Source organism: Thermobia domestica, chromosome 9, assembly GCF_964235325.1.
Source record: "Thermobia domestica chromosome 9, izTheDome1.hap1.1, whole genome shotgun sequence".
Lineage (NCBI taxonomy): Eukaryota > Metazoa > Arthropoda > Insecta > Zygentoma > Lepismatidae > Thermobia > Thermobia domestica.
In genome coordinates this window covers 283637032-283709120 of record NC_137462.1, presented here as the reverse complement: position 1 = coordinate 283709120, position 72089 = coordinate 283637032, and the positions used below count along the sequence as shown (strand labels likewise).

Sequence of the window (72089 nt, the reverse complement as noted above, 5' to 3'; positions counted from 1 at the left end):
CCCCTATGAATTTTAAATATACGAGAGCTTCATTTTTCACATTTGTATTTTTGGAAGGTGTGGCTGTGAAGATTCGCGAAGCCTGAAGATCTACGCAAATGATAGAAACATTTTGCTTAATATGGTTGATCCATAAAAGTCCATATATGTTCATGGACATCTGTGGACAATTTTTAGACGTCCATTGGACAACGTGAGCTGTGTGGGTTCATCTCTGATGTATCGGAAGATTTTCGTACGATTTGTGGAGGCGTCTCCCGAGCACACTCATTATTTATTTATTTATTTATACAGTTTTATCGGTATTACCGGCATCTAAGGCCTTAAAACCTTCACACACTAAAGGAAGCAGCCTAGGACCTGTAACTTATATAGGTACCATCCCGGTATTTGCCTCGTGTCAATGAGTAAAAGCCAGGAAAAATCTCACTCATGATAACTGGTCTGAGAAACATGTTACATTTTTCGACTGAGTGACACCCTCACCGGACGAAGACACACTTGAGAAAACGCCAAACAACAGAAGTTCATCGACAATATTGCCAAACTTAAGTCGTGATGAATTCAAGCTAAGCCCACTTTTCCCAAATGGGAACAATTAATTCCTTTATCAATTTTTTGTGGATTATTTGTTATGGATTTATTTTGTCTTTTACTATAAGGACCTGGTCAATCTACTACCACTGGAATCTTTAAAAGATATTAAATGAGATCAGAATCAATACGTTTAGAAAGAATTACGAAATTATGAAACAAAAAATAACTTGAGCTTAAATGGGTAGGCAAATCCAGAGGGGAGTTAAACGTGTCGGAAAAGGCACTTCCCTTTCCTTTTCCCTCGCTTCTAGAATAAAAGGCACCAATGCTGCAAAAGTCCAAGTCTCTTTACTAACGTAATATCTCTAAATAGTAGTGTTACAACTCTTTTACCAGCACAGTAAAATTTTGGTCAAAATCCAGACCAAAATTATTTTTCATGTATTTTAATGTGGAAACCTTTGCTGTTTACTTTTGATTTACTTCATATTCGTAAATACATTGAATAAAATGTATATTCACAAATACATGTATTATTTAAAAAATGAAATGAAATGAAATCTGTAAGTTTTACGTCCCACGGTTATGCCGGTTAGGCTAAAGGAGACGGTGATAATGAGAGATGAGTGAAATGGTGGAATGAAGAAAGTGGGAGGAAACGGGAGTACCCCGAGAAAACCCACGAGCACGGTGTTTGTCCACCACAAAGTTCACTTGGCGGGGGCTGGGATCGAACCCGGGACCCCAAGCACCAGAGGTGAGCGCTCTACCACTGAGCCACTGTGCCCCCCTATTATTTAAAAATAAGTACATAATACATGTTTACTATTATAGGATGAACCAACCACTTGAAGTGACTTCTCATTGTAACTTCTAAATTGATTGATAGGAAAAGCTGAAATTTTATAATAGGCAAATATCAAAAAGTAAAAGTAGTTTGACATACACCGCAATCCTACCAGACTAGAGTGTTGCCACCCCAAGATAAAATCATATTTTCAAATGACACTGTCTTAGATTATTATATATTTCAAATATACATGTCAAACGAAAGGTAATATCACACTTATTATTCAGCATTGCTATAGTACCATAAACATACACATTTTGGAGAACTCTACAATAGTAATTGCGCAACTGAGATGGACGGGGCAATGCATATTTGAAGTAACTTAGTTTTCGATACTATGACCATGATATATCTTACTGAAGTACAGTGTACGACGATTTGTGTATGTCCAGTGAAAATCCGAATTGGTCCGATCAGGGCCGCCCACAGGGGGGATTTATGGCGCAAGTTGCGCCATTGAGAAAAATTTTGGGGGGGATTTTACTCTACTTTCGAACTAGCAATTTTACTGTCGGAATAGCATTAAAACACGATTTTGAGAAGCTAATTTTCAAAACTTTTCCGGGGTGAACCCCCGTACCCCCTACTTCGATACTCGATGAATGAAGTACCGCGCAAGTAGCCGTGTGAAAGGAAAGGTTGGTTCGTTTTAAGAGAGAAGGGCCCCCCACAGGAGGGATGAATGGCGAAAGTTGTGCCATCGAGAGAAAAATTGGAGAAGAATTTTACTCTAACGTCGAATAAGTAATTTTGCTGTCGTCAGAATAACATTGGAACACGATGCGATTTTTTTTAAATCTCGAGAATGAATTCCCCTACCCCCTGCTTAGAAACTCTATGAATGAAATACCGCGAAAGTTGTTATATGAAAGGATGGGCTGGTCGGTTTATCGCTTTGTGGATATATCTGGATCAGTCTGGATCAGTGGGTGAAGAAAGGATTCATTAGGCCTTACAGTTGTTTGTTGAATATGTCTGGTTTTTCATACCCAACAATATTATACCAGATACTTCTGTCATTACCAGCAACGAGTTGCTCAGCAGAGAGGATTATGAGTAAAGTAAAGATTGTAAAAAATAGACTAAGAAGCAGCATGGGAGATATGGCTCTCCGACATGCTTGTCCTTTCTTCCGAAAAAGACATTTTAGAATGCATTCCCAACAGCGATATTATAGACAAATTTGCTTTGTCGAGTGAGCAAAGAAAAAAAAATTAGTACTCTATAAAGGACATCAAGGGTAGGTTAATGTCACCACCACGACCAGTAATAATTTAATCCAACAAAATCATTCCTGTAAAAAAAAAAAAAAGTAAGAAAGGCCTTAAAAAGAAGTGAAATCACAAAAATGAGCGCCAAGTTCTGGTGAACAACAGTTACAAACACTCAAGAAATCACTTTCAAATTTAGATTTGAAACTTGCCTATGTTGTCTGTTGAAAATTATAAAGTAGTTTGACATAATTGTGAGCTAGTGGTAACCATACAGACAACAGCCAAGTTTCAAATCTAAATTTGAAGTGAGCCAGTGAGTGTTTGTAACTGTTGTCCACCAGAACTTGGCGCCTATTTTTGTGATTTCAATTCTTTTTAAGGCCACTCGTACTTGGCTCTTTTACAGGAATGTTTTTTGTTGGATATCACTTCTTTTTGTAGGCTAATTTCGAGGGTAACATTTTCTTTTGGTATCAAACTCAATAACTTGTAACTTGCGTCTTACTTTTCATGTACAAGGGAATTACATCAATATTTTGTAAAGAAAAATAATACTACTAATTGTAAAAAAAGAATACCTGTGCCATACACGGTGTGTAGAAGTTTTTATACCCTTCAATATCCTTATAGAACATATTTAGTATTATACACTACCAAGACTACTAATAAAAGTAATGCTATTTTTATAATTACTACTGCCCCTACTACTACTACAAGCATTCTATAATACTACTACAGGAAATAAAAACAACAAAAAAAATAATAATTACTAGTACTATAAAAACTACTGCTACACTGGGCAATTGTTTTTAGAGGACTTGAGTTTTGAGGAGGGAAGAGATTATTAGTTTTGGGGGGGAGTGCGCCATCAGCTTTGGGGGGGATGGGCACCCCTGGGTCCGATCATTGACGAATGTGTAAATAGGTCCATGACGGATGCACTATTAATATTCTCTTACTGATGTACGTGTACAACCATTTGTGTACGTCCTGTGGACGTTCGAATTTGTCCGTTATTGACTAATGCCGCGTAAGTAGGTCCATTGCGGACGTATTATTGATATCCTCTTACGGATGTCCTATGTACGACCACTTGTGTACGTCCTGTGGAAGTTCAAATTGGTTCAATTATTAACGAATACGTACGTAGATCCATGACGGACGTACTATTGATATCCTCTTACGGATGTCCAATGTACAACCACTTGTGTACGTCCTGTGGACGTTCGAATTGGTCCGTTTATTGATAAATGTGTAAACAAGTCCAAAGTGCATGTACTATGGACATCCATTCCACGTCCAAAAGTGGATGTTTAGGAAACGTCCAGACCAGTACCTTAGCTTACCAACTCCAAAGGAGATCCATGAGGGATCTCCATTCTAGGTCCACTCTTGGACGTACATTTGATGTCCATAAAGACACGTCCATAGTAGTCCAATTTTGTTCGTTAACAACCCACGTCCACACGCGTTCAAAAGTGGACGTGTTATGGACATGCCAAAATAAAGGTGTTTATCCTAAAATGTCCAAAAATATCCACAGATGTCCGTGGACTTATGTGGACTTCTATGGATCATCCATATTGAGTCCACTGTTGGACCTATTTCTGCATTGGTATGTAAACGGACCAATGTGGACAAACTATATACATCCTTTTCTGGACGTCCATTCTACGTCTAATGTAGACGTCCATTGCTCTTCCACATTTGTCCTATTACATAACAACGCCAACATATGTCCATAACGACCCTAATATGGATGATCCATAAAAGTCCACACACATCCATGGGCGTCTGTGGACGTATGTGGAAATAATATGGATGATCCATAAAGGTCCACATAAGTCCATGGACATCTACGGACAATTTTTGGACATGTATGGATATTTTTGGACGTCCGCTGGACGACGTGTGCTGTGTGGGAATATAGCCCCCAACCTGACTAGTGCAGCAAGTCCTTTATGTATGATCTAGTGTATGATAAAATTAGAAAAATATCCGTATGATAAAATATTCGACTTTTGTTTAGCAATATGAATAGGAAATCAGAGTTGTGTGTTCATAACATATTCATTATATTAACACAAATGATATCGAGAAAACCGTGCCGAACATGCATTAGGAACAAAACATATATGTGTTGTTACGGAATGAAATAATAGTTGAATTGAATCGAAATTCAGTTGTTATTTAGTCTTCCTATTGTTCCTAAATACATAGTTTTTAAAAAAAGAGATTTAGATTTGTACTGTTATGAATGACATAGGTTTTAAGCGGCCATCTTGGATTCAAAGTAGCCATAGACCTTTCAATTTGGTTTGTGTTTATACTTTAACCCGCCGCCATGTTCCACAAGATTATCGTAGAGAGTCGAGACTTACTCCATCTTCTTTCATTTAACAATAGCTTTAAAACGATGTCCTACTTAACCTCCCTTGCCATTTGAAACTTTTGAATTGGACCTCACCTGGGATCCTGTGGGGGTTCTAGGACAAGACGTTTCAACTTAAATCGTTTGAATATAATGCCACACTTTGCAAATAATGCCACACGTCCTTTCCTGTTTTCACATTTGCCTCACCGTTTCCGATTTATAAGAATAACCATTTACTTTTCAATTAATATTTTGTTTTACATTTTGACCCGCCGCCATTTTGCACAGGGTTCTCGTAGAGAGTCGAGACTTGCTCCATTTTCTTTCATTTAACAACAGCTTTCAAATGATATGCTAATTAAACCCCTTGTTATTTGAAACTTTTGAGTTGAACCCCGTCTGGGACCCTGGGACATACTATTTTACCCCAAACTGTGTGCCCTTGAAAATGGTGGGATTAGTGTTCGCCGAGTTTTCCACTTACCCAACCGTTTCCGAACAAATTACCCGGTTCCAACTATTCTGGTAGTTTTGTAGCTTTTACACTAAAAATATATATTGTGACTCACGATATCCCGCCCGGTGGCACGTGTAACTTTGGGATTCGTCTAGTTATTATAACATATCAAATGCAAACACAACTGTCTCGTTCGGATCTCAGCGGAGCCACTTCATGACTCTCCGTTGTGGATATAAATTCCCTTTAACTAGTTTTCGGGATAACAGGAAGTGCTGATGCGTCAAACATGGCCTCCTGCACAGGTGTGCGATAATTAAGTAGGCGAAGACATTCGGCGAAACTGAAATAGGCGAAACAGGAAAATACAACATGTTGCAAGAAATGTAATTTCCAATTATTTCTCGCAAATTCTATAGTATCTGGCTGTGGAACTGAAAACCACTTTACACAAAATAAACCTAAAATAGCGTACACAATAGTCCAAAAGTTTGATGAATAATTTGTTAATCGTGTGTTCAAGACATGGAGAAAGTCATATTTGATTTTTTAATTTTCTTTCTAACTTACGCGGAGACTGAGAACATTTTTTAAAAGTAATTCTTTATTCAAGTGTTTTCGTTTCAAATTTGATTAGGAAACCATATTATAAGAACTGTAAATGTAAAATGCCATCGCTGAAAGCAGGATGGAAAATATCTTCACTGTTTCAACGGTATTACTGTAATTTCTTACGCGAGGCACCAGATTTCGATTGTAGGTAGAAGCATATGCGGTGCGGGTCCCACGTTGAGTTGTGTTTCCATATCTCAAGTAGGCCCGCTGCTGAAAGGGACGCTAAACTCTAATTGAGTTGATTTTGAGTTTAACACTCCTTTCAGTAGCGAGGCTATATGAGACATGGACCTACTGATTAGCGTGGAGTCCTAACCATGGCTAAACTCTAATTAATCAACTATTACTTTCTGATTTGTAACATAAAATCATTCCTCATTTGCTTTCTTGACAAATAGAATAATTCACTGGTTTCTTACTATACATCTCGAAATGGCAGCTTGCTATACATCTCGAAATGGCAGAATTATAACTTTTGTAGATAGAACAAAGAAATATTTAGATTATTCTATTACAATTGCCATGTATAATATCGATTTCAGCGGAAGGAAGGTACTTAACTCGCTCATGTAAAAATAGTATTGAAAACGAACTTTAAATCTCAATGAATTTATTAATCAATCAATCGAACACAGTATGAAACATTTCGCAGTGGGGTGGGGTGGAATCCACTCCAGCGTTCTTGATTGATTTTAAATCTAACAAAGGACATCACTCAATTGTCCGGCTCTGATTTCAATGATTTTTTCTGTTAAAGAACATGTATGCACCATTTGTGATGATAGAAATATTTGCCGTGGTGCATGTTTCTATTTTTTATAATTTTTAAGAGTTGTGATGTGGTTATTAGAGATTACTGCAGAAGTTCCTTACTACCCTTTGTAAACGGAGCGTTAATGAAAAAAGCATCAAGATATATATATATATATATATATATATATATATATATATATATATATATATATATATATATATATATAAAGCTTAGGGGAGGTCGTATGGTAGGTATGACTTGACGGTATCCATCTTGAAATCCGCCATTTTGAATTAGGCCAAGTTTTTTAAATAGGAATAGGTAATACGATACATAATTTCGGGCAATAATTTAATTAGGAAGACAATGGTGAAGTTTTAAGATATGCCAATTTGGGTAAAAGTTACAGGCATATTAATTGTTTACTAGCTGAACCTGTGCTCTCTACACAGCGCATCATTCGTATATGAGCATAAATCCCCTTCTCATTCCTCACAACATTTGTACATGTCCCTTTACAGACGCAAGTGGAAGAAGTATTGATTAAAAAAAAGCCAAGGAGTATCATAAATGGGAGACTATTTTCGATTATTTTCTCTCAAAATCTCGCACCGTTTGCAAGATTTGAGCCTACTTCCGGTTGGAGTTTCTAATTCATGTACGGCCAGTGTTTTCTTTCTTCTTGCACGCAGTATGTAATAAGACAATACATTACATACACAATTAATTATAATGTCAGTTATATATGGTGTTCATTGGGTAAAACACTCCAAAAATAAAGGTTCATCTCATTGAGTTTCCGAGATCTCATTGTCGAAAGGATTCACCACAAACAGATATCCGTCCACAACATCTATCTATTAAAATGCTACAATAGCAACTAAAAGCTTTTTTTTTTTTTTTGAAGTGCTCGTCATAGGCTAGCTCCCTTTTTGAGGGCTACACCCTCTGTTAGGTGAGAGAAGTGAAGGTATTATGGTAAAGAAGTAAGGAATGGGTGGGCTAAGAGTAATTTATTTATTTATTTATTTATTTATTACTAGAACTAGGACATTATGATCCTTTCGATCATAATCATACTTGAATGGTGGGTGTAGTTTTAATAACATAAGAGCAGTAACATAATAACGAGTATAATTGAATACAACATAAATATAAATGTGGTAATTATAGAAATATATATTGTCACAGTACGCCAAATTCAGAGATAAAAGTTTATATTAAAATTCATTTATTTCATTAATTTGGCTAAAGATGAAAATTAAGTTGTTGTTTAAGAATTGGCTTGAAGTCAGAAATTAGTAATCTTGCAGACAGACATATTATCACATCATATTACATAGTGCTTATGAATGTTGTTTTTAATTAGGTAATGATACAGACACGAATCTGCACGTGTCATAACAGTATAAACAAACATTGAAGCAAGACGAAAATGTAAACCTTTGTATAATTTATGTTCACAACAACACATTCTAAAAGTTGAGTAAAATTGTGAAAATCGAAGACGTAAACTGTCTGGAGATTTGGTCACTGAGAGAAAATGCAGAAACTACGGTTTCAGCACAGAGATGTACCAACTACGAAATTTGGTAAGGATGAAACGACAAAATCATCATGAAGCAAAATGACATAAAAAGGTCATGTCGAACTGAATAGACATCAGTTGTGGATGATCCATTGGATCAGATCAGTTCCTGGAGAACCGTAGAAGGATCAGTTCTTGGAAACCAATCTGTAGAAGACCAACACCAAGTAACAGTGGAAACCCAACCACTGTGGTTAGTCACCGACTACGAACTCCGAGTTCAGGAGTTCGACCCCAGTAAACATCCAAGGTATGTGGTAATACATCTCTGACTCTCTCGACTGATTGAATCGCCAATAGTTTGCCTAATGTGATCTAGCAATCTTGCTTAACTAATCATCACAAACATAATACACTTAGCTCTATAATATTATGGACAATAAATGTTTACTTAAAGATTAAATGCTTAACCCTTAATTAATTTATTACCTTTCGAATGTCAAGCGTAAATCCTACATCGTAGGTTGGTGGAGATATGATCATTATTGCATTCCTGTCTATTTTGGATAATAGACAGAAGCAGCCTATAGCGTGTCAAGAATATACTACATCCCAGCTCAATAGGTACGACACGATAAAAGGTTGATATGGTGCAGATGCTTTAGGTTCGATTCCAGTTAATACTCCAATAGTTAGGTACTTACAAGCGTTGTAGTAGGAGTAAGAAAATAGATTATCCCGCACCACCCTCCCGTGTAAACAGTTAAGGAATTTAGCAAGGTTGTAAGATGTTGTCGCGGGAACCGGTCAAAACCCCCACACAAACGGTCATAATCCCCACACAAATGGACAAATCTCCCAAACGCATGAACGGTCAAAACCCCCACACTCAAGAAATGTCAAAACGCCCACACGATCGGTCATAACCCCCACACAAATGGACAAATCTCCCAAATACACGAACGGTCATAACCCCCACAGCCAAAACCCTCACACTGGTAGTCGGTCATAAGCTCCAACGGTCATAACTCCCACACAAATGGACAAAACAGTCACACATAGCAACGGTCACAATCCCCACATAAATGGACAAAACCCCCACACAAATGGACAAATCTCCCACATGCAGAAATAGTCACAACTGCCACACAAATTGACAAAACCCCATACTCATGTATTGCCCTTGTACTTTTTAATAACATTTTTTATTCCACTTAAACTGATGTTGCAACTATTCTTCTTGGGCGTCATAAAGAGCCGCAACAAAGACGTGAAATGACGATCATTTCAGAGTGTGGGGCATTTGTCCGATTTTGTGGAAGTTTTGTCCATTTATGTGGGGATTATGACCGTTGCTATGTGTAGCTGTTTTGTCCATTTGTGTGGGGGTTATGACCGATTGTGTGGGCGTTTTGATATTTCTTGAGTGTGGGGGTTTTGGCTGTGGGGGTTTTGACCGTTCGTGCGTTTGGGAGATTTGTCCATTTGTATGGGGATTATGACCGATCGTGTGGGCGTTTTGACATTTCTGGAGTGTGGGGGTTTTGGCTGTGGGGGTTTTGACCGTTCGTGCGTTTGGGAGATTTGTCCATTTGTGTGGGGGTTATGACCGTTTGTGTGAGTGTTTTGACATTTCTTGAGTGTGGGGGTTTTGGCTGTGGGGGTTTTGACCTAGACCCGTTGTCGCTTCTAAATAACCACAGGGAGCATTACCCTGTGTTACAAGATGATGGGAAACCAGCCACCATGTTCTCATCATCTAAGTATTATAAATTAGACTTAGGGGTTCTTCGTAGTTTTACTGAGTACGGACCAACTTATAGTTCAGGTACTGAAGAAATATTTCGAGATAAGATTCAAACTTGGAAGACACAACGTTGGTTCTTAGTAAATTTTAAGCCAAACCCAGACAACATGTTTGCTTGCCGCAAGCTTGCCTATCGCTTTTATTTGATTTTATTTCGCTTTGGCTTATACACAAAAGCTTATTTCTGCTTAGCGCAAGCCGTAGTGCGGGCAACCCACGCTTCGCTTGCGAGACGCTTTTCTTTAAATTGAAGAAAAAGCCAGCGCGCGTTCGATTTTCAGTTGTTCTCAAAATCCACGTGACGCTGACCTCCTTACTTTCGGCGATAAGGTAGTGTTCGCGTTGTTAGTGTCTTGTTAGCATTCAGCTTGAATAAAGGACAAACTTAATTATTTTTTTAATTGTTCCGTCTAGTACTCTAGTACTCTAGTCCCACGTACCTATAATATCGCTCTTTATTTCCTCATATTTCGGTAACTATGAGGCATAACGAATTGTAGTATTTACGTATAAAGCATAAATGTGAACATAGATGGCAGCAGATTTGAGCCTACTTATTTCGCGAAAGACTACAGAACTGTTGCAGATATTTTAATATAAACTTCAAGTTTAACTTACAGTTTACTATAAACTTTATCTGAACGCTGTGTTTAAAGTATAAACATTTTTCTGCGTTTTTATATAAAAAGGTAGAAATTTCAAGTACTCGCCACTAATATAGCAACATGTTAGATATTTGTAAGAAGCAACGGCGCGTTGCGTGTCACAAACTAAACCGTAACAATTATGTTTATTTTGATGTTTTGCAGAAGCGGATGGAAGACTTGGGTGTTTTCATGGTTGTGCATATGCTCCAATAATTGGGGAGGTGAGGGGACAATATATTGTAACACAGATTTAGTCAGACGGTTAAATTATACTGATTTCATACTGTTTTATCTAAATTCGCTTAGTGCAAGATTCCATATAACTTCTTTGGATTGTGTTTTGCTTGCAATAAGCTTAATAAAGCTTGCCATTGATGAGAATACGCTTAAATTGGCTTGCGTTTGAGATAATTTGACTTGTGTTTAACTTGTGAAGACAAGCTTGCCCCAAGCCTTGCCCAGATGTAACTAACTAGCTTGCCACAAGCTTAAAGCAAGCTAATTGGCTTGCGTAGTATAGCTTGCGGCAAGCTAATTTACCTTGCAACAGCAAGTTTGTGGCAACTTGCAGCAAGTTTAAATTGCTGTCTGGGAAAGAATTTCGATTTGGAAGACCTCATGGAACTTGCTTATCGAAGACACTTTCTGGCAACAGTGTCAGGGGTAGTAGAAATATCCTTAAGTTTAAGAAACGCCACATTTTTTGCATTTGAAGTCTACTGACCTCACTTACGAAATTTGTGCGATTTTTCTGGAGTGTGTAGACCAATCAAGAGTCGATAAGTGGTTAGAGCGTTTTAGACATAATTTTCAATGTTCAAGTGCAATTCAGATTGCTGATTTAGTTAGAACGTTTAGCACATATGAGAGAAAGTCTAAAATCGTTATATCCAGGGACAGTATGTTGTTAGATTTGGCAGCGTTTGCAGGTCTATTTTTAGAGAGAAATAAGCCTCGGGATCGATAAGTACATAATGCAGAAAAAGTATGTTTTAGTTTAAGTTTAGGTTAAGGTAAATATATGTAGTAGTATAATATGTGATTTGTTAGGATGCTATTAATTAGTATATAGCAATTTAAGTATACAGTCAAGTTTTATTAAGTTATGGGATTAGTTAGTGTCAAATTATTTTAGTAATATTAGGGATAGGTAAATTCATATATTTATATAGTTATAGTTTAATCAAGTCAGTAGTAGTAAGGAATATAGGTTAATCAGTTTTAAAATTAGATATAAGAATAAGTTAAGTGGTTAAGGTAATTTATAGTAGTATTTGGATTAATAGTAAATTATTAGTGTTAAAAGACATAAATTGAAAAATATAAGTTAAAAGAGGTAAATTTAAAAAAGTAAATATTTTGATTTAAACTAACAATTCTTGTGTCTTTATGGCATAATAAAGATAAATTATATTAGATTAATAAGTAATAATAAATAAGAATTTAAACCTTAAGAAGAATAAAAAGTATTAAGACTAAGAAATGTGATAATGGAGAAGAATAGAAATATAAGTAATATGCTGTCTAGGAAAATAATATCAGAAAGAGGCAAGATAGAATGAAATCATGGAATGAATGATGAAATTAAGGTTTAGTGATTAGTAAGATAAAATTAGGAAAATAATGACATAATTAGGCCAACATCTCGAAAGAGAATGATCTAAGTAGGTAAGAAATCACATTCTCGTGAAGTTGAATTGGGCGTTTACCAGACCTCTCATGAGAATTTTTTATTTATGAAAAGCACATAAGTCTTCGGCAGCATTAAGGCGGTACAAGATAGGAAAAGTGTTACCCATTTGTCGTTCTGTAAAGCAGTGGAATTTTTTTAGTGAGTCTGACCTATTTAGCAGAAAATTTAGAGAGAGCAAAATTTTGATTTATTTTTAGATATTAAATTTAGGCGTAGTAGTAAAGGATAGAGTTTAAATATTAAGAAAAATAGATGTTTAAGAAATAGTGAAATATAGAAAATAGGCTTTTCTATCTAGCTTTAAGTTAGGATAGTTAAGATCTAGGAATAGGAAAAGTAGGTGGAAAAAATATACTAATCATGAACACTTAATTAAAGAATGAGAGAAAGAGAAGGAAAGAGGAGAGAAGGAAAGATCTGGAACGAGAAAGAGCTGGAAAGACTAGTAAAATAGAAAAGATAATAGATGTATAGATAGCAAAATTAATAGAAGAATAGCGTAATGTTTATTTCAACAAGGATTTAACAATCAAGATTATTATTAATTTTGAAGTATTATATTACACCTGAAGTATGACTATTATTATTATTATTATATTATTTTATTATAATTATATTTTATAAATGTGAATATAGTGAAGAATAATGCTAGCTAAGTAAATATTAGTGATAGTAATAAAAGTAAGCAATATAGATATATAGCTATATGAAGATAAATGAGATATATATGAAGATAAATGAGAGATATATAAATGAAGATTAAGTAAACTTACTAAAAAATAATTTTAGGGGAAGGAAATAAGACTTGGGAACCTGCAGTCTAGAAAGTTACCCTTAAGAGTTATAGAACATACGCAGACGGATTAAAGCATCATGTTTAAAACTGATCTAGGATGCCGTTTCAAAGATTAGGCCATTTGGCAAATTAATTATTATTTATTATGATTATATTAAGATTATATTATATTATTATTAATTATTGAACCGATGTTGACACTGGCTTTAATAGTTTTTTAAGTTGAAAGGCCATCAACCAAAAACATTGAAGTTTATTAATCATGATTATGACTTATAGAATTATAGTACGGACGTATGTACTAATTACTAGATATAGTGATTAGAAATATAACATCTGGACGTAATAAGATATCAATTTTGTTGATAGACCCGATTTTGTTAAAAAAATAAAATAAATAAAAATAATAATAACACATTGTAAAGTATGAAGAAGATTAAAATTTTGAATTATAAGAATAAATATAGCATTAAACAATTTTTTTTGAAAAATAATAATAATAACAAGTGTAGCAGTAAAGCAACAAAATGTTTAATATATAGGGAAATTTCAGTAGCTGTACTCAAGATATATTTATGGATGAAATTGCGAGCAGGGCCGCAATTAGACTTCAAAAGCCCAATCCCAGGTTCGAGGAAATGCGAATCTGCTTCAATCAAAACCCTTCAATCGATAAATATATTTTGGTTACAGTGAATAGTGATAAAAGATAGATAAAATGATTAAAATAATAATAGTAATAAAATAAATAAATAAAGTGTCGGGACATATATAAAATATTAATGTAAACATGTGAATAAAATAATAAAATTTGTAGAGTTATAAATAAGTATGTATATAATAAATAATAAATAGCAAGTAATAATAATAATAATAAAATAGAGTTAGGTACTTACCCAATAGCTGGTAGATAACATATATACAATGGTAAAGGTTTAAAAAAAAGCAACACACTTAACACTACCGCACACACATAATTTAAAATATATATATGCGAATTTTTTCACTAACACAAAGATAACATTAGCGGCTGTTGGATTCATTGTATGAGTGATTGGAATGTATTACCGCATAGATATTAGTGCAGTGAGTGATAAAAGTTTACCGGTTTAATATGACTTGACTTAGGAAGATGTGTGTTAAAAAGGACGCTTTTATTCTGAGACGTGGCAAGGATGCAGAATCGGTCAAGGTTAATCGGAAACGAGAGAAGGAGGAAAAAGAAAAAAAAAAGAAATAAATAAGTTTTGATACATCAGCATTTAATCTAAAAGCGTTGACACAGAGTTGCCAACCAGGTAGCTCAAAGTGGATCAAGTTTATCAAAACAATTGTGCGAATTTAGTGTTGGTGTGATTGGTTTTATAATAAAAATCAATTTATAGTAAAAGTGAAAGTGCGTACAATATATTTCATGTATGTGAATAAACAATTTGGTATGTGTGCGTCGTTATTATTCTACTAAGAAAAGACTTAGGTTGGATAGAATTCATAAAGGGTCGGATAAAAGTAAGAACATATAAAGAATTCAAGTAGTTACGTGTTGTTACGATAGATGGGAGACAAATGCAGAGAACTGCTATTTGACATAGTTTGTTTAGTATTATAGAAAAGACTGATTGGACTTTAAAAAAAATAGTGAAAATTAATAACTACCGTTTTTTTCTTTTTCTCAAACTGAACATTAAAATTTTTGGCGTTTATTTTTGAAATTACATGTGTAATTGGTGTTATATGTACTATGAAATAATAATATGTAAATTTTTATACAGGAAGTTCTCCAAAAAACGATCTTAAATATAAGATCCAGACGTCATCGGAGATGCCTTAGTTTAAAGTGGGGCCGTGTCACGGTACGCCAAATTCAGAGATAAAAGTTTATATTAAAATTCATTTATTTCATTAATTTGGCTAAAGATGAAAATTAAGTTGTTGTTTAAGAATTGGCTTGAAGTCAGAAATTAGTAATCTTGCAGACAGACATATTATCACATCATATTACATAGTGCTTATGAATGTTGTTTTTAATTAGGTAATGATACAGACACGAATCTGCACGTGTCATAACAGTATAAACAAACATTGAAGCAAGACGAAAATGTAAACCTTTGTATAATTTATGTTCACAACAACACATTCTAAAAGTTGAGTAAAATTGTGAAAATCGAAGACGTAAACTGTCTGGAGATTTGGTCACTGAGAGAAAATGCAGAAACTACGGTTTCAGCACAGAGATGTACCAACTACGAAATTTGGTAAGGATGAAACGACAAAATCATCATGAAGCAAAATGACATAAAAAGGTCATGTCGAACTGAATAGACATCAGGTGTGGATGATCCATTGGATCAGATCAGTTCCTGGAGAACCGTAGAAGGATCAGTTCTTGGAAACCAATCTGTAGAAGACCAACACCAAGTAACAGTGGAAACCCAACCACTGTGGTTAGTCACCGACTACGAACTCCGAGTTCAGGAGTTCGACCCCAGTAAACATCCAAGGTATGTGGTAATACATCTCTGACTCTCTCGACTGATTGAATCGCCAATAGTTTGCCTAATGTGATCTAGCAATCTTGCTTAACTAATCATCACAAACATAATACACTTAGCTCTATAATATTATGTACAATAAATGTTTACTTAAAGATTAAATGCTTAACCCTTAATTAATTTATTACCTTTCGAATGTCAAGCGTAAATCCTACATCGTAGGTTGGTGGAGATATGATCATTATTGCATTCCTGTCTATTTTGGATAATAGACAGAAGCAGCCTATAGCGTGTCATTTTGCTTCCCAGCTCAATAGGCACGACACGATAAAAGGTTGATAATATATATATATATATATATATATATATATATATATATATATATATATATACATATATAAAGGGAGGAAACAAAGCAAAACATGAGAACAATAGAAGTGCGAAAGGTAAGATGAGATAGATTATATAAATAGATGAAAAGAAACGATACTTTACGTATATATGATTGTTATTAATAAGAAAATAATCAGACAGTATATTATAAGCAAAGAACATTAATGATCATAACGAAGGATTAGGTATACAATGCACGATACGTATGATATAGTAATGGGCGTGAATGATGTGGCGAGGTGCATACACAGAACAACACGTGGGTGATATTAGTTAGACAAATGAGCTTATCTTCAGCTTAGAGGCTGCTCTATTCAATGATGAAAATGAATGAGGCCCATGTTAAAAAATAATGGTAAACACTATACTGAAAATGATGGGTGAATGAGAGGAAGATGTTCATGAATGACGCAATCGGCGATGATAAGTAAAGCGGGATCTAACGGTGGTAGAGTATAGTGATATAAGGTGAAGAGAAGCGAAAGTGGAGAATGATAGTAACGGTGAGGTGTTGAGTGAAGTGCTAAATAACGCATTGTATCCTGAAGTGAAGGATGTCGGGTTTTGAAACGTCTGGTGATATATGTTAGCCGCAGATTTTCAAGAAAGTATTGTAAGGTCGGAAAGGTAATTTGGCGGAGTGCGCAATTAAAACAGTTGTCGTGGGTTATGAAAAGAACAGGAGAAGCTGACTTCCAATACGAGGCCGAAACGTGTAAGTAGCCAGCAATGAAATTTAATGCATAAATGATAGATTTACTCTTAAAACAGTTCTAAGCGATATAGCCCAAGGCTTATCCTATGCCTGGCGTGTTATTTCAAATCATTTTGCTAATACGATAATCTTTGTAAGTCAAACAAAATATATATTATTTTAAACTCTGTTAAACTAAGTTTTGTGACACACAGAGTTTGACCCTGGTTTAGCAGATACGCAGTAGTGACCAATAGATTCCCTTTTGTTATATGTATACCTTATGTAAATAAACAATCATCATCACTATATATTTTCTCCTTATTCCATTTTGCAATTGTTAAATAAGATTAACAAAAGGTTGTAAGAACTAATAGCGTTATATTAACAAAGGTTCACCAATTAGTTTATAAAATAATTTCGTCCTTATTTGTAATTGAATTGCAGGGGCTTATCGCCCAGCCTTGTTAGGAAGAAGAAGCATATACAGTTTATTGCATTGCAGATAGCATACACTACAGGGAAATCAAATCATAGGTCACACTCTATCACTGTACTACTAAACCAAACTAGTAATATTCCAAGACAAGAACCATTGTCTTGTTCTACAAATAACACTAGACTAGTAAGTGATAACACAATATGTGTACAGAAACCAATACATAGTCATTCAGGATGTAGCCAGCAAGTTATTCTAGAGGGCCTTGATTTTTACAAAATAAAACAAATCAAAAGTTTCTTTCAAGATTATGAAAGAATAACACATAGATACATATGTATTTCAGAAGTACATATTATTATTATTATTATTATTATTATTATTATTATTATTATTATTATTATTATTATTATTATTAGTAGTAGTAGTAGTAGTAGTAGTAGTAGTATATTTCATATATGCTACATTTCTGAGACTTGAGTCTTGATTGTACGTGAAGTTAAAATCAAAGGTTATGTTACGGACGGCAAATGATGGCTTAACAACAAAAACACATTCCTGGCCGGGACCGGGGGTTAGTTTGTTTTATGTTTATTAAACGTGTTTAATAATTACAGCAAATAAAGGATGTTTATAATAGAATGTGAAAGAATACTGTTTTAAAAGAATTAAACTACGGCAACATGTTAAAATAATTAAAAGAACCTAATTAATCAGCCACTTTGTACTCTCGTTTGCTTAACTGGATGAACCGAGGCCTAAAGGAAAAGAGTTTTCTGCCTAAATCTCATAAGCAGTGGGATATTTTAATATTATAGAAATCGACCCTCCTTTCCCATAGAAGTGTAATTTTCAAGACGCTGAAACATATAGTATTTTATTACTTTTAGTTAAGTTCAAATACCGAGTTTCACGCATCTAGCTTAAACAAATTCTTGCTTAATTTATTTACATATTTTCTGAGTAAGTAATAGGGAATTCGAACATGAAAAAAGTGCTCCCTTTGCTCTTTCCCATTTATGTGTTTAATTTTCAGTTTTTTAACAGGAAAGTTTATATGCCAAGTTTCATTTTACTAGCTTTAGAAACTTGCGAGATACACTACCCTTTTAAAAAAATTTTGCCTCACCCTTTTTACGATACTTATTTCCAAAAATTCTTTCTTATGTCCTGCTTTCATAAGAATATTATATTTTATAATTAAAATTTAACGACTCTACTTGTAGTAGTATGCCCAAAAATCACTCATCTTTACTCTTTTATATAAGAGTACAGAAGATAAATACAGTCAAACAAATGGACTTCCATGAACAGTTTCCGATTTCTTATAAGTAACTTATTCGTACATTTCCCACAAGCTGTGGTTTTAAATTTACGCTCTGTCAAGGTCCAGGTTTCAAAAAGGAACTAACTGGAAATATAATAATATTATGTATTTATGTATATGTGTAATATGTATAAATTTATTGTCTTATTGAAGCTTCCGTAATCTGGAAATAAACTGTTGATTTGCTTTTAATATATAAAAATCATGCTCTCCTAGGAAAATTTGCATGCTCCCCTAAATGACTATGTAGTAATTTCTGCAAAAATGGCACAGGACCTAAGATTTAGGTCTAGTGCCTATATTTTTAGGACTTGTGCCGTTTAAGACTTATGAATGTCACCCACTGTATCAGTAGCGTAACTAGAATTTTTCTCAGGGGGGCCAATGAAGGGCCCAAGAAGATTTTGAGGGGGCAATCTCCAATGAATGATTTTTTCATATATATATATATAATGTGTGTGTGTGTTTTCAAGGTGAATGTTTTCATCTTTGTTGTTCATGATTTTACTCTTTTACGGTGAAAATGTATGAATTTACTACTTCAAACAACTAGGACACATTAATACAATTGATTTCCAATATAAGTAGTAATTTAATCGTTGCATTTAAAATATGTGTGGCTGGTAGATTTAAGTGGAAGCAGAGAAATACACTTTTACAGGTCAAGAAAATAACTTCGAGGTTCATGCCTCTACTTAAAAGAGGATCTTTCTATTCTTGTGGGCAGCAGCAAACTTATCAACAACTTCTTCAAGATCCAACGATTTAGCAATTTTCTTCAATATAAAGTAATCCTAAGTTTTTCAACCTATCATCAGTCATTGAATTGCCTATATATCTTTAATCTTTTCAAACATGAGAATGGCCTTTCACATGTAGCACTAGAAACTGATATAATCGCAGAGATTATATCTAACTTGTTGGTTTCTAGGAATGCGTTTTTGTAGACGCAAAGATAAACGAAATTCACCAAGGAATCAACTTTGGGATTCTCTCGTCTTCATACAACTTAATTGTGTTTGGGAGGATTTTGAGTTTACATTTAAATATTTCCAGATCACTCTCATAATACTGGGCCATATGCTCCACAATTTTGTAATTTAGAAAGTTTTCACCTTTTGGATGTAGAGTGGTGATTGTTCTAATGATTTTGCTACATGATCCAAAGTGTTTTTCCGTCTCAGTGATTGCTTTATCAATAGTAGGCAGGAAAATGTCTCTTACTATATTATCTTTAGAAAATTCGTTTTCTGCCTGCAATGAAGGAAGAGATTAATCCAAAATGAATTTGTGATATTTCGATGGAAATTGTCTAATTCGTTTCCACGAGGAATCCCTATAGCCTATCTGTTTCCGGCTCTGGAATTTCAGGACCATTTTCTATGCATATTCACAAATATTCTTGATAAATTTTTTCGAATGTTGCTTGTTGAGAGGCATATTCTCCAGACCACATTTTCGACAGCGTTTGAACTAGTGAATCTACAAGAATCAGACCTTCCGACATGTCTGCATCTACTTAAAATAAGGCAAAGCTCAAAGTTACAGCATGGCATCAGTAATATTAAATTTTACCCGAAAATATTCCATCTCGTATAGATGACATTTATTTCCCGAATGGAATGATGGAAGTAAATACATATCACAAGTACAAGATTTGGTTTAATACCACATAATATAAATAGTTGTTTGGTAGATGAACTGTATTATTAAAGTAAAATGTGATGTACGAGGACAAAAGTACTTACGAGACAAACGTCGCACAAAAACAGGAACTGAACTATAACAGGACAGTGATTTGCCGTTCACCCCACTTTAAATTATAAGCCTTGCTCTTGAAGCTTAAGTTTTACTCTAAAGTAAACTGCCAATAATTATCATGTATTCTCAATATTTCAGAAAAATGTCAAAATTTCACGCTCTAGAAAATGGTAGCTTAATCAGTGACGAAACTAGACATTTGGTGCTCAGGGCAAATTTTGCGATTAGTACCCCTTTCATCTAAATCCACACCAATAAACACACATATTAGTTTACTGGCGCCCGGGCAACTGCCCCGGTTCCAGGATCTTGTTTTGATTTGGCAGTAGTTCAATTACTTTTGGTTACTTTTACCCTTGAGCTCTAAAACTGAGTAATGAATGTGCCTTTACGTTATTAAAATGATGAAGTGAGCACTCTTTGAAGCAAAAAGAGGAAATATGTTTTTCTTTCCCTAATATCAAACAGTGTTAGAACAGACATTTAAATTGGGATTCCTTACAGCAAAAGAAGTATACATGGTCCTTTTCTTCCTTTCGTTTGTTTACCTTCACTACTTTTTAGAATTTGACGTGAATTCAAATACACAAACACTTCACACCCACAACGAATGGCCAAAGCTCAGCGGTAGAATATCAGCTTAAGATTCGGAAGATGGTGTGATTGATCCCTCGTGGATAAATATTTCGACTGAGGAAATTACCAAGATTCTTCCTTGGTGGCCCTATTGACTAATTTCCCTTATTTATATCCTCTGAGTCTCGGATGTTTCAAAGCCTTAAAATAAATTCAAATGTAGTTGAAATAACGCTACTATCCTGTAGTCGATGCTAAATTAACATTGTAAGTTTTGAGACTAGATTTGAAGAAAGGGTATTCATTAGTATATCCTGTTGAAAATCAATGTCACCACTGATTTACTGTTTTGCATAATTCCTAGAATGTAATTTTCTGAGAAATACTTAATGCTTAATTTTCTCAGAAATGCATATTTTGACGCAGAATTAATATAAATCTGTGATTAAAATTGGTATTCACTGACTGAACTTATTGAATGGAATATCTGTAGACCAGTCCCACAAACATCAGATAACAGGATGATACAACCTGGTCATGGGAGTAACTACACTTTTACACAAAACAGCATTACTGCCGCGACCAAGTTGTATCATCTCGGTATCTTACCTGATGGTTAGTAATCAGGAGATTGTAGCACTGGCTCTGTGATAAATTTCGGAATTTCTCTAGTAGTAGCAGTTTTGGGATTAAGGCGGATTTTCATGTGTCCTTTACCTCCGTGAGTTGCGAGCGATTGTGTTAAACAGCCAATGAAATCACGCATCGGAGATGGCGCGCTACACTCGCGTCAGAGTAGAAATTTGTTCAATTCTGACGGAAGTAGCGCGCGTACACTATTGTATTCACTGACTAACATGGCGGAGGTAAGATCAACGTTTGAAGAACTGCTCGTAGAACAAGTAAGAGAAAACAAAATTTGGAAAACCTTAAGTATCCGAAATACAAGGATTCAGTATTAAGGACAAAAACATGCCATCAAATTGCTGAAAATATTGGTATCGATGGTTAGTACTTTTATATTTGTGTAATTAATTAGTTGCATTACCGGGAACAATAGATAGTTCATACAATAACTGGTATGTACAAATTATCAATCCCTATATAAAATAAAAGCAAGGTAATTTGAAACATGCTTTAGTATGATTTATAAATATTTTTATTCCGTATTCTCGTCGAAGCTGGAAAATGGGGTGAACCCACTACATTTTTCTAACATACTTCTGACGGCGGCGTTTTGAAATATAATATATTCCAGCTAAAACGATAGCTCTCCTTCGGGAATCCATTATCACAAACTAAAGTCGCAAACTTTCTATTTTATGCATAAGCATTAGCTAGCGAGTAGTAATTTGGCGCAATACACGCACGGATGTATGAAAACGAAAATAATTTACAATGAATACGCTACATGTGATGCTTCCGTTCTAACGCGGGCATGAAAATCCGCCTTTAAGCTACAGTTAAAATAGTTTAAAAGAAAATACTTCTGAAAGATTTATTTATAAAGAATCACTGATTTTTGTTATCCTCATTTCCCCAGGCTTTAGTTAGTAGAATAGGTCCACCAAATGCTGACTCCGTTTTCCTTGAAGATCACTAGTATCGCTTATTAACATCGCTGCAGAAGGTTTCTACTTAGTTGCCACGGCCAAGAGCGTTAGGAAATTAGACGTACTAGAGACAAGACCAGAAGGTAGACGAGAAGGAGAACCAGTACCAGTAGCAAATAGTAGGTGTTGGTAATATTCAGTATCTTAATTTTCTCGAACTATTGGGATACGAACAGCAGAGAGAATGACAGAAATAATAAAAACTTCTGCTCTCTTCTTTTACTGTATATTAAACAAGGCCTCTCGATATTATTTGATGATAATAATTATAATAATAATACCAAATTATTTAATGGATGCTATGCATTTGTTCTATGTCGCCATAATCGATGGAAATTAATTACTTAGTGTACGAAGACTTCTTTCGTCCAACACGAGTTGTTTTACTCCAGTGTATTATTGCTGCAGTGCTATTTTTAAGTAAGTATCTCTTATTTTAGTATGATTTTCAACATTCAAGCAAATCAGAATGCAGACTGATTTTTCTTTCTTTCTTTCTTTTTTTTTGTTGTTCTTTGTCGAAAACAAAGAAGACAACCATATAAAGGACAGAGGTTAAAAGGAACGTTCAGATGCTGAGGTCAATGCATGCACCTTACAGATTTAGATAAATTTGATCTTGCTGTACTACAAACAAAAAGGAGCCTGAAGATTTTTTGTTCGGAACGCAGACTATTGCAACATACGATATTCTGCAATTGGTAACTTTGTTGTCGAGATATGTTTCGGTAGAAGTTTAACTTGCGGTCACTATTCACTCACCGTTTGTCAACATATAGCAGCATCACTCTGTGTGTGGGGGGCCGCTAGGGAGGCCAAGATTCTGAGCAAGGTGGCCTGGCCCCCCAGGCCCACCCTTGGCTCCGCCACTGCACTGTATTGCATAATAAATGTTCTTTGTTCAGTTTTAAATTTACTGCGTTCTTTATGTACACAGTTGGAATTTAATGTTCACTCGTGAAATGTCTAGTGAGCTTTTGTTCTAATTAAATAAACTTTGGTGGATTTTTTTTCTACTCTTAATAAAATACGCTCCGCATAGTATATATTGCAATTCTGAATGTTTGCTTGGTTTCAGAAGGCTGGTAAAATATGCTTTTTAAACATTTTAAAAAATTTTTAATTTATTTATTTTTGTTTTAGGAATTTGTCTTGGGATTCTCGTATCTCCATTCGAAAGAAACGAATTTCTTAACTAATTATGTAACTAATTCTTAAAATGAAATAGGTTATATTATGTAATTCGTGTATAAGTGAAGAACAGATAGTGATAATAATAATCTTAGTAGTACAAATATAGCTGTTATTGTTGGAATTAGCTACGTTCGTAACATTATTGCCAACTAGTTGCTGCATCGTCGCAATTTCGTGTGCTGGTGACGAATTTCAGAGCTAAAGTAAGTGAATGAAAAAGGCACAAGACCTAAACGGCACAAGTCCTAAAAATCATACCGCGGCAGAAGTCCTAAAATTTAGGTCTAGTGCCTATATTTTTAAGACTTCTGCCGTTTAGGACTTCTGGATGACACCCGGCACATCATGCTGCCTCAGTGATGGTTTGTGGGGAGTGAGCTACTCAAGCACAACCCAGCTGTGTTTTTGCGTACAAGGTGTTAAAACATCTGCCAAGGTATACTGGGACACAGTGCTAATACCTATAGTGTAACAACTGTCTGCTACCATGTTCCCTGGAGAAAGGTGGACCTACCAACAGGATTCCGCTCCAGGCCACACAGCGAAAACAAATTAGGACTGTCTGGCACGGAACGTCCCTCACTTCATTTCTACCACTGATTGACCTTCTAGCAGCCCGGACCTTAACCCTTTGGACTACAAACTTTGGGCAGTCCTTCAGGCAAAGGTTTGCCATAAACGGCATCCATCTGTCGACAGTCAGAAACAATCCTTGGCTCGAGCAGTGAACAATTTTCCTATGGACAGTGTTGGGTAAGTTACATGTACAAATGTAACGCGTTACAAGTTACTTTACTTTTTCCTAAAACGTAACGCGTTACTTGCCCCCAAAAGTAACTGTTACTTTTAGGTCCGAAACTTAGAATATGTGAAAAAATGTTATCACTTCAATTTTTCGTACTACTATCACTATCGCTTTTATTATTATTATTATTATTATTATTATTATTATTATTATTATTATTATTATTATTATTATTATTATTATTATTTTATTATTATTATTATTATTATTATTATTATTATTATTATTATTATTATTATTATTATTATTATTATTATTATTATTATTATTATTGAACGTTCTGAATCGCTTTATGTAAATGCAAGGACAAATTTTTACTTGACAGCTATAAATTATGAATATTTTCATATAATGTAACATTGGCTAAAATGCCATATTGCGTTACTCGTAGGGATGGGCTAGGGTAACCAGACGTACTGATTTTCGCAGTACAGTACTGTTTTTCAAAGACCTGTCCTGCGTGTTGCGAAGATGCCTAGGAAATCGAGAAATATCCTTCTTCTTAAAATGTCCTGCGAAATGTCCAGAGTTAATTTATTTGCAATATCTTAATGTTTCATTCTTTATTCACAATATTTTGAATAAAACACACTATTTTCCTGAATGATTAACCGCCGTGTTTTTTAACACTCCTCAAAAGACTAGGGATGGAGAACAATCAACAAACCATTTTTTACAATACATTGCTTTTACTGAGAAGGGCTTGTTGAGATATCGGTAAAGTAGGAAAGGTTTCTTTTTGAACTTATGACAGTAATGCTAACCTAGTTAAATAGAAGTTCCCTTGTGCCGGTCTAAATTTTCTCTCATTTCTTAAAATAATACCACGCTTCGAAATTTATTATTTTTTTTTTTTTTTTTTTTTTTAGCCCAACACGAACTTTGACTGTACGTTCATAAAATAAACCAATTTGTTATTCATCAAAACATTTGGAGTTGTGTTTAATTCCTTTAATACTTTTGTTCAGTGCTTCTTTTTATCAAAAATGTTTATTAACTTAATGTTAACAGTAAATGAAATAATGATATGCGTATTGTCGACGCAGTAAGATATCATATACTATTGTACTTGTGTCCTACTTTTCGATTGTTAGAATGTGGTCATCCTACGATGGGCACGAGCGAGTACGAGCAAATATTCTTTGAAACTCAATTCGACTAAAAACAGACATCTTTGAACTCGATTCGAAAAATTTCCTCCAACTCGACTCGAATTCGGGTCGAGTCGAGCCAAATCTGGTTTGTAGTTTCGAGTATTCTCTTCAAGTATCTTGCATAGACAATATAGGTTATCAATGATACTAGTACATCTTTTATTATTATTATTAATAATAATAATAAATAATAATTATAACAACCATTTGTTTAAACATGAAAGATACGCGGTCTGTATTTGAATACTAAAAAACTAGTTGCTTGCCAACCTCGGTAGTCGTGAAGTCTAGGAGTCAAGGATATTGTTCACGAGCTTCTGAATTTTGGTTGAGACTTCTGAATGTGGGTTGAGAATTAGATCGAGTATTCGGGCTCGAGCCAAACATTGTTAAAAGTTATAGGACACTGGCCAAATATCTTCAAAACTGTTCTGCCCGGGTTTACAATTGTCAACAACTTGAACAGCTCGGCTCACAGCTCACTCACTATCGACCCGAACCGAGAAGTGAGCCGAGCTAACAGCTCACCGAACCGAGTCAGCTAAAGCCTTCGGCCCAGATGAGCCGAACAGAGCAGATGGCTCATCCCAACGAAGCCAGCTCGAGCTGATGGTTCGCCCCAAGCGAGCCGGCTCGAGCCATCGGCTCAGTTATTACTTCCCAACTGAGCTGCTTATTAAAAAATCTATTGTGGTCTCGATATCGAGACGAGAAGACATGCGAGCAGTGTTTCCTCTCGTGAGCAACATTAACCCTTAAGGGAACCTGGGTTTTTGGGGTATGTTTTAGACTTTCAGTCAAGCAGCTACTGCATCGTCACTATTTACTCTAGGATCATGGTTTATTCTCTTTAGAATGAAGCTGGCTTTCAAATGGTACCACTTGCATGCCCATATCATATATCACAAGAGGGAAAATTGATGTCAAAGGAAAATTTCGGAGGGAAATTTTTACACATTTAGGGCTCCTCTGGAGCGGCCCTGTGTAAACGTAGATATCTTCCAAAAATTTGATAAATATTACTTGGTAGACTGAATGTGTGTGCCAAATTTCAAGCTTTTATCTTGAATAGTAAGGTCGGAAGAAATTTTACCAAGAATCTCCACAATGCCCCAAATCACCACAAAACACCATGATCTCAGGTAAAAAAAAAAAATCCTGAGACATCCCTAATTACACTAGGATCATGGTTTGCACATCATTTTCTTTAGAATAGAACTGCCTTTCAGACGGCATGACTCACGTGTCTCCATCATTTATCTAAGGCGGGAAAATGACGAAAAACGGGATTTTTGGGGTAAAATACCCCTTTTTCAACTTTTAGCCCCTCTGGACCCCCCTGTTTTAACGCAGAAATCTGAAAAAAAATCTGGTAAATACTACTCTGTGGACTGAATGTTTGTGCATAAATTCAATCTTATACGTGCAAAAATAAGCCCGCCAAAAATCAGAAAATGCCCCATATTTCCCTATACAGAAGTATACTTTGATAGAAATTCCCTGACACATCCCTAATTACCCTAGGACCATTGTTTGCACATCATTCTCTTTAGAATAGAACTGCCTTTCAGACGGTATGACTCATATGTCTCCGTCATGTACCTAATGTGGGTAAATGACGAAAAACGGGATTTTTGGGTAAAATATCCCTTTTTTCAACTTTTAGCCCCTCTGGACCCCCCTGTTTTAACGCAGAGATGTGAAGAAAATCTGATAAATACTACTAGGTAGGCTGGATGTTTGTGCACAATTTCAATCTTCTATGTGCAAAAATAAGCCCGCCAAAAATATATACAACGACAATGAACCATATTCCCGTATACAGAGGGATATTTTGTAAAAATTCTTACCCTAGGATCATGGTTTGCACATCGTTTTCTTCAGAATAGAACTGCCTTTCAGACGGTATAACTCACGTGTCCCCATCATGTATCTAAGGCGGAAAAATGCCAAAAAAAGGATTTTTGGGGTTAAAATATCCCTTTTTTCAATTCTTTGCCCCTCTGGACCCCCCTGTTTTAACGCAGAAATCTGAGAAAAAAATCTAGTAAATACTACTCGGTGGAATGAATGTTTGTGCAAAATTTCAATCTTCTACGTGCAAAAATAAGCCCGCCAAAATATCATGAACTTAGGCTTCATAAGAGAAAATATATATTTTAAAATTATGACGGCATCACCTCCTATGTCTGGACGCAGGAAGGTGTGAAACCATACGTAATGTCTTCTACAATGCCTCTGGACTTGAAAAACAAAAAACAAAAAAAAAAAAAAAAAAAAAAAAAAAGAAAAAACGGACGAAAAAGCTTAAATAGAAAAGTTATAACGCAGCATAGCATGAAACACCCGTATCGTACAAATTGTACCATAGGATCCCCAAAGGATTAAAAGTATTCTATATTACTACTTAGCTTACATTTCTCATGGCTTTCGCTTTCCAGTGTAATCAAGGCATGATTTCAAAACGAGTTGAAACGTAATAATAATAATAATAATAATAATAATAATAATAATAATAATAATAGTAAATATAAGTATTCCATACATATGGAAATGCTTTTGACCAAGCACACAAGAAATTACATTTTGTCCATTTAGCACTATCATTCTTTTGTCACACACAATTATTAATATTCATATAGTAAATATCTTATAATTCTTATATTTTAAAATCAATTGACAGAGCTCTGATTGCTTTTATGAGAAATAAATCCTTGGTTTTATAGATCCTACGCAGTGGCGATAATCGTGCGTCATTTCGGTCCTATGGCGTTTCGGTCCTGCGCCGTGTCGATCCTGTGCCGTTTCGGTCCTATGCCGTGTCGATCCTGTGACGTTACGGTTCTATGCCGTTTCGATCGTACGTATTCTATGCATATAACTTGCAGAGGCATAGAATCGACAGGAGTTTATAAATTGTAAGAGCAAAGATTAAACAGATAATAAATATATTATTTTTTTAAGGCACATGGTTAAAAGTTAAATTATTTCAGAGCAGCGGCGTAAGAGCAAAACGGCACAGGACCGAAACGGCATAGGATCGACACGGCATAGGACCGAAACGGCACAGCACCGAAACAGGTTTCTGAGCTGAATTGTCGGTCGTATGGCGTGTCGATCCTGTGAAGTGTCGGTCCTGTGGCGCATCCCCACTTTTTTCACGTATTTTTACATTATCATACTAACTACTTTCTATCTGTTTTATGACTTTGTACTCATCTTGTTACTTTTTTTTTTTAATCATTTTTCAACTATTCAAATCATTACATTTTACACGTTTAATTACCTTTCTAAATTGCCGATATTCTTGTTCAATACAGTGGTAATGATATTAAGCACAACTTTTGTGATGCTTGCTACAAACAAACATACAATTGCCGCGAGAGCGTTGTGGATAAGAAAATAAGCAACTGCAGAAGAAGAAGATTGGAAATATAAAGTTGCTTTTGTGAACCAGCGTTGCCAGATCTAGCATAATGATGCTAGATCTAGCATATTTTGCATATCTTTAGCATCTAGCATCTTGCTTTTAGCATCCTGTCCAAATCTAGCATAATTTGAGCAAGTTTATTAGAAAGCCGTAAAACCTGGAGATGTGAAAGAAGTTGGTCGTAGGAAGAAAAAGAACGGCAAAAATGTACCTCTCCCATTGATTCATACAGTCGGTAAACCATACAGGCAGTATTATTTTCCGAAGTTAGAAACGGCATTGGGCTTTTTCTTTTTCTTTTTTTTTTTTTTGGCTCCACCCAGGGTTTTCTAATTCTTTAACTGCGAGACATGAGCGAAGATATGGGAGCCATTCTCCCCCCAACTTTTTGACAACTTCACCATCTTTATTTCTGACTTCATGACCATCATTATTCCTGAAATGAAAGGTACGAGACTAACCAAAAATCTGCCCCCCAGCAGACAATTCCCATATCCGCCTATGCTGCGAGGTAATTTTCTTTCAAAATATGTGAATGAACACTTTGAATTCATTTATACGATATATACGCCATTGAGTCTGGCAACGACTGCGTTAGTTTATTGAGTTAAAGCTTTGTTGTTGCGTGAAGCATTGAGTTCTATCCACGCATTCTTGCGCTCTGCGTATTTTAAGTTACGTTGTCGTATCTCAACTTCGTTTTTTTCCTTTTAAAACTCATGAATTAGTAATTATGAGGATCTAGTATAATTTGACCGAATCTAGCATAATTTCGATCAGGTTTTGAATAATTCCGAACTGTGAGTCTGGCAACGCTGTTGTGAACGTTTTTGTAAATCATTTCGTTAACATGACAACATAAAATATAAGGGAAATATAAGAAGTGTTAAATTCTTATTATACTTCAATTCACAATGGCTGGTGAGGCGTCTTTTAAGGTGGAATTGATGTGCAAAGAAGAAATTGCTTATGACTTACCTCAGGAAGATCCACTCAAAAGGAAAGGGTGGACCTACGAACTGATGACTGACAACAAAGAGTTAATATTATCTACAACGGAAGGAGAGGAAACAATGGCCAAGGATACAACTATGTGTTCTTTGGATGTGAAATTAAACGTTGATAGAGTGAAATCAGAATTAGCAGTAGAAGAAGATCCTGCATTTGAAAGTAATATAGAAACGCTAAGAAAAATAGTGGTTCAGGAGACTTGCCCGTCGTACTCTAATTACTCCCAACAATTAACAAAAAAAAGTTTAAATTCAGTTCGGCCAGAAAGGTAATGTTCAATTTTGCATATACTAACTGGTTCAGATTGATAATACGGTTACATGCGTTCGGAAACTTTGTTGGTTAAAAGCAATACTTCACGAGAAATATTTAGGTATAAGAGATATCTCGAACGTAAGTTAGTAACCTACAATTTGGAAATGGCATGGCACACATAGACTAGCTGTATACCAAATAAAAGTAATAGTAAGATCGATACCACTCATACAAATTTTATGTAGTTCATAGCTTGATAAAATAATTATTTCTTTATTATTGATTACACATTTCTCACTAATTGTTGCCCATATTTAAAATATCGGTGCTCGACGATATTGTTTATTTATATAGAGACTTATGTAAAATAACAAATCTTGAGAATGGTAATTATCCTAAAATTTTCCAAATCTAAACGTGGAATGTATTGTATTGGAACAAAAGCTATGGACGTTTGTATTTTTACTTAGGATTTAGCTCAAATGGGTCTAGTCTCATTTTTCCGGAGGGCTTCGAAAGACATAAGAAAAATACAAGATAAAGAATATTTTAACCAACAATGAATGTTCATTAATTGTAGAGGTCCATACATCAATCCACTTCATAGCTGCACTCATTTCTTTCAAGGAAGTCGAGTTTTTACATTCCCAGGAATCATTTCTAGGGTATGGACCTCCATTTCTCAATAGAAGGGCTTAGTTAACGTATATGATATATAAATTATTGTAAAAACAACGCTAACCAGCATGTGCTAGATGGTTGCCACATTGAATTTTGATACTTCATTTCGCTTACAGTTGTTACTAGTGATGGGCAGTGGGAATATTCCCGGTGGGAAGGAATTTAAAAAATGGGAATATTCCCGGGTTTTTTCCCTGGCCTATAAATTCCCGGGAAGGAATTTATTTCCATTTCTTTACTTTATTTTCCAAATTATAAGAACCATATGACTAATTATTTTGTTTTAATATATTATGATTTAATTATAGGTTTTAAAGAATTTGGAGTTAAGAAATTTTAAATTATTTGAGGTACTTTATATAACTAATAATATGATTTTTTAAGTTCCATTTCCATTTTCACTAAAAGGTAAAGTAATTGTTTAGTATCGTGGGGCCAAAGCTAGCAAAAAATAGTATGATTTACGGAAGAAATAAGTTGATAGTAATGTTCAAGTAGTCAAAAAAAAAAAAAAAAAAAATCGAACGCATTTTTTTAAGGCACTAGGGGATTAATACAAAACAGTAAGGTAAGTGGAAGTGATTTACTGGAGAAAAGAACGTGAATTGTTGGTAACAAAGATAGAAAACAACGTGCCATGCGGGGCTCTAATCCGCCTTCATTCGCTAACGCTCGGTCTGCAAAGATGTTTGAATTTAACGTTGGTAACGTAATTTAACGTATGAAACTATAAAACAGCCGCATCGGAATAGAATATCGCAAAAAAGTAGGTGCAAAAGCTGGCCTCCAATGCTAAAGAACAGACAAAATTAGCAAAGTATTAATTTACAAATGATGAAAAAGAACCATTTTGTAAAGTAATTTAGAATTATGTAGAAATAGAGATGAAGTACTATTAATAAACCCTGAACCACCATTAATAATAGTCGTCGGTCTGTCTCCTCTCTCTGACTCGAATTTCTGAAGAGGTACTCGGACTTCTTTTACATGTGAATTAACGTATGGAATTTCGAAAAATATGTAGAATGAAAGGTCGTGTAAGGCAATGTTACGTGTTAAAATATAAAGATAAGTATCTTGCAAATTTTGTGAACATAAATATGTATGCGTAAATGTTGATAAATTGGTGAGACATGTATCTTCTAGCATTTACCCAACCTAATTGGTTTATAACATTTATAAATTTAAAGTGTTATAATATCAGTAATACAGTCAAGTTAAGCAAATCCATTTACATATAAATTTAAATTATTACTATATAATTTACTATATAATTTTTTCATACAGATTTAATTGATAGAACATATTGTAAATAAATATGCATTTATGCCTACTCTCTAAATATAATAAACTGTTAATAAAGTAACATAGTACCGTTCAGAATATATATTTTAAAGAATCCTCTGTGGACAACAGTCATAATATGCTGTGATATAAAAATTAATTCAACTTTGAAATCATAATATAGTAATAGAATGCAATTTTCTTTCTGATTGTACATAAATTCTCGGATAAATTCCCATTTTGGGAATCTTCTGGGGAATATTCCCTAGAAGTAACTTCCCGGGAATTTACCCATCACTAGTTGTTACTAGCTACCGTAACAAGGGGGTACTTTGCACATCGGGCATTACTACCTACAAAATATGAAAAAGGTTTCACAGTCCTCTGTCGGTAAAACCATGAACTGTAAACATGAAGTTTCAACTACCCTGTAAGATAGAACCTGTAACTGTGTTTTGGCGTTAATGTTGGCGGTCAGCATCAGTTCTAATTACCGGGAGGGTTTGTTGTTGAACTGGTATGGAAAGCAGTCACTATAAAGACCGCTAAATTTTAAAAGAATTTCCGTCAATGTTAAGTCAGTTTCGTAGACTACTAGTGTGCATAATGGGACTTTGATGTAATTGTTGAAATTGTAATGTTTTAATGTTGGGGTTACTTTGCACAACATACAAAAAAGTATTGTGAATATACGTTTCTGTGCAATGTTTTCCCTTCAGTATTTAAACATTTTACTTTCTACACAAAACTGCATGCATTTTATAATATTGATATTAGAATGATGGTACCGGTATCAGTACTTAGTTTGAATTATCGATATTTGTAAAGAAAATTATGTATTTTCTGGTACCGACTCAGGAACCACATTCTAATAGTTTAGCATATGTCCCACAAAAGTGCCAAATCACGGACAGGAAAATTGATCCTCGTGAATTGATTTGATTTGGTTATTCCTTTTGTCCAAATTTATCATTTGAACCGTAATCAGTGGAAGATTCACGGGGTTCGAAGTGTGTCAACTCGAATTCCAGTGGAGATTCGAGACATGTCGACTCGTGCGCATCCCTAAATATTCATATTTTAAATGTGCAATACCACCTCGCGAAAAATGACACCGAAGTTAATTTACCAAAGTTACTTTCTTCTTATTAGATTAGTGATTATTGTTTAGGATAGACTATCCAAAGTCAGATATGGTTATGTATATTTACACTTTCGTTTCTTTCTTTCAAAATGTGTTCCTATCTATTCCCATTTATATTAATAATTTATTTCTTGCATATATTAATAACTATCTGAAAAACCCATTATTCGCATGGTGGCTGTATTTGGAAGTCAACGCCTGTAGTAGTATCACCGTTGTTTTCAGCGAGTGCGAAAACTATGGATTTGACATTAATATTGGTCAATTTGGATTAATTTTACATGTGTGGGTATCGCCTCCGGTATCCCGACCCGCAAAAATTTGCTGTGAATTTGGAAGTTAATGCAATCGGAGTTTCACCATTGATCTCAGAGACCGCCAAAACTATGAATTTGACAGTAATATCGGTCATTTTCTACTACTTTTACATGTCCCTGTAAATGTCTCCTGAAACCCCTTGGTTCGATTTTTTTTTTTAAAAAAAAGAACGCTTCATCTTGATCTGGGGCCTTGATGAAGGTACCCGACATCAAAATTTGGTAACTGTCGGTCCTCTCGTCTGGTCTCCAGGCAGCACACAGATACATATAGGGATGCGCACGAGACGAGTCGAGACAGGATTTTCCTGACAAAATTCGAGTCGAGACACGGCTCTTCCAATAGTGAAATATACATTTTTCGAGTGGAGACATCACTTTTACAGCACATTTTCGAGACCAGACAGCCACAAATCTTGTCTCGTGCTCATGCCTAGATACATACAGACAGACAGACATACATAAACAAACTTTTTATTTTATTTATATTAGATTAATTGTATTTCAAAGTTTTCTTCCAGAAGTGTTTTTAGGGGACACTGCTCGCCAGGAGCTGTGAGAGTACCCCCGGAAGAGACCAAAATAATACGTGTATAATATAATAATAAATAGAATAATATCAACAGTTTCCCCCGGAATACGAAATGTGCCCCTCGGGAAACATAGTTTCTGAAAGAAACACTGATTTCAAACACAACAGATAGAACCAACGGTGCCAACTTTCCAAAATGTATGTAGATGCATATCAATGGCGGGGCGTGTTATATGTTTTCAGGGGTCTCGAGATATATATATATATATATATATATTTGATTGATTTCTTTTCAGTTAAAATCTTTTATGAACGCTGTCATAAAGGGCTGTGCTGTGATAAAGTATAATATACCGGTAATATAAGTTGGGGCTGTCCTATCTCAGTCGGTAACACGGCTGACTTAAACGTAAAGAAACAGGTTTAAACCCGTGATCAAGTTTAATTACTGTAATGCATATTCCTAGCATATACAATCGTGATATTTAATGTATATTTTCAACAACTTACAAGATGCACAATAAGTGCAAGAAGCAGTGATAATATCAATACATTACTAAAAGAAAATACTACATTCATACAAATTAAAGTGAAAAAGTCATCATAAAAGAAAAACTTTTATTGTTATTGCAGAAAGAAATTGCAAGGATTTTGTTGCGGACATAAAGTATAAAGTGACTAATTTAATGTGTTTCTTGGTCGCCTTTGCATAAACAAACTTGAAACAAACAATTATGCTTTAGAGGTTAGAAATTTTAACTTCCATCTGGATGTTTTAATTGTTTATTTTTTGATAGTGGCAAGTGAGAAATATTTATTTTATTATGTTTCTATGAACCTAAAAACCTTGCCTGCAGCGCCCAGACAAAATTATTTGTGTGAGTGCTGGAGCCAGAGAGCTCCACGTAGTTGGCTCGCATGGACAGAACAACCCCTAGCATTTCTTATACAACACATGGTTGTTTGGCATAGAACGTTCCTACTATACTAGCGAGTTCCAGCTAGTTAGCCTTTTATTAACAGCCGGAGGCAGCATTCTGTTAGATCGTTTTAGTGAGTCGCATTTTAAAATACTCCTAGTGTCAGCGTTTTTATTCTTCTATTGACCTTGAAGGACAAAACAAATGCCTTTCGAGGAACACAAGTTCCCTTTAAGTGATGAAGTTGATATAGAAATGACCTTCCAACCTATGCTGTGTAAAAATCTGGAAGTCTTTCTAAAACGAGCGGAACGAGCGAGCCATTTATCAAACGGCTCGACGTCCAAAACTGACTCGTCGTCTCGGAACTCGATTCGAGAAAATTACCTTTGATTCGACTCGAAACTCGACTTGAATTCGAGTCGTGTTTTAGCTCGACTCGTGCCCATCCCAAGGCATTAGAAAAAATGACAGCTTATTATTATTCTGTTAAACTAATTATAATATAATAACAATGTTTTCATTTAAAATTAAAAAATACAGAATATAGAGAAGCGCAGGATATGGAAACTGATCTGAAAGAACTCCAATATTACATACCATCAACAAACTATATTCTAGTAGTACAGTAGGCCTGCTCATCAGAACACAGTTTATTCATATTAACCCCTTACTGTATATCGTTAATTACGGTACCCTTGTTTTCAGGGTGTGAATTACCGGGGGGCTGAGGGGGATTTATCTCCACAAGATAACAACTGAAATATCCCCACCGGAGATCCTCGCTTTTCCCCCAAAAAACATGCTTAGTATAACGCCAAATTTCACTGATTTTTGTAATTTCTTGTAAGTTTAATTTGCTAGCCTTATTTCAAAATGAGCGATGTAAACTGTTCAGTATTGGTCATTCTAATTTCCCCACTATTTTCACCGTTGCTTAGTTTAACTATAATATTATGACTACAGTTGTTACTTGCAACGGTATCCTCACTCTTCAGGTCGTCGTCGTTCGTGAATATTGAATGTACTAATTGCGCATAACAAAGTAGGATATGGATTTATAAATGCTTTTAGTGGTTGGCCAAGAAGTAAACAAATAGCTTTCCCCATCATACTCGGGCATGTCATATCCATCCTCTACATTTGTATCGATTACCATCTTGTTTTAATTTGTTATATATCATTTTAGTTCGCAAGTTTGCATAATATTTGTAATATTCAATAAATAGAACAAGTGGATTTAATAGAACATAAGTGGACTATTATTGCTTGAGCATCACTGCCTTTTACAGTTTACGGAAATGAACTTTTGACACTGTACTCAAAATCTGAGTTCGGCCTATATATTCTCTCGTAGTGTATATACTTACGATGCGTACGTAGTGAGCAGACACGTTAGTGAAAGTGAGTAAGAGCATAAGATTTGTTTTAGCATTTGCTAATACGACTGATTCTCCGTGTCATTCATTGTATGTCTGTGTCTGTATAAGCACTTCAACTGGAGCGGGCCGTTTAAAGTTAACCCTTCACTATCTATCTTCCTTTTCGCTATACAGTTTCCTGTCCACGCCAATAATCTTGTCTGGAAAACTTCAATGTAATATTTTTAGTTCATTTGATAGCATAGAACATAGTTAATCAACTCAGCTGTATCCTAACAGTAAAGTAATTATAAGTGCTGATTTCCTGAGTTCCATCATAGACTTGACTTAAAGATGCGCACGAGACAAGATTTGAGGCTGTCTCTTCTCGAAAATGTGCTGTAAAAGGAATATCTCGACTCGAAAAATGTATATTTCTCTATTGGAAAAGCTGTCTCGACTCGAATTTTGTCAGGAAAATTCTGTCTCGACTCGTCTCGTGCACGTCTCTAACTTGACTTGATTTTGAGTTCAATTACAATTGTAATCATCTTTTTCTTTTAACACAAGCAAAGCACGAAGTTTCGAACACGAGTCATCTGGGTGGTAGTTCTGTACGGATCCAATGAACTACGGAATAATGTAGTAGAAACTCCCTACTCTGTAAATATATATTGCTAATATTCGTAAGTTTCAAGCTTGTAAAAGAACGTAGCTGTTTTTTTTCTTTCTATTAAGGTTTACGATATTTCTATCGCATCTTGTCTGAGTTGCAAAACGAAAGATAATACATTTGTCGATTTATGGTTAGGGATTGGTCCTTTAAAACATTTAATTATTTCGAGAGGTGATAGAAAGATACTATCCCTCGAAAAACATGCATTTTCTTTTGTGACAGATGAGAATACTACTTCAAGTTTGACTATTGAATTCATATAGATTGGAAATCTTCGTTTCACACTGTGAAACGATACTCACTTCTTTTAGTTTAGTATTGGTACTCGTAACTCGTCTAATATATGCAACAAGTTTTCACACTTAGTCATAGATTAGAAACTTGTAGCAATACACGTTGAAACCGTACTTGGCTAACTTCAGCTACATTTGATTTGAATAGGAATTGGTGGAAAATATTCTAGTGATGCTGAACTCTTGGAGGAACACTTTCCTACGGCCCTGAGTTGATTGTGAAAAAGCCGTATCTTGATATCTCCTATTGTTTTGATTCCTGGAAACAAGAATTGAAATAGGAAATACTAGTTAATTTGAAACACTTCCTGTTGATCGTAAAAAAAAGCCGAGCCTGGTATCTCCTATTGTTTTGATCTACGGGAAAAAGACTTGAAATAAGAAGTAATAGTCAATTTGAACCACTTCCTGTTCCGGTAGGGTGTTGACAATAATTATGGTATATTGCCTTGATACGCTAAAACGTTTGGACAATGATGTTCTAGCTATCTGTTACTGCTTTCGTTCTATGGCGAGGAACGTTCAAACAGAATATGGCTAATTTTAACAAATTCTGCTTTGATCAAAGCTGCCATGGAGAAGGAGGAAGCTATTCTTGAGACGATGAATCGTTTGCAAAAAGCTACTTTTTAATATCTTTTAACATTTTTGCTCTAGGGAAATCAGTATTGGGACCGAAAGTACTAGTAAATTTGAACAATTACCAGCTTTGGTAGAGTTATATGGATAGTAACTATATGTTTGTTGAGAGGCTGAATTGTTTGCTTCAAACTGCTTCTCGCTATCCCTTGCCGTTTTCGTTCTATAGCGATAAACGTTGAAACCGTTATTTAAACCAGTTATAGTAACTTCTAACTGCAGCCGAATTTATTGGAATATTGTAGATAGTCATGATATGTCTCTTTAGACTCTAAATCATTTGCAGAAACCACTTCTCAATATCCGTTATCATCTTCTTTATATATTGACAAGCGTTCAAACCGGAAATTGCTAATTTGAACCAATTCCGGTTTGAGTAGAAGGTTAACGAAGGAAATAAAATCTATTCTTTGGACACTGAATTAATTGCAAAAGACCACACCTTGCAGAATTTACTATTTCTACTAGGCGGAAATTAGAGATTGAAACCGGAAATGATAGTAAATTTCAACCATTTGTGGTTTCGGTAGAATATATTGGATACTCTTGATATTGGCTCTAGATGGTAACTCGTTTTCAAAAATCAGTTCTCGCTATGTTACCGTTTCATGCTACGGCGATAAAAGTTGAAACTGTTGTTGAAACCGGAAGTAATAATAAATTTAAACCCTTTTCAATTTTAGTAAAGTATTGTGGATGACCATGACATGTTGCCTCTAGATGTGCAATAGTTTACAAAAAAGTCTTCTCTCTGTGTGTTGCCGTTAAATGTTAGAACCGCAAGTTGCAAATTTGAACCACTTCTGGCTTGAATATAGAGTTAAGAGATAAGATGGAACCTCTTCGTTGGATGCAGAATCAATAGCAGAAAACCATTTCTCTATATCACTGTCTTTACTCTGGTATCTGTCGACAGCAGAGCCCTGCACTGGCCGGAAGCGCCTGGTTCGGAACAGAATATGCCCGTCCCTGCCCTGCCTGCCCGTTTCAAATATCAAACTGGACCGGACCCTAACCGGGCCAGGCATATTCCGGGCCGAACCGGATCAGGCACATTCCCGGCCGAGCACAAATGCTATAGGGCCGAACCCGGCCCGGCCACTTTGAAAGACGGATCGTAAACTAATCTTGTCAGCCTTTTTCTTAAATGTCCTCCACTACCCCTGCCTTTGCCGTGATCGTACGGTCTTACTGTCAGCCTATGCTAATCGTAATGTGTTTGGGAAGCTGACTCTTTATTCAAAACTGCAAAGTACTGTAATACTATCACTATTACTACTTCTACTACTACTACTTTTACTATTATTACTAGGACCACTGCTAATACTGCTACAACTGCTACGACTTCGCGTCAGAGTTGAAATATCTCGTGGTACCGAATTTACCTTCTAAGTACAGAATAAAATGGGGAAATGCTAGTTATTATGGCCGGTCTGCGTAGAATGTGAACCAATGCTTGATCTACGAGGGACAACGCTGGCTCAGTAGGAAAAACACTCACATGAGGTGCTAGAGGTGCTAGAGCATCAATCACTGCTTGTGCTATGTGAGCTTTGTGGTGGACAAACACCGTGTGCTTGGGAGTTTCCGGGGTGGTCCCGCTTCCTCCCACTGTTTTCATTCCACCAATTCATCCCATCATCCATACGGCCTGAGCCGCAGTTACCTAAAGAACGTATAATAAAGTTAAGTACTTGACCTACAAAGTAGAATTTGGTACGCTACCATAAGACCACGGAGGTCAAAACCGTGAACTGGCGCGCTCACATCAGTACAATTTGTAGTAATGTTCAATTAGCAAGGCGAATACCAAATAGTGTTACATCGTTCTGTATTGTTTATAGTATGATACTACAAATATAACAACATAATAATCAAATAAATCACCAAGATGCCAGGGTCGCTTAGGTGTTCCTGGAATGGTGGCTCAGTGGTTGAACGTTCATGTCTAGTGGATAGGGTCCCTGGCTCGATGCCAGCTCTCGCCAAGTGAACTTTGTGGTGGACAAACACCGTGTGGGGGATTTCTCGGCGTTCTCCCGTTTCCTCCCACTTTATTCATCCCACCATTTCATTTATTTCTCATCATCACCGCCTCCTTTAGCCTAGCCGGCATAACTGTGGGACGTAAAACTCAAAGATTTCGTTTTCATTGTTTTGTTTTCGTATTACTAGTAATAGCAGTAGTGGTATTCGCTGTCGCATTAGTATAGTAATGAGTAGTAACAGTAGTGATAGTATTAATAGTGTAGCAGTGGCAGCAATAGTGGAATTAACACTACCATTCGTAATCGTAATAGTAATAGTAGTATCAGCTGTAGTAGTTGTAGTATTAGTATCACATACTGTGTAACAGTTTTACATATCTTCTCTGTTATTTCTAATGCACTAATGAGCGTAGTATAAGACTTTTACGTTCATGAGCTGTATTATTGTATAATAAACATGGCTGGACAGAGCAAGCACAGATAACAAATATACAGACAGAATAGGGACATAGAAAGAAAACCTTGGGTAACCTTTCACACGATTCGAGGACAAATAGACATTGCAATATTATGACGCCACATTTCTCATTTCCCATTGCATATTGAAGGATTGACTTGACTTATCAACTTGGTTGTTCCCAGGCCGGTTATGCCCGGTCCGTTCAAAGCCCGGCTCTTTCGTGCCCGGCCCGTTTGTGCCCGGCTCGAGATTCGGGCCGGGCCGGATCGGGTCGAACCGGGCACTGAATATAGATCCATCCATGCCGGGCCGGGCCGGTCTTTGGGCCTGGGTTCGCAGGGCTCTGGAACTTTTCCTACTTTTATGCACAGCATGGTTTGGAAGTTTAAAACCTGTCCTTAGTCTCATAAATATCATTAACACTAACATATCAATGATACTCTTGTGTATAATTCAAAAAGTTAGCCGAGAAATTTAATCCAGATTGGAAGTAGTTGTAGAAAGGCCTCTTGCTATAACAGATTTGTGAATGTTCATATAAAATTAACATACTCTTTCTATTTCACAACGGGTGAGTAATGCATAGGTCATTTCTACTGTATATCAACATCACGGACCAAAGCGACTTGTGTCTTCAAGAAAAAACATTTGTTGGTTCTTCAAGGTCAATAACAACAGAATTGCTAATAGTAAGAGTACACGCGACCCATTATTCCATAGAAGAGGCAAATTCAACAGACGTATTTACGTATAAAAGACTAATGCCCTCCGGCACTTAGTAGAAGGCTTAACTGGGTGGAAGCAACATAGCAACGTTCTATGCAAAAGAACGCTGTTTGTTCTATCTGTTGTGTATATGAAGCACGAGTTTGCTTGTGTGTCTGTCTGTGTGCGTCCTGGGGATCAGATGAGTTGACATAAAGTTACTAAATTTTGATCACAGATACTTTTGTCCAGGCCCCAGACTAGGACGAAGCGTTTTTTTTTTAATTCGACCCACGGTTCTCAGGGGAGGAGTGCATTTACCAGGACATGTAATGATATTAGAAAATGGCCGATTTTGTGTCAAATCCATAGTTTTCACGATCGCTGAAATCAATGGTGATTCTTTCAAAGGCGTTAGCCTCTAAATACAGCTGGAGCCGCGGTGGTTCAGTAGTAGAGCGTTCACCTCTGGTGCTTGGGGTCCCTGGTTCGATCCCAGCCCCCTCGAAGTGAACTTTTGGTAGAGAAACAGCGTGTGTCATACCCCACCAACTCACTGACAATGACTGATTTAACACGTTTGATAACAGCGCGTGTAATAGCTGATTTATACGGAGTTGATATAGCGTGTATACCTGTAGATAAGTGGGTAGCGTGTGTAACAGTTGTTGTAAAAATTCTGTGTTCGAGTCGCACCCTAGACTGAATTACATTTTCTTTCAAGGAATTAAACACTATAAATGATGTTCGCGTTCGGTGCTGAAAGAGATTTATCCTATGAAGGAAGAAAACCCAAGACAGGTCCAGGGGCAGGGGGAAAGACGCAGACTGTGTGTTAAAATTTAATTTATTCCCGTCTTTTTCTCTTTCTTTTTCCTCTTTCCTTTTTCCCAATTTTGTTTAGCTTTGTATACTTCTCGGTCTCTGCATGATGCGTATTATTATTTTGGTTTTCTTTGCATTAATTTCTCTCTTAGAACTTAACGTGAATGAAATTTCTGCAGATTTATCTAGTGGTTGTTTCTCTAAGTGATGCTCTCAGATAGCAATACTTTTCCCTCCAAATGGAGGAATATGCAAGGCTGCTGTATCATACGCGCACAACCCCTATGGGACTATGGTAGTGAGTTGCGCAGTTTGAGCAATACGTATGGATACACCACACTTACATTTATATTTATTAAAATCTTATTAAAATCTTAAAATACAAACTTTTAACAAATGCGCCTTTTAAAATTCTGTACTTCTTCTTCTTCTTATTATTATTATTATAGCAATAGCTATATGAAGCAATTATCTCGGCCAACTTGGTTTGGCCTCGGTGGCTCAGTGGTAGAGCGTTCACTTCTGGTGCTTGGGGTCCCGGGTTTGATCCCAACCCCGCCAAGTGAACTTTGTGGTGGACAAACACCGTGTGCGTGGGTTTTCTCGGGGTTCTCCCGTTTGCTTCTACTTTCTTCATTCCACCATTTCATTCATTACTCATCATCATCTCCGTCTCCTTTAGCCTAACCGGCATAACCGCGGGACGTAAAACTCAAAGATTTCATTTCGGCCAATTTGATTAATACACACCAATCGCTAGAGCGCTGACTCATATATTCAAGGGTTGTGAGTTCGAAACTATTCCGAGCGAAAAGATTTTTTTTCTGATTTAATCCTTCAGATGGAAATGTTTCTCTATTCACTTTTATCTCGTAATTCTGGATAGAGATGTTTGGATGTGAAAAAAGATACTAGGATATAAGAAAAGAAAATTACGTGATATCTTTTGCAATTGTTAACAATATTTTCACCTGTCTAGGACGTTTCTAAAAGTTCAGACTTCTATATCTCCTTTTCGCTTACTTACGTGTCCTTTAACTACGTAATTCCTACACTTATTTAATAAGTCACATATACATATGTTGCAGATGTATCTCTTTCTCTTCTCTCTACATCATGTCTGGAGATAAACGTTTTGACAACACGTTACAGACACGATTTACAAAAAAAAAAAAAAAAAAAAGATCTACGATATCAGTGATACATGTTGTGGTGTTTAACTTAACATATAAAACAATAAATAGAAAAGCTGGGAATATGAATCTTTACAGAGACGACAGTGCACTGATGCTTCAAATTTGTGTCTTTACTCCCTATACCTATGGTAATTCCCTAGTCAAAATAAAAACTCTTCATAATTAATCACAAATTCTTATACAACTATCCCTTCCTTGGAGTACCGCGAGGTCATATATCCGTCACGCCGATGTAACGGTACTTTTGGTGACGAGGGTAAAAATACGTATACGTCAGAAGTCCCTAAACAATATGGAAAATTGCAACGAAACTTCGTATTGGGACTATTTGCAAAACAATAAATGAATCGTGTTTTAATTTTTGCGGAAAAACAATGTTGGGGTCTAGCCCCATCCGAAAAAAAAATAATAATACCGTAATAGCGAAGGAAGGAGTGGACCGAAGGAAATGATTTTGTGTAGATATTATGCAGGGTGGTCGTGCATCAATGACGGAAAATTCGGGAGATGAATCTACAGGGAAAAACAAGCAAAAAATGTCAGATGAACATTGGGTAAATGCGGCTTCGTTTGGACGCTAGAGGCGTCTGAAATGTCACCTTCTAAGGCGGCAATTTGCAATATCACAAGAACGGAAAGAAATACGAATGTCGAGTCAAAAGATATCAACGGAAACCCCATCCGATGAATCCAATTATGCATAAGTGATGGCGAAAGAGTGGCGGCGCTAGAGGGGGCACAGAAAGTGAATGTAACATGGAGAAAAGTGAACAATTTACACTGACAAATTGTAGGAGGGAATGTTACTTGCAACATGCAACAACAAATGTTAATGAACGAAGGCAACAATGGCTACGCTGTAGGGACACTATGGGAGGCGGAATGTAGAAATACAGTATCTTTGTAACGCAAAGAAATAGGAATGTCGGGTCAAAAGTTGGCAAAGGAAACCCCGTTCAAAGAATTCAGTTATGCATAAGTTATGGCGGAACAGTGGCGGCGCCAGGGGGCACAAACGAAGTGAATGCAACGCGGAGAAAACTGAACAATTTACACTGACAAACTGTAGGAGGGGATATTACGTGAAACATGCAGCAAAAAATGTTAGTGAACAAAGGCAACAATGGTACGCTGTAGGAACACTATGGGAGGCGGAATGTAGGAATGCAGTATCTGTACAACGGAGAGAAATAGGAATGTCGGGTAAGAAGATTACAAACGAATACCCATCCGAAGAATCCAATTATGCATAAGTAATGGCAAAGCAGTGGTGGCCCAAGGAGCACAAAAAAAGTGAATGAAACGCTGAGAAAAGTTCTACCACAGATGTTCTCGGATGAGGCATTCATATGGGGTCGCATCACAAATGTCCGCCATGACCATCGATGGACATTCAACAACCCGCATGCAATTGTAGAAACGAAGCATCATCAGCGTTTCCAATTCCGTGTTTTGGTTGGTATTATTGATGACGACGTTGTGACACAACACTTCTTACCACAGCGATTGAACGCATGCAATATCGTATCTCCAGTTTTTAACCTAGGGCCTAACTATTCTAGTTAAAGATGTGCCACTGAGGACACGGCAGTATATGTAGTTTATGCATGATGGCGTTCTTTCCATTCATGTCCCACTATTCGTGCATATCTGAACGAAAAAATTCAACGCAGGTAGGTAGATCGTGGAAGCAAAGGAGTATGACCCCCAGGTTCACCCGACCTGATTACCCTAGACATTTTTTCCTGTGGGGTTACATGAAGAGTCTTGTGTATACATGGCTCGTGCTTGGTATTGAAAATCTGTGCTAGTGCGTATGAACTGCATTTGCTACACTACGAAAAACTCCAGCGTTATTGCCAAAAGTCAGAGAATCCTTACGTCATCGTGTAACTGTCTGTCTCGAAGAACAAGGAGGACATATTGAACACCTTCTTTAAGACAGCATTATGTTGACCACGGTAAGTACAATACCTCTTGTTTTTACAGTACACTGGGCTTCATCTTCCGTACGAGTTTTGTACGATTTGCACGTATCAACACTAAGAGTGTTTAACAGTTTCTTTGTGGCTCCCATGCGCCGCCACTGTTCCGCAGTACGTGCGCATAATTGGATTCTTCGGATGGGGTTTCCTTTGATATCTTTTGACCGACATTCTTATTTCTCTCCGTTACAAAGATACTTTATTCCTACATTTCGCCTCCCATAGTGTCCCTACAGCGTAGAAATTGTTGCCTTTGTTCACTAACATTTGTTGCTGCATGTTTCAAGTAACATTCCCTCCTACAATTTTTCAGTGTAAATTGTTCACTTTTCTCCATGTTACATTCACTTTGTTTGTGCCCCCTCTAGCGCCGCCACTCTTTCGCTATCATTTGTGCATAATTGGATTCTTCGGATAGGGATTTCTTTGATATCTTTTGACCCGACATTCGTATTTTTCTCTATTGAATTTCTTGTGATATTGCAAATTCCCGCCTCGGAAGGCGACATTTCAGACGCCTCTAGCGTCCAAACAAAGCCCCATTCACGCAATGTTCATATGACATTTTTTGCTTGTTTTTCCCTGTAGATTCATCTCCCGAATTTTCCGTCATTGATGCACGACCGCCCTGTATAGACCCTATGTAAAATAAGCCCTTTCGTCTTTCTGAAGTAACCCTATCAGTTTTGCTTCAAATTTGGCAGAGAGGAGCAAACTGGAAATAAATCGTCACGCCTTTTTGTTTATGCGCATAAACATTCTAAGGGTTAAACGTGCCTCCTGAAATACTATAAAATACGCTATAATGTTTGTGCGTATAGTTGATCTGCCAAATTTGAAGAAATCGTATGAAGACACGACACTTGTGAAACACGAAAGGCAATATCTTACATATCCAATATCTACATACAACTTCATTCGCTTCGGTTTACTCCTCACGCCACTCAACGCCTCTGTCCACTCAACAGTTTTTTTTCTTTGAAGAAAATACGAAACACGTATTCCTTCGTCTTACCTCTACAATATTTGTGCACATTTCATCCACTTCGGTCCACTTCATTTTGCCTTTCGGGGTCAAATTCCAAAATTTTGGACGGGGGCTTTTTCCCTAAAAAGCGTTTTCCCCCCGAAAATAAAAAACGCTTATTCGTTTTTTTTGCCTATTGTTAATACACAAAGTTATGTTGCAATTCTACATGTCCTTTACACACATCTGACATACTGTTACTAGCACTTTTGATTTTTCGTGATCAAAGGTTTGGAGAGGTCGGTGCCTCACCCAGCTGTTTTCTCCAGAAAAACATCAAATCGGAATCCTCATTTTACGTCTGCAGTATCTGTGGACAATTTCATTCACTTGGGTTCATTTCTTCTTTCTTTCGGGCGTCAAATTTCAAAATTTTGTGTGGGGGCTTTTGAAACCTAAAACCGTTCTTATGCAGAACATAAAAAACCCGTATTTGTTTATTTCTTTTCCTATTGTCCATACGCAAAGTTATGTTGCAATTCTTCATACCCTTTACACACATCTGACATACTGTTACTAGCACTTTAGGTTTTTCGTGATCAAACGTTTGGAGGGGTCCGTGCTCCACCGAACCGTTTTTCCAAAACATAGGAAATCGGTATCCTCCTTTTACGTCGTCAATATCTGTGCATACTTTCATTCACTCCGGTTCACTTCTTGCCTTTTGGACGTCAACATTCAAAATTTCGGGTGTGGGCCTTTTCCCCCTAAAACCGTTTCTCCGTAGAACAAAAATCCCGTATTCGTTTATTTTTTGCGTGTTGTCCATACACAAAGTTATGTTGTAATTCTTCATGTGCTTTACACACATCTGAAATACTGTTACTGTTTGATTTTTCGTGATCAAAGGTTCGGAGAGGTCCGAGGCCCACCCAACAATTTTTTTTTCAGGAAAATACGAAACCCTTAATCCCTCATTTTATCTCTACAATATCTGCACTGAATTTTATTCACTTCGGTTCACTTCATTTTGCCTTTCGGGCGTCAATTTTCAAAATTTTGGATAGGAGCTTTTGCTCCTAAACCGTTTTTTCCGCAGAAAATAAAAAAAACAGTATTAGTGAATTTTTTGCGCATTGCCCATACACAAAGTTTCGTTGCAATTCTTCATGTCCTTTACTCACATGTGATATACTGTTACCAGCACTTTTGATTTTTCGTAATCAAAGGTTTTGAGGGGTCGGTGGACCACCTAACTGTTTTTTCATTAAAATAAGAAACCCGCATTCCCTCCTTTTTGTCTACAGTATCTGTGCACAATTTCACTCACTTCGGTTCATTTCTTTTTGCATTTCGGTCACCAATTTTCAAAATGTTGGGAGTGAGATTTTGCCCTCTAAAACAGTTTTTCCTCAGAACATAAAAAACCAGTATTCGTTTATTTTTTTGGCGGCTTGTTCATACACAAAGCTATGTTGTAACTCTTCATGTCCTTTACACACATATGACATAATGTTACTAGCACTTTTGATACTCCTTATTCAAAGGTTTGGAGGGGTTCGTGCCCCACCCAACCCTTTTTTCAGGAAAATACGAAACCCGTATCCTCATTTTATGTCTAAAATATCTGTGCACAATTTCATTACTTCGGTTCACCTCTTGCCTTTCGAGCGTCAACTTTCAAAACTTTGGGTTGGGGCTTTTGCCCCCTAAAACCGTGTCTCCGCAAAACATAAGAAACCCGTGTTCTTTTATTTTTTGCGTATTGTCCATACACAAAGTCATGTTGCAATCTTTATGTCCTGTACACGCATGTGATATACTGTTACTAGCGCTTTTGATATTTCGTGATCAAAGTTTTGGACGGGTCCTTTCCCCACCCAACCGGTTTTTTCAGGAATATTCGAAACCCGTATTGCCTCATTTTACGTCGACAATATCTGTGTACAATTTCAATGATTTCGATTCACTTGTATTCGCCTTTCCGGCGTCAACTTTCAAAATTTTAGGTTGGGCCTTTTGCCCCTAAAACTGTTTTTCCGGAGAAAATAAAAAACGTATTCGTTTATTTTTTGCGTATTGTCCATACATAAAGTTTCGTTGCAATTCTTCATGTCCTTTACACACATCTTACATACTGTTACTCGCATGTTTGATATTTCGTGATCAAATGTTTGGAGGAGTCCGTGCCCCACCCAACCGTTTTCTCCGTTAAAATTCGAAACCCGGATTCCCTCATTTTACGTCTGCAATATCTCTGCACAGTTTCATTTACTTTGGTTCAGTTGTTCTTGCCTTGAAAATTTTGGGATTGGCTTTAATATTAAACCTTTACATTATGTATTTTTTTCTTTTTTATGAAATTCATCTTCCAGGATGGAAGGAGAGAAATGGTTTCCTCTGATATCTGTTTCTTGCCGTTCATCTTGTTCGAACTGCTTAAGTAAGATCATTTTGTAACTTTTGATGTCATCCAACTCCGTCACAATAATAAATTTGTCATTTTTAACAATTTGTTTTATTCTCTTATTTGCAGTTGGCTACACTGATATAATTGTTACAAAATTGAGGTTTGGTCCAACGCCTCTCGAATTCGCAGCCCACCGAAGCGCCGAGCTTTTTGGGTCGCCTGCTATTGCAGGAAAAGGAGAATTGCAGGTGGTAATGCACTTTTGGAGTCGTGTATATAAAAAACCAAACTGCTGGAAAAAGATTCAAGATTGCTTCCCCCTATACGAGGCTTGGTTAATAAAGTTTAAAATTAAAATTGTCCTATTTTTAAATTCAAAAAAACGAGCCTCATGTCGGTGATAGCCGAAACGTTGTCTTTAAGGGGTTATGCTGTGTATAGTACTTAAATGTTGTACGAAACAATTTACATTTTGATGTAATTTCGCATTTTTGCACAGTAAATAAAACGGACAAACCAATACTTCCGAGGTTGATTCGGTAGTCAGATGGTTAACGCGTTGATGTCTGGAATAACTGGTCGTGGGTTCAAGTCAGAGCAGTTTTAACATTTTTCATTCTAAATATGTTTCCATATATTCACATATAATATTAATATTTCTTTTCTTGCGTTTCACGTATGTTATCTTAGGTCATGCGTTCAGGTTTCGTTATATATACTTACAGTTTTCTATCTTTTCTTCAAAGTGGATTTCTATATGTTCACATTTGTTAATAGTTTTTTATATATTTCAATTTTACTGTTCATAGGTTAGCGGTGATTAGGTAAGGATATGTTTGCAGAAAATATAGAACGATGCCAAAGCACATTTTTTTTTACACAGCTATGCGTTATTTTTCCTTTATTCAGAAAGTTACTGCGAGTGTGTGCTATGCCTTCCACTCACTGTTAGTGCCGGTGGCATCAGTTTTCCGGACGTACACGCATTGTCAAATAGTTCTTTTCCTTCAATAATGACCCATAGATTATTATTCTGATAAAAAATATAAAGTATATGTGTTAAAATTGTATTGGTTTTATTTGAACATGCACACATTTTTACACTACCTTTTAGAACATTCATTCCAAAACTGGTGTCGAGTCTGGCGTAATATCACGACTATTTTTTAACTATATACATAAATCTCAGTTGTGTGCTATTGTTCATAATGTACATGAATACAAACAAAGCTTTTTAGACTGAAACTATGCTGTGTGACGGCAGTCTTCTAGAACGAATTTGCTCGTCCATGCGTCTGTCAACGAATATCAGAGCAAAATGGTTAGAAAATATAGAGAAACGTTTCTTGCAATTGGTTCAGCCTCCAAAGAATAGGTTCCTTCTTATTTAACTCTCTATTCAAACCTGAATTGGTTCAAGTTAACCATTTCGAATTTCAGCGTTTATCGCTGTACAGTGAATATTGCAATATAGCGAAAATAATTTGTTTGCTAACGATTCAGCGTCTTAACACAATTTCACTACTATCCAATATACCTTTTCGAGAACGAACATGGTGCAAATTTACTATTGCATCCAATCTCAAAAGTAATTTTTGTGTAGAATAAACGGTAAATGCTTTCATGATGCTGTTTCTTATAAATATTTCAGCGTCCCTCGAGTAGATTCAATTTCCTCGGTTAACCGTATACTCAAACCGAATTTTCTTCAGACTAGCCATTAGTTTCATACTTAGCTAACGAAACCGTAGAACGGAACGGTAAACGAAAACGAGAAGTGATTCTTCCAAATGATCCTGTGTCTATACACAACACATAATGACTGAGTAGACCCTCTGCCAAAATGGGCTATTTTCCAAATTCTGTATTGCTGCCAGTTTCAGTACCGGTTTCGTCGTTTGTTGCTGTAGAACGAAGACGGTAAAAGGAAAGTGGAAGCGGTTTGCTGCCAAGAATTCAGCGTCTCAAAACAACATATCGCTATTATCCTGGATATTACTAGTACTACTGGTTTCAAAATTGATCTCCGTAGAAAGAACACTGTAAAAGCTATCAGGAAGCGACTTTTTGCATGGGATGATGCATCACAAGCATAGGTTCCATCTTCTGCGTTGAATTCTTAATCAAACCAAACCAGGTTATACTAGCCACTTCCAATTTTAAATTTTATCGCCAGAGTACGGAAACATAGCAAGGAGACGTCTTTCAAAAAACAATTGAGCTTTGAACATAAAATGACTACAACACTCTACCAAAAGAAGAAATAGCTCAAATTCAACATTAATTTTGGTTTCAATAATTATTTCTATATGACAATCGCGGTAAGAGTTATAGAGGTGCGTTTTTACAATCAGCTGAGCGTTCTAAGATAAGGTTCCACATTTTCCACTAAGCCCTATTCAAGGCGGAGTGATTTAAATTAACCATTTGTGGTCTTGATATTTGTCATTGTAGGATGAAAACCGTAACAGACATTAACAAATGGTTTGTGCAACTGATTGAGGGTCTGTAGTAGGCATATCATAACCAACAGTACGTTACGAAATCGGAAATTACTGAAATTTTCTACACTGGTAATTTCAATACTGATTTCTGTAGAGTAAAGACGATTAGAGATATCGAGATACGGTTTCGTACAATCGATTCAGCTTCTCAATAATACGTCCATCTCTTCCGTCCACCCTCTATTCAAACCGTGAGGGTTTCAAATTAGCCATTTCTGATTTCAGCATTTATCCCTACAGAACTGAGAAGGTAACAGACAGCGAAGTGCGGCTTTCTGGAAACATTTCAATTTTTAAATTATACATATCGTGATTACCACAGAGCTCTCCCAAAAACGAACGGTTTTCAAATTTACTGTTACATCCGATTCGATATAGTTTTCAACTTCCGTTGCCATAGAACAAGCAGATAACCAGAATCAGTTTTCTGCACGCGACTCAGCGTCTGTATACAATATATAATGACTATTCAGGACACCGTCAAATACGGAAGTACTTCAAATTTACTATTACTTCCAATTTCAAAACTTATTTTCGTAGAGGTGGAATGCTAAAATCTATCACGTTGTAGTTTCCTGTAATCGATTCTGCATTCAAATAGTACGTTTATTTTTTCCGTTGAAATTAAATTCAAACTGCACGTGGTTAAAATTATCCGTCTCCGGTTTGAACATTTATCGCTACAAAACGAAAGTGGTAACAGGTATGTAGCAGCTGTTGTTTAGTAAGTGATTAGTAATCCTGCTATTTAATTTTCATAGAGAAAAAGTGTATAAGATGTCGAGCAGCTCTTCTGCGATCGGATCAGCGTCCCAACGATACCTTCCACCTTCTTCCTTAACTTTCTATTCAAATTAGAAATGCTTCAAATTAACAATTTTTTCAACATTTATCTCTATAGAAGTGAAAGAGTAACGGATAAGTGAAACCTGTCTATGTTGGCCACCATTGGTTTCATCGAAAAGTGGCCAACTTACACAGGTGGCCAACTTACAGAAAATAAGTGTGATTTGTGTATGTTTAGAATAGGATTTCTAGTATTTTTGACCGTAAAATTTTAATAAGCAGTGGCACGACAGCTAGTTATAAATAATGTATATAGAGCAATCATAAAAATATACAGTACTAGAAAATATTACTATAGTATGTTTAATATATGTGCATACCTTTCTCTTCCTGAAAACTAGTCTGGTACATTGGACTATTCGGATTGAAAACACAATAACACAAACAACCATGAAATAGAAGCGTATGTACGCAGTTTATTGAAATTGATATAGCTCACTGATTGAAAACAAGAAAAGCTAAGTTATAAATTGAGAAATTCACATGCAATTTATGACATCTTTTTAGTAGTTACTGAATGGTGGTTCATTCTACACGTATTTGTTTTATTCTTTTAGGCAGATATGCACATTCTAATATTGTACGTGTGCGTGGGTTTTCTCGGGATTCTCCCGTTTCCTCCCACTTTCTTCATTCCACCATGTCATTCATTACTCATCATCACCGTCTCCTTTAGCCTAACCGGCATAACCGTGGGACGTAAAACTCAAAGATTTCATTTCATTTCTAATGTTGTAGTTAACTACCTCTTCCTAATGAGCTAGAAGTGTTTCCCTCGGAACAAAAGATGTTTTAAGAAAATCGCCAGGGAATTGATATCTCAAACACTCCGCTTTCTTTTGACAAGCCGACAGGTGCCAATAGTTGACAATTGAGATGTTTAGTTTTAACCTTGAGCATTTTCCGGAATTATTAAAGCTCTCCACTGACGAGAGGAGTTGATATAGCTAATGGTTTCACCAAAAGAGACAGGGTAAACAAATACGTACAACCATTTCCTGAATTCCTGTACGTGCTTTTTCTTATTCACACCTTCCTTCACCACCCCTTTATGAGGGCAGTGTTCTGGCCAATGACCTCGAAGAACAAATCATGCGAATCTATGCTTCTTTGTGTCCAGTCACAAATACAGAACATCTGTCTCTCATATGGGAATTCGAAAGAGTTAAGAAAAATCACAAAACTGTATTTTGCGTGGCCAAGATACTCAGGTAAATTTATCATTATCATCATAAGGTAAACATTGCTTCCGTGTGGCCAACTTCCAAGATAGACAGGTGGCCAACTTACAGAGTAGTAAGTAACGAATGTCTTGTGGGAAAATGCAGGTTCAAAACGAACTAGGCCAAGATAAGCAGGTGGCCAACTTAGGGAGGTGCATGTTCGGCCTTTTTTGTATATATTGGTGATTCTATCTACCTGCACAATTTTTTAAATCATGGCTGAAAGGGTGCTGAAAAGGTTAAAAATGCTTAACAATCAGCAAAAAGACGTTAAATTTTGAATATCTTACTTAGTGTGAGATGAACGAAAGAAAGTTTACGTGCTATATATATAGTTAGCATTTACATTAGGAAGACATCACATATTTTTACACAAATAATGACATCGATATGTCTACCATAGGCGGGTCACGTCGCTTGCGTCAGTAATATGCATGTGAACTGTAAAACTTTTGTGAGAGGTTGGTGTGTCAAAAGCGATAAGATAATATTATACAATACATACTCTAAGAATGGGCTATAATAATCCAAGTTGGCATGGTTTAGCGTAGGATGATATCCAGTTGAGAAGTTAAATTTATGAGGTGTCGGATTTGGGATTTGTTAATCACTGGGTGAATGAGTTTCGTATATTCTTGAATGTATACTAAGGTTTAAAGTGAAGTATATATTTTAGTTTTTAAGCTTTTAATATTTGCTGCTAAAATTACACAGTGAAAATTACTATGAAAACTTCAAATGAATGTCACGTTAATTGCAATTAATTGACATTTTCGGCCTTCATTTACAATTTCGCGAACGTATGCTCAGTATGTTGTACTTCCTTGTAACCAGCGAAACAAACATCTGATCACGAGGGTGCTACCTGTGCAAAGGAATGTGCAGAAAACCAATGCTTAACTTTAACTTTTAAATTTCACAGATGGTACAGTAAATACAACCAGGACCAAGCTTATGCTTATTGTCCCTGGTTCAGAATTTGTGCAGGATCTTGATCGTACTTTAATGAGATGTGGACTAGTTTCAAGACGCAACTATGCGAAGAAAATACACTTTGTCTAAAATAGTATAAATAAAATGTATCCTTTCTTCGAAATGCGATGGTAAAATCGGAAAAAAGATTTTTTTGAAAATTTATTTTAAATGTTAATTATTATTATTATTATTATTATTATTATTATTATTATTATTATTTTCTAGTTTTTACGTTGTAAGTGTTTATAAGTTTCCAGTGTTCATTACAACATTAGACATATAGTATTACGTGATTTTATTCCTCCGTTAAAGGTACGTAGATATACTTCGTGAAGAGTGTCCGTAAGTGTTCTTCCGTGCGTATTGTATTGTAGTATCGCGGGAATAATACAGGTAATATTAATGTGAATTACGGAGGAAGAAAAAGTGATTCTTCGATATTTTTCCCAAGAAGTACGTAGATATATTTTTCCATATAAGTAGAAGCACGTTCGGAACGGATAAAGGCGTTGTTTGAAAGAGAAATGATGAAAATATTGTTTCCCAGCAAATAATTTTTTAAGTCGTATACTACAAGCCTATTGCTGTTTTTGACGTAGCTATTGATAAAAGATCTAAAGAAGTCTATAAGTTGATTTGAAGTTTACAGCTTAATTTTACAATATCCCCTTGTAAACGTAGTTTTCTATAATTCTTTTTATGCTAGCAAAATTGTGATCACTTGAATGAATCAGGCAATGCGTGATGAGGCTCTGTACATTGCCTATTAATTTTATATCTTATGGTAAATTTATGTATTATGAAATCTGCGGAATATGCCCGTTTTCATCTCGTAAGTCGTAGATCACTTGCTCACTGGTATAGCGTAAAGACACCGGCTAAGGATAATCCACTCACAACTTTTAGCGTAAAAATTAAATCTGTTCTCTTACTCGTAGGATCTTCATTTTAGTGACAGTAACGTAATAAAAGATAAAAAGTTTTCTAAATGAGATACATGCCTGGCCAATTGCAGACAGGTAAAATTTAATTTCAATCGTTTCAGCTATTTCTGTAGCTAATACCAGATTAGGTTGATGTCAAATTTTTTTGTACTGTGGTATTGTATGCAGATTGTTCGTCTTCTCTCCCTTGAATGTTTATTTCCGAAAACTCTGCTGTACGCGACTTTTTTAAAAGTAAAAAAGCTAGTGTTCCAGCTGTCCTTTCTCTAACAAAAGAGACCACTCAGATTATAATATTTGACGTACAATTTTAATCCTCTTCCCGTCTTTATGATACCCATTTGAATGAACGTAACGTAATAAAATGCCACTTAAATAAACACGCTCAACATATTAAATTATATATTTCAAACAGTTCAGCTCCCTGTATTTTCTAATGTGACGCATAGCATATTTCTTCAGTTTTTCGGTATTCAGAGTGTAGCATTTATCTTCTTCTGCCTTTTTTACTTTTAGCGTAAAAGAACAAAAATGTCTAGAGTGTTTCACGATGCTAATAACACTCGTGGGGCATTGTTTGCAAAAATCCTGTAATAGCAGGATTCCAAACCTAGTATATATTTCGATTTCTGCGGAGAGCATTACAGTAGGTTATGATAAATTTTATGTTGAGAGCACAAATATAAAAGCACTAGTAATAATCTAAGAGTAACGAGGGTGCTAATGGCTGTCCATATTACCCTAACGTGAAATTCTGGAATCATTATATCATGTATTTCAAATAAGTACATAAAGATTACAAGAAATTGAAAACTCTATCCTTCTCAAAAGTAATTATTTTATTAGAATGTATCAGATGTAACTACGTTGCTGCATATCAATATACGTAAATTTAACTATCTCAAGGTATCATACTATATAAAATCGCAACTAGTAATTGGTATACTTAATGAAATCACGTATCTTCTGGAAAATTTTAAAAGATGTTATATCGTCCCTTTGTTTCTTTGTAATCATAGTAACAGTTTGTTGTAGCTGCAATTGCAAAATGTTCTTCCGATTTTTAAATTTTCTGACACAAAAAGTAACGATATATAAATAATGTTAGTGACAACGGGTCTCTATTTTCATTTATAGTAATGAAATGTTTATTCCACATAGCACAATATAAGTATTTTTGTATGTACCTGAGTTAACTTTGGTATCGTATTTATCGTGCCGGACATAAGTCTTTGACCAGGTAATGGCGACTGCTTTGCAACAAATGCAGAGTATGATAATTAAATCTGTCATATATGTAGATTCGTGTGCAGAAGATACATACTTGTGGGTCATGATCGCAGTGGGTCATGGTGAGTGGTGAGTCGTAGTGGGTCATGGTGGTGGTGGGTCGCAGTGGGTCGCGTGCTGTTCACTAACGATCGACTGACCCACCAACTCAATGACTGAATCTAATTGTGGCACCTTTCAGAATATCCGTACAGATTTTGGAAAGTACCAAACGATATGTAATGGTTACATTGTAGGTTAAGGTATTTCTAGTGTGCTGTTTCATTTCTGAATGCAATTATGATTGGTCATGACTTTTTCTACATATTGTTTTGTGAGAAAACGTTAATGATCAATAGAATATACAACTGTTTTTCGATTCGGATTATTTTAGGTTAACAGCTTGAAAATGAAATCGCTTAATGTCCAACGATTATACCTGTTAGGTTAAGGAAGACTATAATTGAAGCAAGTGAATTATGATGGACGAATTGGTGGAATGAGGAATTGGAAGTGTCCCGAGAAAACCCACGAGTACTATGTTGTCCGTCTCAACCTTAATTGCCTTTTGAACGAACCAGGCACCACACCCATCAGATTGTTTAGTAGGCGGGGTCTCACTTTCGATTCCCGATGGAAAAGCCTTTGAAATATAAAATGCCCTCGATGAATCTTTGTTCGTGTCCCTGTCGTTCAAGATTATTTAAATTACCTGTAAAACGAGAATAACCAAATTTAATAGAGATAAGTTACAGATATACTTTCCGTCCTTTTAAAATTTAATCTTGAATTCTCTGGACTGCACTATTTTTTCATGACCAAAATCAGTGATTCATGGTTAATAAAATATTGGAATCGTAAACGTTTGCAATTTCCTATATAGACGAGTTATTCTTGACTCTTACTTAAAAGAGCGGTCTTAGGGTAGTGGCTTGAGCATTCGCTTCGTGTGTTAGGGGTTCACGGTTCGATTCTCCGAGGATATTCAGAAAAAAATATAATTAAAAATTCTCTTATTTCTGGTGTATAATAAAATGAAGAAATGTCAATTTCTCTCGTTCTTAGAAATTAGAGCTCAAACGACTTCCTTCAAAAAGTAATTACATGACTTCCGAGTCTACAATCTCGATTTCTACTGTCTGAAAACTTCGGTTGTTTCGCAAAAAATTTATGAATACGAACGGGTCATTCTTCAGGCCTAGTACGAGCCATAAATTTGCCTGAAACGTCATTGTGTAATTGTTGCTAAGTGTCCTTCCACTCTTACTAGAAATAATAATAGTGTTTTCGTTCGGCATTTACAACACGTTCCATATATTCGTTCAAGAAAAAATGATAAATAATAATTATTCTGTTTTTATATTTTGAGAAAGGGTGTTACTTCGAAAGGGTATTGTGATGAAGACAAATCCTACTTACCTTCTGTTAAGGCATCCGAAGGTTCGATTTTCACATTATGGAGTAGCTGACACTTTTAACCTATCTTTTCTTTGCAAAGTATCTCTCATAACTCAATTCATCCTTATATAGGGTCCCAAGAATTTATTTTTCATTTTCGTAACATCAGTATGTTTGTTGCATTGTAGTAGGACGTAATATTGAGGTCTCAAATATTAAGTAATAACAATAACAATAATAATAATATAGATAACAAATTCCGTATGAGGCACATTGTATTAAAGCCTGAAAAATCGCCCGTAGCGTAAGCCAGAAGTTACAAAATAATCGGGATTGGAGAGGAGTGTCAGGACCAAAGGCACATACCCTCTCCATACGTTCCTACAACTAGCTAAATGTTATAACGGAAAGTTTCCCTACAACTAGCTAAATGCTATAACGGAAAGTTTCCCTACAACTAGTTAAATGTTATAACTGAACATTTCGAGGCAAATTTCGTGTAGAAAGTACGGATTCTGAACTCACAAGAGCCGTAAGAAAATTTGATTTTAATTAATAGTATTGGCGGCTAAGCTACAGAAGACGTCGATGATGAGAATGAAAGAAATATTGGAATAAAGAAAGTGGGAGGAGGCACAACACGGAGAAAGTCTATGAACACGTTATTTTTTCAGCACAATGCCCACTAGGTGGGAGCAGGGTGGAACATGTACCATTAAATTTAAAACACCTCAGTAATAATAATAATGATATTAGAAGTTTTTAAGTTGCCCTAAAATTTGTCAAAACTTACTTAAATGAAGGGTTTTCGTGGAATGGGTTCCGTACCTTCCTGAGACACCTCTACAGCTACTCAAATTTAAACAAAATTTTCCGCTAATATTTCATGTAGAAAAACTTATACTGTACGTTTTCAGGATATTAACTGTAATAAAAAGAACTGAATATAATTGAACACTAATGCTTGTAATAAACTAACTTGTGGAGTTTGCAGATGTAATTATAAAAGCTTTGCTACAAAAATATATACACAGACCGTAATTCAGTGAGCTCTGAAATACAAAGTAACAAAATAATATATAAGATTCAGTCTACATAGCAATTGTTGCTTAAAGAAGCACAATTTCGAGAATCGAGATAAGACGAGAAATGTTTACCATACTTTTCGCCACGTCTCGGTTCTCATCTCCAAAGCGTGACGATAGTGTGAGTTAACCTTGTCCCGTCTAGCATTAAAATGTTACGTCTCATCCCGATTTTGTTTTGTTTGCTTTAGAATCGAGATGAGAAAATCGTCTTTTCATGGGCAACATTACACTAAACCGAAATCTATTTTGCCTAATATCACGTTTCTGCTTGTAATGGTATGACCTGAGCGATAATAAATTTTTAATTCTTCGAGATAATTGTTATTATTACTAGTATTATTCCTGAAAATTTGATAGTTTAAGTGTTGAAACAAACGAGTATTCAAATATTTGAATGTAATAAAGTGCGTGTTATCTCCGATCAATCGCCATCAAAATTCCTAAAGTAAAAAAAAAAAAAAAAAAAATGGTCGAGGTGTATTCGGTCGAAGATTCTCCAGATTGCTGGTCAACCACCTAGAACATTTAACCACGATCAATACGCTGTAAATGTTTCGTCTTTAGTCTGGTTACGTTAAGTTTTTCTGCCTCAGCTTGGAATGTTGTATGTTATTCTTTTTCTTCGTTTCAAAAAGCTTTTCATGTTCCTCTTATGATGATATAAGTGAAAGATCTTCGGTATACTTTGTATTAGAAAGTTGACTTGCTCTTAAACCTTTTGATCGCAAGTTTATATTTTCTCCAAGTGAAACACAGATAACAGAGATTTATTTCTCATACTGCGCATTTGTTTAAAAGCAGGTGCCATTACCTGGTCAAAGACATATGACCGGCACGATATAAATGATGGTTCAATTTGATATAGTGAAACAAACTACAGCCTCTTATTTTGGGAATAGAGAGATATGGAGACTTCTCTGTTGTACTCCATTTCATATTTCTACAATATTTTATGTAATAAAACAAATTAAGTATAATCTTATCATGAAATATAGCGAATGTTTATATTCTTTTGTTGCTACTTAATCATTATTTCCATTCACATTTCCTTGTTGGTTGAACTTGTTACAGGCACTCTAAAGTATTAGCTTTCCACGGAGAAGAGGATACGTTCATTACATTAAAGGAAACAATTTCTCATTCAGATGTGGAATCACATACTTCGATGCAGTTTGGCAAAGGATTTCATCGATCATGTTTGTCAAGAAATATGCTGCCACAGGAAAGTGAAAAGCGTGATACGTACCAAAAGAGTGATAAACGCTTTAGTCAAAGTTCAACTTTGTCAAGCGGTAAGTTGGTGCATATAGGTGAAAAATCCCACATCTGCGGAGTATGTGGAATGGAATTTAGTGTATTTTCAAGATTGGCTACGCACATGTTAATTCATACAGGAGGAAAACTACACTCATGCCAAGAGTGTGGTAAGGCAGTTAATCAACGTTCAAATTTGGCCACACACATGTTAATCCACTTAGGAGAGAAGCCTCAAACTTGCCAAGAGTGTGGTAGGGCATTTAATCAACGTTCAAATTTTACTAGACACATGTTAATCCACACAGGAGAGAAACCTCACACTTGCAAAGAGTGTGGTAGGGCATTTAAGGACCGTTCAACTTTGGCTAGACACATGTTAATCCACACAGGAGAGAAACCTCACACTTGCCAAGAGTGTGGTGGGGCATTTAATCGACGTTCAAATTTGGCTAGACACATGTTAATCCACACAGGAGAGAAACCTCACACTTGCCAAGAGTGTGGTAAGAGATTTCATCATCGTTCACATTTGGCCACACACATGTTAATCCACTCAGGAGAGAAGCCTCACACTTGCCAAGAGTGTGGTGGGGCATTTAATCTACGTTCAAATTTGGCTAGACACATGTTAATCCACACAGGAGAGAAACCTCACACTTGCCAAGAGTGTGGTAAGAAATTTCGTCAACATTCAACTTTGGCTAAACACATGTTAATCCACTCAGGAGAGAAACGTCACACGTGCCAAGAGTGTGGTAAAGCATTTAATCGACGTTCAGATTTGGCCTCACACATCTTAATCCACACAAGAGAAAAAGGTTACACATGCCAAGAGTGTAGTAAGTCATTTAATCGACGTTCAACTTTGGCTACACACATGTTAATCCACGCAGGAAAGAAACCGTACATGCCAAGAGTGCGGTAACGCGTTTAATCGACGTTCAAGTTTGGCTGGACACATCCAGAGGAGAAAATATCACACGTGCAAAGAACCTGGAATGGAATTTATTCAACGTTCATACGTGTTGATCCACACAGGACAAAATCTCACACGTGAATGATGTGGCAAAGGATATAGTCTACGCTGAAACCTTGCAAGGCATTTCACTACACAAGTGAAAAACCAAATAGCGTAGCATGGTATTTACTCAAGGTTCACATATAGCAAATTAATTGTTAATCTACAGAGGACAAAAATCAGACGCGCGGAGAGTGTACAAAGACATTTATGGTAGTTCACATTTGGCAAATCACATGTTGAAGCACAGTTGTATAACAAAAGAGAAGCGTAGGGTGTTCAATAGGATTTAATTTCTATTCAGCTTTGGTAAGACACGTAAGTAGGCATAGTAAATACAAAACAATTTGACGCACTCACAATTTGTTAAGTCAATTTTTGGAAGGAATGTTAAGTCCACTATAAATACCCTTGCTAAAGACGTCTACAATAAAATTAAATGTTAAAGGAATCAGACTACATTAATTTCTTGAAATGTCCTACCTGCCCTTTGTAATGGAATGTGAGTTTTGGAAGACAAGTTGTTAAGTTTGTATTTTTGGGGCAGGTGTTACGGGAAATTGGTTCCGCATGTACCCTACGAACGGCGCTTTTGCTTTCCTCCACAGGGTTTGCTGCATAGTGAAAAGATGGCTGACGCCCAGGAAAATTTCAATGATTTCACAAGTGAATGTTTATCTAAAGATAAAATCTCCGAATATACCCCTTCCTGAGACTTCTTATATGGAAGGGAGTTAGGGACATCGAGAATGAGGGTGCATATTCCTCATGAGCTACAAGCGTAGATCCAGCGGAAAAACTTGTTCCATGTCTATTCCAACACTAGGACTCTGGACCATCTGCGTTTTGGCTGCATCTTGCTGGCCGATGCATGATTGCGGAGTTCTGTTTTCACCTTATGTATTTATATTACCCGTTTCCAGGACATTCTTTCATGCTCACTCACAGGAACTGTGGACAAATTGAAGATAAGAAGCGATCAAAAAATCAAGTCTTTGTCTCCTCCAAATCGGTTAAACTGATCAAACAAACTTTAGGTTAAAATCGTATTAAGGGTGTATGTGTCAAAAAATGACTCACTAATAATAGGGAACATGATTGCACTCCAGTTTTGACGTCTTTGATTTCAAAGCGACATTAATGGCACTCTTATCCAAAGTGTTAGTGACATCACCGGAATTCGTGCTGTATGTTCGGAAAGAGGGTGTGTACCAAAAGTTCGTCACACACTATCTTCTATTCCTTCTCGCTCACAGTCGTTACTGAAGCGCGGGATGATGATGTAAAGTGAATGTGCATGTGGGTTGTTAAAAATAAAGTTCGTACTTATGTTTCGTATTCCTTACCTATTCTTTAATGTGTGCTCAGAAGTTGTTGAGTATACTGACTTACCAACTTTTCACTCGTTTTATAAAAAAAGTTGTTAAATGAGGTTTTAAGTTTTATTCAAAAACCTACTGTTTACGTTATAAGTATCTGGTACTGTAAGGCAACGTCACACCTGTCGAAACGAACCAGCATACAAAATTTTAGACCATTGTACTAATATATCGTATTTCAACACTTATAAAATTAAAAGCGCGATCCTGTAAAATCTAGCAATAATGAGTTAGCAACTTCTGATTCTAGTGTGTCACTTGATTCGCGTTCAAGCTTGGCAAGACAAATTTTAATATACACAAGTGGAAAACTTCACACATACAACGATTGTGGAAAAGTATTTGGTCTATGTTCAAGTTTGGCAGGACATTTTAATACACAGATGAAACTCTCACACATATGAAAACACACAGGTGAAAAGAAGATTTATATGGAACTCACGTTTTGCAATGCATATGTTAAAACACGCAGGAGAAAAAAAATATAATTAAATACTAAGGAACAAACTAATTGTTCTAGGTGTGTAGAAAGGACTTAATTAATGTTTATATTTCGCAACAAATATATTAATACAGATGGCGAGGAACTGCTCGTGTCAAGACTATGAAGAATGGTATAATCGAAGTTCAATTTTGAGGAAACATGCTATCTCATACAGGTAAAAGATGGCTGTGCATAATTGTGAAAAGCGTTTACATGAAGTCCATATTTTCTTAGTGGAAAGACATTGTAAGATATGTGAAACTAGTTATTGAAAATTCATGTTTGTACATAACAAGTTATATTCAAGTTACACACGTGATAAAATATACAAATGCTAAACATCTTAGTTGTCAAAAGTGCGATATAATTCGTTCAATATCTCCTATCAATCTCACGTACTGCCAATTCACGTTTCCGCTCGCGACGACGGCAATTCGACCATGATCGATTATTTACATTTTTCAGCATTGTGCATGATGCAAATTGTATGTTTTGAAGCATTTAGGTTTAGTAAAGACAAATCATTGTTGACCAAAAGTATACGTATAAATTAAATTACAACACTGCTAAATATGAGTGAACACACTGAACGAAAGACAAAAAAAACAGCATCTAACCTAATCAACATCCATGTCACTGAGCAGGGTTGGCAAAAACCATGGTTTTTAGTAAAAAAAAAAACAAATAAACCGGTTTTTTTGGTTTAAACCAGGTTTTTTTGGTTTAAACCAGGTTTTTATGGTTTAAATAATTTGCTCTATATATTCATATCATATATGGACAGAAATAAGTTTGTTTCGCCTTGATGTTATTATGCAACAACCGGGTTATGCTAGAAGGGGTCACATAAGCTTAAAGCGGAATAAAAACCGCTTCTCGAGTTACATCCGAGAGAAATTGTCCTCCATTTGAACTCGGAACCAGGACTAATTGGCCACAAATGCGATACGTCTGCCGACTCACTCACGAAGAAATCCTGATAAAAAAAAATAAAAAAAAATACGTTGTACTGATCTTTACATGCTTCTTAATATAACTGTCAAGAGTCATTTCAGGACAAAAAGATAAACAGTTGCACAAGTAAAACCATTACACAGAATTACATATGAACAATTTCAAAGTACTACGGAGTACAGAAGAACTAATTTAGTTCAAGTTATTTAACAACGACTTTTATTGGTCCAAATTAAAGAAATACACCGACTTAATCTGCATATCAATAAGAAAAGTGAATAAAGATACGAATTATTTGAGTCCACTTTGGCTCAGACTCATTTATACATAAATAGATACCAAAGATACTTATTTCACTAAATGCCTCTCGTAAGGTCTGTATGACCCCCTCCCCCACACACACACAAAATACGGCATTTTCGATGTATTTTATCAATAGTAAACATTGAAACGAAACAATATTTAGAATTTTTCTTCGATTGCAATTACATAACAATAATAACAACTACAAAAAATCACAAAATAAACATTTATAAACTTATTAAAAAAGGTTGCTTTTGTAGTATAATCTTTTTGAGTAATGAATGGGGTATTTAGGTCTGAATATAATACGAATAATATACGGGAGTGAAACGTGATAACCCACAAATGTGTGTTCATCAAGATTTTACAAACGCTTACACTTTTCGAACATTTTTTTGTTTTTTGGTTTAAACCAGTTGGTTTTTTTGAAAAAACCAGCTGCTATAAACCATGGTTTAAACCAGCCAACCCTGTCACTGAGCTTGTGATAATGCTGATAGGCTACTTATTGCAGGGGGCAGTAATGATTGAGTGCTTTTTGCATGTTTTTTCACAATATGTAGACTCAAGGTGGGTTCAAAGTTAATCAACATCCAAGTCACTGTCCTCTTTCTGAGATTGGTGGCATGTATTGCAAGTAGTGGTAATTGTTGACTGCTTTTTGAACACGTTTATCCACAATCATTACATTCAAGGCGAGTTCTGTTGTTTTCCCTTTACCCGCAGATGTAGCAAATATCTCCTCGGATTGGTTAGACTGGTTCATCATCGGTAGTTTGTTTTCTGTATGGTGCCAAGCAAACTAGCAATTTTTTTTTGCAAAGTTGATATTTTAGGAGGAGCTTTCAGGTTTTCATTTAATAGTTCTAATGCTAGCTCGGACAGATATGGTCTTCTTGTATTATTTTTTATGTTAGGGCAGGTAAAAACGAAACAGCGGCTGAAAAATAATGAAACTTTTATTTACATTTTTATGTAAAGGCGAAACAAGAAAAAATCACGTTTTGGCTCCCTCTATCGGCAGATTGGCCGTCCACCCACCACTACCAACTTTGGGATTGTACTGAACGGGAAGTAATGTCTTTGATAATTTTCTCGCAGAGGATTGATATGTTTCAGAGTAGCGAGATGTTGCTTTAATATGACACATAACATTCTAATCCACATTTAGAAGCGGGAGATAAACGGGCTGTTTTCTAAGAACAGGGAAAACAGGTTTTCCTGAAACATCTATTAAAAATGAGCGAAAGTGGAAAAGAAATAATGTATGATGTCGAACGCTGAAAGGTCTAGTTTATTTTGTCCTGGCCAGAGTAGTGATGGGCAGTGGAAATATTCCCGGTGGGAAGGAATTTAAAAATGGGAATATTCCCGGGTTTTTTCCCTGGCCTATAAATTCCCGGGAAGGAATTTATTTCCATTTCTTTACTTTATCTTCCAAATTATAACAACCATATGACAAATTAATTTATTTTAATATATTATGATTTACTTCCAAGTTTAAAAGTTTGGAGGTTATAAAATTTAAAATTATTTGACGGTGCCTTATATAACTAATAATATGACTTTTTAAGTTCTATTTCCATTTGCACTAAAAAGTAAAGAAATTGTTTAGTATTGAGGGCCAAAACTAGCAAAAAGTAAATGATTTATGGAAGAAATGAGTTGATAGTGATTTTCAAGTAGTCAAGAAAGTACCGAACACATTTTTTTAGGGCAGTAGGGGATTTATACAAAATGGAAAGGTAAGTGGAAGTGATTTATGTGAGAAAAGAAAGTGAATTGTTGGTAACGAAGATAGAAAACAACGTGCTATGCGGGGCTCTAACCCGCCTTCATTCGCTGACGCTCACTCTGCAATACTGTCTGAATTTAATGTTGGTAACGTAATTTAACGTATGAAACCATATAACAATTGCATCGGAATAGAATATCGCAAAAACGTAGGTGCAAAAGCTGGCCCCCAAGGCTAAGGAACACCCTAAATCAGCAAAGTACTTATTTACAAATGATGAAAAGGAACCATTTTGTAAAGTAATTTAGAATTATATAGAAATAGAGATGAAGTACTATTAATAAACCCTGAACCGCCATTACTAATAGACGTCGGTTTGTCTCCTCTCTCTGCCTCGAATTTCTGAAGAGGTACTCAGACTTCTTTTACATGTGAATTAACGTATGGAATTACGAGAAATAGGTAGAATGAAAGGTCGTGTATGGCAGTGTTACGTACTAAAATATAAAGATAATTAAGTATCTTGCAAATTTTGTGAACATAAATATGTATGCGCAAATGATAAATTGGTGATACATGTATCTGCTACCATTTACCCAATCTAATTAGTTTATAACATTTATAAATTTAATATTTTTATAATATCAGTAATAGAGTCAAGTGGAACAAATCCACTTACATATAAATTTAAACTGTTTAGTGGTTTTAAAGTATTAGGTTTTATTATATTTTTTCAGACGTATTTAATTGATAGAACATATTGTAAAAAATATACATTTATGGGTACTCTCTAAATATTATAAAGTGTTAATAAAGTAACATAGTGCCGTTCAGAATATACAGATTTTAAAGAATCCTCTGTGCACAACAGTAATAATATGTTGTGATATAAAAATTAATTTAACTTTGAAATCATAATATAGTAATAAATGCAATTTTCTTTCTGATTGTACATAAATTCTCGGATAAATTCCCATTTTGGGAATATTCCCGAAAAATATTTTCCCGGGAATTTACCCATCACTAGGCCAGAGGCTCTCTGGCCGGAGAGAAAATAAGAATAACTCATCCTCTGGAAGGGTAATAGATAAATGAGATATAGTGAACCAGTAAACGCATTGAACAGGGAAGTACGTTGATTATGTAGTTGAGAATTTATTACAAAAGAATTCATTAAAATTTTCTGTTCTTCCCTTAACTTGTGCACCTGATACATCATTGTACTTTACAAGAGGTATGCTAAAAGTTTTAGAGCTAGATGTAATAAGATACCAAAATTGTTTAGTGCTGATGATGCTGGTGTCTGATTTTTTTAAAAATTTAGTCTAGGTATTTGCTGCATCTCAATAGCTTTTTTTATATTAAGTCCTACATCAGAAGTTCTTTTAAGATATGTAGCCTATTCATTTGGAAATGCACACCACAGTTCCCAAAGCTTTTTTTTTTTTATTATTATTTCGTAATGTGTGGCGACTTGTTTTAAATTTCATTGTTTTTCCTTTTTGAACAGTACAAAATATTTATTGTTGCATTAAAAACATGAGCGAAAGAATCCAGTGCCTCGTCTATTGTTCCATCTAGTAAAAGTGTCCATTGTAACACCTGTTGTATTTTACAAATTTTACCCAAAGCGGCTTTCCTTCAGTCAGGTACAAACTTTCTTTTTGAGTTGCATTGCTGGCTTCTGGGGTTGGGAGTAAGATAGGGAACGGGGAACTCGCTGTCTGGGAGAAGGAACTCTATATGAGATGACGCATTCTGTCGGAAAAATAGAGATGACATAATCTAAGCTATTATTTTTATGCGCGTTATTAAAATTGTACTATCCCACATCGAGTGCTTGAGTAGAATATTCGACAAAGGGATGTCATTTGCGTCTGATGTTATCCCATGTTTACTGTAGATCCATATCTAAGCCCAAGTTATAGTCACCAAAATGAGCAACTTTGTCACCTTGTGACATCATCTGGAAATGATTTGTGCCACGTTTCAAGTAAACTTTGAGGAATGTTCTTATATGGTCTACAGAAACACACGACGAAACTTGTTTTTGGACAGACTTACCTCTGCTCAAATACTTTCACAGTCACAACGAGATCATTCTGTGCTCTGCTGCTCCATTTATTTTAATACTACAAACAATCCGCCTCTATGGTCTTGCGGTCGTTTTTCTATGTAGAGAATTGGTTGAGAAACGGCATTCCACTGTTCCTTACCGATACTTTCAGACATGTTTCACTCACCACTAAACAGCCATATTTACGGCAAAGTCCGTAAAATTGTTTTTAATGCTTTGCATATTTTGGTAGTATAGTTTAAAGGTGGTTTTCTGTTCACTGCACTTTTGAGCAGCATTCTTCTGTACATCACCACATTAAACGCAGAGTATGGAGCACCTGATTTGGCAAACTTCTCTAGCGTGGGATCACGTTTTCCAAGTCACTCTTACTCATTTCTTGCCATCTGTGTTGAACATTGAATTTATATTAATTGAGTGTTCTGTAGCAATAAATGATAACGATATTTCACTTCATTTCCAACTGGAGATACTATCGAACGCAGACTCTAGCCGCAACCTTACTACTGGGTTCACAATGGAAATGATAAAGCACAGAGATAGCACAAATATTTTTCCCGAAGCAGGAGCACGAACTTTAACTTTTCTACGGCTTGATGCCATCTTTTTGAACTTTATGCATAGACGATCCTAAGTACATACAAAGATTTATTACTGCCAAACTTAATATACAGATTTACGGCCTGGATAGTCGCATCATCCAAAATCTATCAAAAACTTTTGATCCTCCAACCAAAAGTTTTCCTCATAGCTTTCCTTGTCCGATTACCTAGTCCCACTCTGGAGCTATACCAACGCATAAATATCCCCATATTACAGTACTATATCGAAAAACTAAATCTCACCTATATCAGCAAACGCTTGCAAACTCATCACCCTTTATTCATGCAATATATAGTACCTCAATTTCGACCCCACACCAAATCGCTATCAGCATACTTCTTGTCCTTAACGTTTACGCTCTGTCACTACACTTTAACCTCGTGAGATTAATCGTTCTTAACCCTACAGTGGTAACGTGAAAGAAAATTTCATGAATGGTAACATTTTGCCTCCTGGATCCAGGAAAACTTTTGCCTGATAAGATGTGAACTAGGATTTAAATTTTTATTACATTTACAATAGTAAATACAAACACCAGACAGTGGATACGCTTCAAGCGAAACTGTACATTCATTTTTATTGAAGCAATATTTTTCTTGTTATAATTAAGTTCGATACCTATGTGGCTATTTAATTGGTTAAAAACTGGCACTCAAAATAAAATACTTATCAACTAGAAAGAAGTAAACCAGGATTTCTCCTAATAGCCGTATATTACACATAGGGAAGTTCACGTTTCAATTCTGCAGCAGTCTCCAGACATCATTTTTGCGTGACTTAGGCAAATCCACTTAGAACACTTTTGGCAAAATATCTGGTCTTACTGTGTTCATACATGTAACATAGTCCCCGTTTTCCTACTTGAGGAGGTACAGGAGCATCTTCTTCTAGAGTCAATCCAAACAACTTTGTCTCCGATTTTCGAAGCTCTATGGGATTTCGTTTATTCAGTGCTCTCTGTTTCAGTCAACTTTTCCCAGTTGCTTTACGTATTTTCGCTGTTGTAATTTAGTCGCTGTGTTCGCTGAATGTATAACATTACCATTGATCGGTTCTACACTTTAGAAGTGATAAAATAACGTCATTGGCCATCGTGTAGTGTTTCTGTCTTCGCCATATTCAGTACGTATCTGGTCTACTGTGTCCACCCCACCTTTAGTATCATTGTAAAATGTGACGATCTCTGGCTTCCTGTTATCTCCGGTATTCTCATCTAATTTGATGTGATTGTGCATATTTGAGAACAGCACTAAACACCGATTTTTCTTAGATGCGTAGGAGACAATGGTACAGTTCTAATGAAAACCAAATACACTACTGTATTCTTTCTTCCTTTTGGCATTCACAAACACGGGGGCAACTATTTCTTGTTTTTACGATTTGTCCCTATAATTGTTAACTTATTGTCCCATTCCATTGATTTAACCAAATTGCAGCTTGTAAACCGAATATTGTCAAAGGTCACTTTGCGAAATGAACCATAAATCGGTTGACACAATCTCTTTACTACTTCCTCAGGTTTGTTATCTATCTGGAACGTATCTAGTTGGGTCCCCACGTATGCTTTCATATTTGTTGTGTAGTATAATGCTTCCCTAACAAGACTAAAAAATTTAATTCCATATTTTGGAGGTCTCTTGGGCATATACATACGAAATCCACATCTTCCCCGGAATCCGACAAGTGTCTCATCCAAAGTTGCTAACATACCAATTTAGAAAACTCTTGTTGCAGTTGTTTACAAATAAAAAAAAAGTCACGAATTGGGGCTAATCTGGGGCTGAAGGTTATATCTGATTATGTTATTCATTAGCATCTTCCACTCTTTCATCCATCATATCCTGCACAGTAATCACATTCTGCTCGGTTTGGCTTCCCCGGTTCCCATCATCAGATAGAGATGACCCTACGCAGAAGACGCATTCATTTCTCTGATTAACAATACCCATGTGTTAACTTGTGCTTCGCACCTCCCCTCATTCTCCATCCTCGCTATCACTTTACAATTTTTTTTTTCATTTTCTCTAATTGTATTGCATTTCTATTGAATCTGTCTATATTAAATTGTGTGTATATATGTTTACCTACTTCATAATGCTAAGGATCAAAGTTCCATACACCCATTTTTTCTTTTTCTTTTTGTTTTTTGTTAGTTGTTATACCGTATAATTGTAAAATTTCGATAGAGCACAGACCACCACTTACATTTTGAACGTAAATTCATTTTCATCACTCACGTTACAGAGCCGTAACCTTCTCATAGGTTGCTAGCTACTTTGGCTGGCCGGTAAAAAGTAGTGCATTCGCATACTTTCCCAGCTGGCGCACATGTAGTGAGGCGTAGCTGCCAAGTCTAGGCTATGTTTATTGCACTCGTGTGGGCACACAGTGATGCTAATTCATTAACAGGCGACAGTTTGCAAGAAATTGAGAGATTTCACGAGCGGAAGCAAGCTGGAGTACACAAGTAGTATAATTTTTGATCATCATTATGATCATTTTCACTCTTATCCTGATCTCATCTCATAGTTTTGGATACTGTTTCAGTTCGGCTATTTTATCGCATATGATAATTGACGATGGAAAGTCTTTCATACATCCTTTGAAGATAAAATTGCCGGGTTGGCTCAGTTGTAAAGCGTTCACCTCTGGTGGATGGGGTCACGGGTCCAAACTCTTCTCCCGCCAAGTGAACTTTGTTGTGGACAAACACCGTGTGCGTGGGTTTCCTCAGAGTTCTCCAGTTTCCTCCCACTTTCTTCATTCTACAATTTTATTCATTGTTCATCATCACTGTCTCCATTAGCCTAGCCGAAATATCCGTGGGACGTAAAACTCAAAATTTCATTTCATTTATTCGTTTGAAGATAAACGAGATGCGGAGAAATCGACGAGACAGAGCATACACTGAAACAAGTTCTCGTTCTCCAATCAGTGGCTACCACCAAGCATTAACGAGTTCAAAACTATTTAAGAAGCATACAAATACACTTAGCATCTCGAGCTCCGACTCTGACTCCAATCGGCTTATCCTCCTCTGCAGCCTGTCTACAGCTTGCTGCAGCAAAACTACAATCCAAAGTACTTTAGTTCGAAGGTTTTACTTCTGTAACTTCTTAGTTTCGGCAACGTAAAGATATTTCGCAAATGGTAGAAACAAAAAATGGATTCATCATTAAATCACAGTCGGCAGACTTCGCAAAATAATTCGTGACAATCCAGTTTTGAAATGT

At 36.0% G+C, this 72089-nt stretch overlaps 1 protein-coding gene across 1 annotated transcript; it reads left to right on the top strand.

Annotated features, from left to right (window-relative positions):
- Positions 1-29925: 29925 nt before the first annotated feature.
- LOC145660734 (uncharacterized) lies at positions 29926-62659 on the top strand. The gene is made up of 2 exons (XM_081726141.1): positions 29926-30429; positions 60118-62659. The coding sequence occupies exons 1-2, from the start codon at positions 30065-30067 to the stop codon at positions 61226-61228; spliced, it is 1476 nt and encodes a 491-aa protein (XP_081582267.1). The 5' UTR covers positions 29926-30064; the 3' UTR covers positions 61229-62659.
- Positions 62660-72089: the final 9430 nt, after the last annotated feature.

Bases quoted from the DNA above. Each gene is read 5' to 3' on its own strand.
- LOC145660734 (XM_081726141.1), top strand. From the start codon at position 30,065: ATGGCTGGTGAGGCGTCTTTTAAGGTGGAATTGATGTGCAAAGAAGAA. The intron at 30,430-60,117 runs GTAATGTTCAAT...AACTTGTTACAG, and splicing joins AATTCAGTTCGGCCAGAAAG to GCACTCTAAAGTATTAGCTT.